Genomic DNA, 60,948 nt, shown 5'->3' on the forward strand with positions numbered 1-60,948 from the left:
CAAGGCCGGCAGCTCCGGATGGAGAGGCCGGATGCCCTGCCCTCAGCCCAGGCCTCTCTGCTAGGCCTGAGCCCCAGCACCTTGGGTGGGTGACCCACATCACTTGTGCCCTCCCTGTGTTCCTTGAATTCATCAAGCACTGTCCTAATTTGGGGGCAGAGGGAGTTCGTGTCTGCTCTTGTCTCTGCCCTGAATCTCTGACCCCACATCCTTCTGTAACTCTGTTCTGTTCTCAAGTGTTGCCTCAGAATGGTCTTCCCTGGCCATCCTATCCAATCAAAAACAGCCCACCAACTCCACCACCTGCCCCCCTCTGTCCATCCTCACACACTGCTTACCGTAACCCAACATTATATCATACACCAATGTACTGATCATCTATGTCCATCACTAGAAAGTGAGTTCCATGGGGACAAAGACTGTGTCATATTCATCATTGTGTGCCTAGAGTCTAGACCAGTGCCTGGCATACACTCAGCACTCTGAGTTTCCTGGCGTCAGGACATGTTATGGAAACTACCCAAGAACTAACCAGATTCTTTGGAAATACTTTCCTCACAAAAGATACCCTCCAACTGCACTGGATTGAATAGTGTCCCACCCCCCCCAAAAAATTCATGTCCACTGAAAGGTCAGAATGTGACCTTGCTTGAAAATAGGATCTTTGCAGATGTAATCAAGTTCAAATAAAGTCATGCTGGATATGGATGAGCCCTAATCCAATTGTCCCTATAAGAAGAGGAAATTTTGAACACAGGGGAAAGAAGATGTGAGACAGAGGGAGAAGGCCATGTGTTCACGGTGTCAAGGATTGGACTGATGCATCTAGAAGCCAAAGATTGCTGGCCACCGCCAGAAGCTAGGGAAAGGGAAAGAAGGATCCTCTCCTAGAGCCTTCAAAGGGAGCAGGCCCTGCTGACACCTGATTTCTGACTTCAGGTCTTCAGAACGGTGAAAGGATACACTTGTTTAGCCAACCAGCTCGTGGAGCTTTGGAAAACGAGTACACCAATGTTACCTGGAGCTCTGATCTCAAAAGTGGCACTCCATTTGCTGGGTGTCCATCTATGGCGGGATCCAGAAGCATTAGATGTGCCCCTGTCCTCAAGGAGCTTTTAGTCTAGTTTTGGGAAGACACGACTTATAGCTTGTTCTTGCCAAGATTCCCCTGCCCGTTCTGGTAACTGCTTCCTGCAGAAAGAGGAAGGGCTGGGCTTGCAGTGAACCTTGTGGAGTTGTAAAGAGCTCCTGCCCTGTGGCTAACTGAGGGGAGAGGGCCGCAGGACGTCATCACGAAGCAGCCCTGTCCAATAGATACATCGCTCCAGCCACATGTGTCATTTCAAATGTTCTGGCTGCATTTTGATTTTATTTATTAATTTTTTAACTAGGCTCCACCCCGACGGTGGAGCCCAACCAGGGCGTGAGCTCACAATCCTGAGATCAAGACCTGAGCTGAGACGGTGGGGCAGCCACTTAACCCGGGCCTGTATGACTCATGTTTACATCCAGTCCGACTGAACTGAGCCACCCAGGCGCCCGTCTAACCACAGTTTTACAAAACAGAAAGAAACAGGTAAAAGCAATTTTCATCAAATATTCTATTTCGCCCCAAATATCCAACATATGTTTTAATATATAATCAACATAAAAATTACTAATGAGAGATTTTCTTTCACTCACACTCAGTCCAGGGTGCATTTCTCACTTAGAACCCATCTGAATTTAGACCAGCCACAGTTCAAGTGCTCAGTGACCACACGCGGCCAGCAGTTGCCTCAGCCTAGCCGAAGAATGGCCAGCACAGTCACAGAAGCTTCCAGACTGACCATCGGTGTTTCACGTGGGGCCCACGGACCCCTAGGGCTTCATGAATGCACTTTGGGAAGTCCATTCATTTCCCTGAAATCGTCAGCCAAAATCTGGGTGTCTGCGCTTCTCTCCAACGCCCCTCCCCGCCCTCGCCACCGCCCCTCGCCACCTCCCCTCGCCAGCTCAGCATGGCAAAGGGGCCCCAAGCCGGTTAGGAAGCCCGTAGTTTGTGCGGACCTCAAGGCCCGAGCCCAGGCCGGCCCCTTCCTGCAGCCCCGGAGTGTGCGGGCGGGAAGGGGGTGTCTCAGCCCAGGCAGCCACGCCGCTCCCGCCGGCGGGGACTCGGCTGACCGCCCCCCGCCCCCGGCCCTCGCCCCCGGCCCTCGCCCCCGGCCCTCGCTCGCGGCCCCGCCCCCGCGCCGGTGAGCAGCGGGGGTGGGGCGCGGGCCGGAGCTGAAGTCAGCAGGCGGCAGTTTCCCGGTCTCTTGCGACACCTGTGACACACTCCTCCGCGCTCGCCCTAGTTCTCACACAACTTTCCACGGAAAAGAACGGCTTCCTCTTTCTTTGCTCTGGCCTCCCCTTCCTCCTTAAGAGCCTGTCCTCCGTCTCCGCCCGGAAGGGACCCCACCCCACCCCCCCAGGCCGACCTACAAGGACGGTTCTTTACAGTGAGGGGTCGGTCGCCAAATCAGAATCACCTGGGGGCGGGGTGGGGGGTGGGGAGGGGAATGTCGGTGCCTGGCCCGCGGCCCCATCAAAGCCGGTGTGTGGGGAGAGGGGCCAGGGAGGGGTCCTCTACCGATGCGGACTTGTGCCAGGGCCGCTGCTCCTGTTTGCCTTTGGCCTTGCTTCTTTCTGCTGAGGAAGGCGGCCTGGCAGGGTGAGAGCCGGCCTTTGCAGACACCTGAGTTTTGAAGCGGGACGCCTGCCGCCGTCCAGCTCCGCGAATTTCCGCAAGCGGTTTCTAACCTCTCTGCCTCTCCATGTCCTTACACGAAGGAAGATACCATGAGATTAAATCATCCACATCTGTAGGAGCCCTGCCCAGTTCTGCGATGCCAGCTTCCAGGGTCCCGCTCTCCACCCCTGCCCCACCCCCCGCCCATCTCACACACGCCTCCCCCACCCCCACCTCACCCCTGTCTTCACCCCAGACGTCCTGCTCTTTCTCACCTAACTGGGAAGTTACTTTCAAGCCCAGTGGCTTGAAGAAGAACCAAATGTTTCAGACACCAGCATATTTACAGTCAAGCTACTTCCTCGAGTTCCTCCAAAGATGCCAAAAGAAAGATAACCATACTTAATTTCCCCCAAAGGATGGGAAAATAACATTCTTGCAACCAGTGTCATAGTCTTGACACGACCCCAAACAACACTACACTACAGATTTCCCACAAAGCCAAGGTCTGGGATCCTACCATTTTCCATCAACAGAAATGTTACCTTTGACCATCAGCCACAATTAGGGATGATTTATTTTTAAAGTTCAATAAATTCCCAAGTTTCAGAAAGATCCTCTGAGGGGGTTTATATGAGGGATAAGCATGGATTCCGCCCTTGCTGGGTGGAGGATGAGGGGACAGGGAACAGCTCTAGCAGGCTTGGCCTCCTGGAACATCCTGACACCCCCACTCTCTTCCCCTTTCGCCTTCATGGACCTCCACTCCAAGCAGGCTGGGCTCTTCCCGGTGCCCAAGCACTGCTGGACCATCCTAGCCTGAGCCCTCATCACCACCCATCCCCCTTTTCCGCTTTGTCCTGTCTCAGCCTCCAGTCCCACCTCCTCGAGGAAGTTTTCAGGCTTCTCCAGCTCCCAAGTTTGTAGGCTCCCTCCTTAGACTTTCCAAAGCCTGGAATACCTACCTGTACCTCCTCCTTGGCCTCTGTGCTGGAAGCTAGAAGCCTGGGTTCCCAAGCAGGGCCAGTGGAGGTGGGGGTGTTGCACAAAAGAAATACTCAACATGGTTTTATTTATCACTGCTCGATATGCTGCCTCAAGGGGTAGAAGTGAACATTCAAATAACTTGGGGCCTAGACATAAATTATATCAGCCTAAGAACTGGGCCTGTATGACTCATGTTTACATCTAGTCCTACTGAACTTGAAGTTGCAAAAGAGAGGAAACGAGGGTTACTACAAAACAGCCTAACCACAGCGTGCACTCATCTTGTTTGTAATCTGCATGTGACGCCTTTGGTTTCAGAAACACGGGCCTATTGCAAGATTGGTTCTCTGGGCCAGGAACTAGGTCTTCTCTATTGGATCAGCTGGGGGCAGTGAGGGGTGGGCCTCTCTAAGGGTCAGGACATTTGTCACACTCAAACACTTTTCCATAAAAGGGCTTCCCTTCAGTAAAATGTATCACAAAGTCAAGGAGGAAACATAACGAGAAGGGAAAAATCCTGCCCAGGGTGTGTTTTTCCTGAGTCATCAGTTTGTTTTACTTCTTGGACCCGGTATGGAACTGTGTAATTGATCTAGTTTCCCTTTTCTCATTGGCTCCTAGGAAGCTCAGGATCCATCACGTGACCCACCAAAGCGAGGATGTCCATTTCTGTATTAGTGCTTCTCTGGCTCCTTTTCATGTTTCCACATTCATTTTTCCTCCATTTTTCTCATTAACCTGCTGAAATTTGCCTTCAGTCCTATTTAGAATAAGGAGAAGGGGAAGAGGGGGGGGAATGGTCCTTACCCTTGAGGAATCAAGAATAAGAACATAACTAACAATAATGAAATTATTACAGAAGTTAACATTTATGTAGCATATATGCAAGGCATTATGGTACATATCATCTCACTAAATTCCCAGATAGAACCAGCAGGTAAGTGTAGAAGTATTATTTTTCCTAAATTAGTATGGATGAGGAATGGGCAACTGAGAGAGGTCAGGATCAGAACACTGGGGAAGGGTGTGACGTCAAAGCTTGGGCTCATAGGCACCAAGTCTATAAATCACATCTAAGTGAAGGAGCCATAGAGTGTTCACAGAGAGTCTGTGGAATTAAGGGTTAGGAAGATCACTTCCAGTCAGCCCACTCTAAAAACTGCCAGGATCTTTGATTCTCGTGGAGAATACCACTAGGTTCTTGGTACCAGCATTCTAATGAAGAATAGCTAAGATCGAAAGATCCTGTGGGTCCCACCTCTAACACCATGCATTCCTCCCAAACCCAGACCTGGGGGTGACTGGGACTGCACAGCCCCTGAGGTCAAGACCTGCGTCTTGTTCCTGTGGGTCCCCAGAGCCCAGCATGGTGCCTGGCCCAAAGAAGGCCCTCCTAATAGGTGTTAAACTAATAAACGAACAAGCAAGTTCACAGATGCTCCGCAAGCATGCGAAGACAGCTACACCCGAACCCACACAAATGTATTCTGATCACGTACTTGACACAGACACATACACTTTCAGACCCCACGGGTTCCAACAGAGGCCCTACCTTTTCCAATAGAGCCATGCTTACATAAGTGCCACACAGTTTTTCAAATTTCAGCGAAAAGGGAAAAAATAGTAAGCTGACCACTTTATATCCAGGATGAAGTAGAAGATTCACACTTGGATGACTGGAACATTGGAATCTGCCAGCAGGGAAAGCTGGAGCCACCATGGACTCAAGACATGGGGGTCAGCCCCCAGGGTGCCTCTCACCAGGCAAGGCCATGCGAGTCTCTAGACTTTTTACTCCCAGCATTTTTGCTCAGGCCTAGATTACTCTTTCAGTCAATAAGCACTATCAGCAATTAGAAGGCAGAATGGGATAGTGAGTAAACTCCAGGGCACTGGCGTCCACACTGCACTCGGGTCCCTTCTCAGGCACCGTACTAGTCAAGGTTCTCCCGAGAAACAAATTCCTTCCTCCTGGTGGACTTTAGTTTTTTCTCTTAAGACCTGAACTGGTTGGTTGAGACCCATGCATATTATAGAAGGGAATCTGCTTTCTGCAAAGTCTACTGATTTAAGTATTAATCTCATCTGCAATCAACCGATTATGTACCCCTCAAAAGTCAGATGTTGAAACTCTAATGCCAGTGTGATGGTACAAGAGTATTAGGAGGGGGGTAATTTGGGAGGTAAAGAAATCATGATGGCGGAGCCCTCGTGAATGGAGGCCAGAGAGCAGCTCGCTCTGGGGATAAAGCCAGAAAATGGCTGCCTGCAACCTGGAAGAAGGTTCTCACCGGAATCCAACCATGTGCTGACAGCCTCCTCTCAGACTTCCAGCCTCCAGACCTTTGAGAAATTAATTTCTACCTTCTCAAAGCCCCCCAGTCTGTGCTACTTTGTTACAGCAGCCCCAGGTGACTGAGGCATCATCTAAAAAGTACTATCCCAGGCGCCTGGGTGGCTCAGCCATTAATCATCTGCCTTCAGCTCAGGTAGTGATCCCACAGTCCTGAGATTGAACCCCACCTTGGGCTCCCTGCTTGGCAGGGAGTCTGCTTCTCCCTTTGCCTCTCCTCCAGCTTGTGCTCTTTCTCTTCCTCACAAAAGTAAGTAAATAAAATCTTTTAAAAAAAAATTTTATATCCCTGAAAATCCAGAGTTAAATCTATTTGTCCAAAGAGAATCATGTGTAAGGGACCCCGGAGACCTACACAACAAAGAACCCTCTAAAAGACAGCGGTGCTCAGATCTGAGCTGACATTAGAGTCCCCTGGGGGATTGGTGAAAATTGACATTTGTGGCCGCCTTCCGCCCCTAGAGTTTCTGATTGAGCAGACTTGGGTGGGGCCTAGGAGTCTGCATTTCCAAGTTCCCGGAGCTACTGCCGCTGTTGATCCAGGGGACACACTTTGAGAAACCAACGTTTTTAGGACCTAACACCCAATTTTTAAAAACGATTTTATTTATTTATTTATTTGAGAGGGAGAGAGAGTGTGTGTGCACAAGTAGGCAGAGGAGCAAAGGGAAAGAGAGAAGCAGACTCCCCACTGAGCCGGGAGCCCAGTGCAGGACTCGATCCCAGGACCCCGGGACTGTGACCTGAGCTGAAGGCAGACACTTAACAACTGAGCCACGCAAGTGCCCTGACACCCAACTTATATTTTCTATTAAATTGAATCTCCCCATACAGAGTTTGCTTCACATGAGCTTCATGTGCACAGCAATTCACATCTTTTCATTCAAGGTGGTCATGGGGACCTGGGAAGCTTAGCGAGAACACTTGGGTAGCTCAGATAGGTCAGTGACTGAGAGTTGATGTCCTCCTCTGTGGGCGTGATATAAGAGAGTCCTTTTGTGGGGAAGCAGGAGAGGGGCAGAGGGAGACAAAGTCTCAAGGAGACTCCATATTAAGCGTGCAGCCCGATGTGGGGCTCGATCTTACAACCCTGAGATCAAGACCTGAGCCAAAACCAAGAGTCAGATGCTTAACCAACTGAGCCACCCAGGTGACCCTAAAGTCTGCGGTCTTAATTGTCAATGACAGATACTCAACGGATCTAAGCAGAAGAGGTAATGTGTTGGGCGAGTCAGGGTTTCAGGAACACCTGGGTCCAGGTGTCACCACCACCATCAGGAATCTGACTGCATCTTTGGGCTCCTCTTTCCTCCTGCCACCTCTGCCCTCCGGAAGTTTCTCTAACCACAAGGGGACACGGCAGCCCCAGCAGCTCCACGTGAGGCTCAGACCAGCCTAGCAATCTCTGTGGAGACCAAGCTCATCTGTGCCCCCAAACTGGCCGAGTCCACGAAATCACAGGTTTGCCCAGAACAGGGTGTGTCTTCCAGGTCCAAGAGTAAAATGAGGTGTGCACATGTCCTCTTCTCCTGCACCCTTTATTGCTTGAATGACACGTGCTTAAGGAACTTTGCAAACTGGGGGTGATCTTTCCTTCCTCTTGAGTCCCACACCACCACTGACCAGAACAAAGCCAGAGTAAGAGTGACTTGGGAGGACCGGAGCTATTCCCTGGGCCTGGGTTTTCCCATCTGTAGAGTAAGGAGCTTGTACTGCTGTGCTCAACCTCACAGCTTTGTCAGAAAAATGCAAATTAAATGAACAATGAGATCCCCTTTTGATCCATCAGGTAAGCAAAAAGTTGCAGAAGTGACCTCTAAAGCTAGAGATAACGTGGGGATACTAATAGCGCATTTGTGCATTTCCTGTGGGAATGTGAATTGCTACAACTCTTGTAGTGAGAGCTGGCAATATCTTAAAATGAAAATATGTGCCTTGTTAGAAATTGGGATAGAGGTAGCTTTGGGAGGGTACCCCAGGGGCACGAGGCAGGCTCCTCCGGGGCTGGCCATGTTCTGGGGGTTTGTTTTGTTTTATTTTTGAAGCACGGTTGACACAATATTACATTAGTTTCAGGCATACAACCTAGTGATTCCACAAGTTCAGAACTTCTGCTGTGCTCGCCACAAGTGTAGCTACCATCTGTCATCAAACAACATTGTTATAATACGACTGGCTGTATTCCCTATCTGTACCTTCCATTCCTGTGACTTACTCATTCCCCAACTGGAAGCCGGTGCCTCCCACTCCCCTTCACCCATTTCACCCATCCTCCAACCGGTCAGTGTGTTCTCTGTATTTACAGGTCTGATTCTGCTTTCTGTTATTGTTCATCTGTATCGTTCATTTGTTTTTGTTTTTCATCCCGCCTATAAGTGAAATCATATTGTATTTGTCTTTTTCTATCTGATTTATTTCACTTAGCAAAATAACCTCTAGGTTCATCCATGTTACAAACGGCAAGATCTCCTTCTTTTTATGGTATGTGTATGTGTATATATATACACATCTCACACCTTCCTTGTCCATCCCTCTTTCAATGAACACCGGTTGCTCCCATGTCCTGGCTCCTGTAAATAGCGCCACAATGAACACAGGGGTGCATTTATCCTGTTTTTCTTTTCTTCGGGTAAATTCAGTAGTGGAATTACTGGATCGTATGGCATTTCTATTTTTAATTTCTTGAGGGACCTACATACTGTTTTCCACAGTGGCTGCACCAATTTACATTCCCACCCACAGTGCACAAGCATTCCTTTTTATGCATCCTTGCCAACACTTGTTATTTCTTGGCTTTTTGATACTAACCATTCTGACAGGTGTGAGGCGATATCTTGTTGTGGTTTTGATTTGCATTTCCCTGATGGTTAGTGATGTTGAACATTTTTTTCACGTGTCTCTTGGCCACCTGTATGTCTTCTTTGGATAATGTCTGTTCAGGTTCTCTGCCTGTTTTTAATTGGATTATTTGCTTTTTTTGGTGGTGACTTCTTTAGATATTTTGGATATTAACCCCTGATTGGATATATCACTTCCCAAATATCTTCTCCCATTCAGTAGGTTGCCTTTTTATTTTGTTGATGGTTTCTTTCACTATGTAAAAGCTTTTTATTTTGGTAAAGTCCCGATAGCTTATTTCTGCTGTTTCTCCCCCCTGCCTAGGGCGACCTATCTAGAAAAATGTTGCTAAGGCTGATGTCAAAGAGATTACTTTCTATGTTTTCTTCCAGAAGCTTTATGGTTTCAGGTCTTACATTCAAGTCTCACGTATGTACATTTAATATTTGTGTATGATGAAAGATTAGTGATGTATGTGATATATGATGTAATATTTGTGTATGATGTAAGTTTCATTCTTTTGCACGTGACTGTCCAGTTTTCCCAACCCCATTTGTTGAAGAGACTCCATTTTCCCCATTGAATGTTCTTGCCTCCCTTGTCATAGATTAGTTGGCCACACAAGCAGAAGTTTATTTCTGGGCCCTATTCCATTACATTAATGTATGTGTCCATTTTTGTGTTGGTACCATACTGTGTTGATTATTATAGCTTTATAGTATATCTTGAAATCTGAGGTAGTGATACCTGCAGTTTTATTCTTCTTTCCTAAGATTTGCTTTGGCTAATCGGGATCTTTTGTGGTTCCATACAACTTTTAAGATTATTTATTCCAGTTGTGTAAAAAATACTACTGGTATTTTGAAAGGGATTGCATTGAATCAATGTTCTGTTTCTTGATCTGAGTTCTGATCACATTTTGTGTTCTATTTGTGAGAATTTATTAAACAGTACATTTTTTAAATTAATGTATAATGTATTATTTGTTTCAGGGGTACAGATCTCTGAGTCATCAGTCTTACACAATTCACAGCATTCACCAGAGCAGATACCCTCCCCAGTGTCCAACCCCCAGCCACCCCATCCCTCCCACCCCCCTCCTAAACAGTACATTTTTTATGATGCACCTTTTATACATATGTTGTATTTCAATAGAAAGTTAAAATTATATATGCAATTCCTTTGATCTGGTCATTTTAGTTTTAGCAGTCTATCCTATAAAAGTAAAAGCAACATTATGGATCGATATGTTAGGATTTATTCACAAGCATGTTTATTGGTTTATAGTCACATAAAAACTGAAAATAACATGACTGTTCATCAGTGGAAATAAGTGAATAGGCTATAGCGTCAGAAGCTGCTTATAAAAAAAAGTTGTATCAAGGATGCCTGGGTGGCTCAGTTAGTCAGGTATCCGCCTCTTAGTTTCGGCTGGGGTCATGATCTCAGGGTTGTGCAATCCATCCCCGCATCCGGCTGCCCGCTCAGTGGAGAACTGGCTTGGGATTCTCTCTCTCTCCCTCTGCCCCTTCCCCTGCTCACTCTCTAAAATAAATAAATCTCTAAAAAAAAAAAAAAAAAAGTCGTACCAATCTGTATTGAGCTGGAGAAAGGTTTATGATAAATTATTAAACTGGGGAGAGAAGCAAGTTGCAGAGTAAGATTTTTGAGTCCATTTTTGTAGAACCAAAAAAAAGGAACTCATATCTGTGTTCACATGTTTAAATATATGTATTTAAGCATAAATAAAGATGAAGAAGGGCACCTCCCATACAGTTAACTTAGATTCTGCAGTGCAAAGGTGGAGAAAAATGAGGGGAGATTTTCATATGTCTCCATACTTGACTGGTTATAACAAGCATCTACTACTTCAATTTAAAAATTTAATAAACCAAGAAAAAGGCGGATATGGGACCTAAGAAAGAGGGACTCCACCCTGAAAATGCACCAAAAGGAAGTCCTGGGAAGAGACCTGAGCGTGACATCTGGAGAAGCATCTGTGCGGACCGAAGCAGGAAGAAGGGCTCCTGGACGGAGGGCTTTGAGGGAGAAGAGGAGGAATATGGGATCATGAAAGTGAGCTTGACAAGCAGAATAATAAGGGCAGATACAGAAGGAGGGACAAGGCAGTTAGAAACTCCAAAAAGGACAGAAATCTGCACACCCCCCCCAAATGAATATTATCATGGTCTATTTTACTTAATTCTGCAGTGGGTGATATTTACATAATCACTGCAATGTAGTTTATTTACCAGCTTTTAGAGTCTTACAAAGATAGGGGCCTGTGGGTGGCTCAGTTGGTTAAGCATCCGACTCTTGGTTTCAGCTCAAGTAATCATCTGAGGGTCCTGGGATCTAGCCCCGTGTTGGGCTCCTCACTCAGGGGGAGTCTGTTTAAGATTCTCTCTCTCTCCCTCTGCCCCTCCTCCCACTTGTTCTCTCAGTCTCTCTCTCTCTCTTTCTCAAATAACAAATAAACAAAGTCTTTTAAAAAAATACATTTCTTAAGGCTGTAGCTGCCATAATAGTGATTTCTCTGATGGATCTGGGCAAAGTCGATTGAAAAGTACTGGAAAGGATCCACCATTCTAGATGCTATTAAGAACATTCATGATGGGGCACCTGGGTGGCTCAGTGGGTTAAAGCCTCTGCCTTCGGCTCAGGTCATGATCTCAGGTCCTGGGATCAAGCCCCGCATCAGGCTCTCTGTTCAGCGGGGAGCCTGCTTCCCCCCCGTCCTCTCTCCGTCTGCCTCTCTGCCTACTTGTGATCTCTGTCTGTCAAATAAATAAAAAAAATCTTTAAAAAAAAAAAAAAAAGAAGAACATTAATGATGAAGAACTGGCTGGCTCAGTCAGTAGAGCATGTGACTCTCGACCTCGGAGTTTGTAAGTTTGAGCCCCACATTGGGTGTAAAGTCCACTTAAAATTAAAAAGAAAAATCTCAAAAATAGAAAAGAATATTCATGGGGCACCTGGGCGGCTCAGTGGGTTAAGCCTCTGCCTTCGGCTCAGGTCATGATCTCAGGGTCCTGGGATAGAGCCCCACATCGGGCTCTCTGCTCAGTAGGGAGCTTGCTTCCCCCTCTCTCTCTCCGTCTGCCTCTCTGCCTACTTGTGATCTCTGTCTGTCAAATAAATAATAAAATCTTTGAGAAAAAGAAAAGAATATTCATGACTCATGGGAAGTGGTCAAAATATCAACATGAACAGGAGTGTGGAAGAAGTTGATGCCAGCCCTCATGGAGGACTTCGTGGGGTTGGAGACCTCGGTGGAGGAAGTAACTGCAGATGTGGTGGAAACAGCAAAAGAATTAGAACAAGAACTAGAACCAGAACTAGAACTGGAACTAGAAGGGGAGCCCGGAGCTGGGGCTTTGTGGCTACAAACTCATGACCAAACCTGAACAGCTGGGGAGTTGCTTCTTCTGGATCAGCAGAGAAAGTGGCTTCTGGGGACGGGAACTAGTCCTGGTGAAGACGCCGTGAAGGCGGCTGAAATGACAACTAAGGACTTAGAATATCACATCCACTCAGAGCAGGGGCAGGGCTTGAGAGGACGGACCCCAGTTTTGAAAGATGTTCTACTGTGGGAAAAATGCTATCCAACAGCATCCCATCTGACAGAGACATCATCCATGAAGGGACAGTCGATCAGTGAGGCAACACGCATTGTGTCTTCAGAAATCCCCGCAGCCGCCCCAGCCTTCAGCAGCCACCATCCCTGTCGGTCAGCTGCCATTGATACTGAAGCAAGACCCTCCACTGGCAGAAAGACGATGACTCGAAGAAAGCTCAGCTGATGGCTAGATTTTTTTTTTTTAAAGATTTTTTTTTTTTAAGATTTTATTTATTTATTTGTCAGAGAGAGTGAGCACAGGCAGACAGAGAGGCAGGCAGAGGCAGAGGGAGAAGCAGGCTCCCTGCTGAGCAAGGAGCCCGATGCGGGACTCGATCCCAGGACGCTGGGATCATGACCTGAGCCGAAGGCAGCCGCTTAACCAACTGAGCCACCCAGGCGTCCCTAGATTTTTTTTTTTTTTTAAGCAATCAAATATTTTTCAATTAAGGTGTGGACATTTTTTTTGACATAATGCTACTGCACACTTAACAGACTATGGGACAGTATAAACATCACTCTTACGTGCACTGGGAAACAAAAAAATTCATTTGACTCACCTGATGGCTACATTCACTTTATTGTGGGGGTCTGGAACCGAACCCATGAAATGTCTGAGCTTTATCTGTACTACATATATAGTCTAACCAAAAACAGTATCAGTATTGAGACATATTAAAGAGTCAGGGAGGGGAAGCAGGGGACTGTAAGTGGAAGAAGCCGAGACGATCCTAAAAATTGATAAATCAAGAAACAGTGATATGAAGGTATTAGTATCACATATCTGAGTAGCCACCAAAAGACAGTTACACAGGTTCCCTCTTGGGAGTGGTTGAAGGGGTGTGTGGGGAAGACCAGTACGAGGGACTGCTACTTTCCATTTTAAACTCCTTGAAACTATTTTTATTTTTGTTAGATTTTATTTATTTACTTGAGAGAGAGAGAGAGCACACATGGGGGTGGGGGGGCGGCAGTGGGAGAGGGAGAAGCAGGCTCCCTACCGAGCAGGGAGCCCAATGCGGGACTCAAACCCAGGACCCTGAGATCATGACCTGAACCAAAGGCAGAGACTTAACGACTGAGCCACCTAGACACCCCCCCTTGAAACCATGTTTAAATTAAGCATGTTTCTTACATAGATTTTTTTAAAATAGCATTTAAAGTAACTTTTTTAAAATACTAATTCAAAGGGATACATGCACCTGGTGTTTATTGCAGTATTATTTATAGTAGCCAAATTATGGAAACAGCCCAACTGTCCATCAACTGACCAATGGATAAATGGCATATATACAAATGGAATATTACTCAGTCATAAAAAGAAGGACATCTTGCCATTTGCAACAACGTGGATGGAGCTGGAGAGTATTATGCTAAGCGAAATAAGTCAGAGAAAGACAAATACCATATGATTTCACTCATCTCTGGAATTTAAGAAACATAACAAATAAGAAAAGGAAAAAAGAGAAAGAGAAAGAGAAAAAGAGACAAACCAAGAAACGGGCTCTTAACTATAAAGAACAAACTGATGGTCACCACAGGGGAGGTGGGCAGGGGGGGTGAGTGAAACAGGTGATGGGGACTAAGGAGGGCACTTGTGATGAGTACTGATTGTTGTATGGAAGTGATGAATCATTAAATTCTACTCCTGAAACTAATATTGCACTGTATGTTAACTAACTGGAATTTAAATAAACACTTGAGGGGCGCCTGGGTGGCTCAGTGGGTTAAAGCTGCTGCCTTCGGCTCAGGTCATGATCCCAGCATCCTGGGATCAAGCCCGCATCGGGCTCTCTGCTCGGCGGGGAGCCTGCTTCCTCCCTTCTCTCTCTGCCTGCCTCTCTGCCTACTTGTGATATGTCTGTCAAATAAATAAATAAAATCTTTAAAAAAAATTAAAAAATAAACACTTGAAAATAAATTAACTTTTTAAAAAAAGATTTTATGTATTTATTTATCAGAGAGAGAGAGAGAGAGAGCACAAGGAGGGGGAACTGCAGGCAGGAGAAGCAGGGTCCCCGCTGAGCAAGGAGCCTGATGTGGGACTCAGATCCCAGGACCCTGGGATCATGACTCAGCCAAAGGCAGATGCTTAACCGACTGAGCCACCCAGGTGTCCCTAAATTATTTTTTTTAAAAGGAAATGAATGCAATTGTGTGTATGTCTAAGTACATTTGGCAATTAGTGAACTTACACACTGATGATAGTCAATACCTTAGAAATGGATGACATTGCCCCAGGGAGCCTGGAGACACTGAGAACCTAGGTCAAATCCCAAGTATCATTATATTTAAGTGATAGATTGAAAAGGCTGTTAAAGAAAACATAAGAGGCTGGCAAGGTAGAAGTAGTGCAGTGTGGTGGAAGGGCGGGCAGGAGTGACGAAGACTGACAAATTTCCACTGTGCATGGAATCTCCTTAGCTGCTTGGAGGTCCCAGGACTTCCAGGCAGTGGCTCAGTCGACATGCGCATGTACTGGTACATTGGATTATATGCCCTATATGTATGTATACTGGTATCTTGGACCGCCTGACTACGGAAGTATAAGGGGATGACTGTATTTTTCTCATTCACAGAGTTCAAGTTCTCTTCCACCCAGCATGCAACTCTCCTCCCCTCCAAAAAGAAGACAGTATTAATGGCAGGTCCAAGTACAAACCTGTCTCCATTCTGCAAGTTGGGGATTTCCCAAGGGAAGGGCCACAATCTCTACTATTGGAGGAAGGACTGCATCTTCATAAGCATGCACTCAATTTTTCTTCTAACCAGAAGTTGCCAGAACACAGTTTTTCTTAGGGTGTGAGAGTGAAGAAACCTGTGTATTTGTTTCACCCTAAACTTGTCAGTTTCCTGAGCCACAGGCCTGGCTCTATATGCAGAGTAGCTAGTACCACACCACCGGGAAAATGATTTGGGTATTTCCATTCAAATCTTCCAAGAACTGCTGCTTGGCAAACAACCTTTCCTTTTTCTTGCCGCCCTTGAGGCATTCTAGAATATTCTTGAGGGGTCATTAGAAAGTCCCTAACTCTCAAAAAAAAAAAAAAAATAAAATAAAATAAAATAAAAAAAAAAAAAAAAAAAAAAAGAAAGTCCCTAACTCTCATCCTGGAGGCTTCCCCTTGGGCCCCGAGAGACCTGCAGCTGTGGTTACCAGGCTGGGCACCTCACTGGCATGCACCCGGCAAAATTCTGCTGGTGCATGGGGATGCTTAGGGAAACTGGAAGAGACAGTCGCAGTTTCTTGGCCACCTAAAACTGCTGAGAATGTTCATTTTGTCCCTCTATCCCCAGGCTGGGTTTTCCTTGGGAACCAAAGGCACAGAGTAATTTTCTGGTTCTGGAAGCTTCTCTCTAAAAAGCTGTTCCAGTACATTCTAGCTCACCTTCCTTCTCTTAATTCTAAGAGCAGGGGTTCTTGTATTTATTACACATAAGAATCACATTGAGGTTGTACTAAAATGTAGATTCCTGGATCCCATCCCCAGAGTTTCTAATTGGTTCTGGGCCAGAGCCTGGGGATCTGCATTTTACTAGGTGCCTGTAGATGATTCTGATGCAGGTAGTGCTGGGACTTTAGGAAACACTGTCCTATAGCTTGTGCTAATGCAACCAGTTATTAAAAATATGATCTTAAGTATAATTACCCTAATTATCCAATAGTCATGAACCATCATTAAAAATTAAATTCCCGCTGCTGATCCAGGAACAACACAGTAGCCCATGTGAGAAGCAGTTTAATTACCAATCAGTACCTGAATTTGGAGCTCTTGTTTGAAACCTAGTGATTTTGTCTCTGGCAGCTTAGACCCATCTCTGCTGAACAGCGTCACCCAAGCCTCTCCTACCTTATCAGCTGCCCTGGAGGGCGTCTGCTTAGTTCTTGAAGCATCCCCAAGGACTCCCAAAGTGACATTTATAACACATAATCATAGATCATTCCAATCATACCTTCCATGTTTGGTATACATGCTCCCTTGACTTCACATGGTAAGATAATGCATATTATTTTCAAATTAAGGAGGTAAAAGCAGGCCCATTAATTACAAGTTAGAACACTCTGGCACATACTCAGGGAGTGAAACTTAAGCTGGCTTCCAGAGGAGCCTGGGAATCATCTCTCCGTACTTGTTAATGAAAGGTAATGAAATTCTATGGTCTCTGTGCACAGAAAATCTTACAAAGGATTAAATACTCAGAAGCAGAGTTTAAAACTCTTGGGTCTAAAAGGACAGTAAGTTCCTAATGTAAAGCCAGCCCACGGTTTTGCATAATGAGTAGAGCAGATTGAAATTATTCTGTTCTCATTGTTAGGATTTCTTACATGACTGTACCATTTTCTCAGTGTCCAAGCAATAGGTTTTGGCTGAAAATTAAAAGCATAAAAAGCATCCAAATGAGATAATAGATTACTTTCAAGGGTGATGAGTCTCTTGATAACCAAATCTGCCTGAGGGTGCTAACAGGAAAGGCAAAGTGATTAAGATAACCAGTGGAGAAAAAGTGCGTGAGATAATTCAGAAGGAAGTGGGGGGGAAAGAGCTCTGTGCTGATAGCTGGTATGTGGCTGTGTGGGTCATGCCAGACTGAGAAACTCATTATCGTCCAGCAGGTTCTTTGGCTTTCTTTTTTCTAAAGACATTTATTTGAGAGAGGGCAAGCACGCACACACAAGTGGGGGCAGGGGCAGCAGGGAAGGGAGAGGGAGGGAGAATCCCAAGCAGACTCCTCACAGGGTGCATAGCCCAACATGCAGCTTGATCTCACAACTCTGAGATCATGACCTGAGCTAAAACAGAGAGTTGAATGGATGCTTAACAGACTGAACCACCCAGGCACCCCTTAAAGACTTTAAGTCACCTCTACGCCCAACGTGGGGCTTGAACCTAAATCCCAAGATCGAGAGTCACACGCTCTACCAGCTGAGTCAGCCAGGCACCCTGGTTTTTTTTTATTTTCTTAACTGTAATTTTGAACCCTATTTTCATATAGGCATAATCAAGGCCTTCTTATCACTTCCTGTAGATAAAAAACTAATATTAGGTCATGGCCTTTCTGAAAAAGAAGTTACTGCCTTAGAGTCTAGTTGGATTACATGTGTTATATGGGTTATCTGGGTGAGTTTACACGAACTATACTTTTTCTGAGATTCCTCCTTGACACATAGTTCCTGACTGCCTTCTTGAATTTTTTCCCATTCTAGGTTTTCCCCAAGTCTAATAATAATAAAAAGTCATGATAAAAACAATTTGAATGGATATTATGGCTCCCAATTGTTTTTTTCTTCCTCCCTAGGATTCCATGTCTCTGGAGTACAAAATGACCAAAGGCCAATTTATGTATGGCCTCCTACAACATGGGTACATCTATACCTACTGGGCCATTTACAAAATATTGCTGCCCTGACATTTCTGAGTTTTCTCTCTTCATATCTCCTAACTAGTAGCTAACTGTGATAATCGAAAGCAGACATGCAGTGTGGGTAGCTATGAAAACTTTGGAAATACTGCAACAGATACTTGGGTACAAAATAATCCTTTAAAAATCTATATAGATATAATTATGGTTTGGACAATATGTGATTTTCGGTTAATCTGGCTAACCTGATGGCTTGTCAGCAATTTTACTCGAAGTATAGTTTTCCACTGAAACTAAAAGTCTAGAACTAGCGGCTTGTGAACTTTGTAAAAGATGTGAATATTGACCTTAGTTCAAGTAATAGCTCTGCCACTGGCAAGTCATGTGACCTTGGGTACGTCACGGAAGCTTACTCTCCAAGCCTGTTTCACATTCTGGAAAAGGCGGGTAATTGTACACATGTCATAAAGTATTTGAGGCAAATATATGAAATTACGTATGTAAAGTACTTAGTAGAGTGCCTGTAGTAGATTAGTGCTAAGTAACACTAGCTTCTGTAGGTATGTTATATATAACATATGAAGAAACTCCAAAAGTAAACAGTAAAAGCAAGAGTTGGCAAACCACACCCACCTGGCTGCCCCATTTCTGAGTGAGGGTTTATTAGAGCAGAGCTCCATTTATTCTTGTCTTGTTTACAGCAGGATCGAAGAGTTGCAAACGACCATATGGTCCAGAAAGTCTAAAATAATGATCATCCTTTACAGAAAGCCCTTTACAGAAAGCTTGCCAACCCCTGAGTAGAAGAAGAAATTTAATTGTCCAAAACAAATAGCCTTTGGAGTGTGGACAGGTTGGGGCACCTGGCCGGCTGCTTATGGAACATGCGACTCTTGATCTCGGGGTCGTGGAGTTCAAGCTCCACGCTGGGTGTAGACAGTACTTAAATAATTAAATCATTCTTTGAAATGTGGGCAGGTCTATTTTCTAGTCAAAAACCAAAAAGAAAAATACACATCAAGCCCCTCCTCTCACATCATCATGGGAGAAACTGAAAGCATCACCTCAAGCTGTGACCTGAGAAGCAAAGATGAACATGTGCATGACCCAGAAAACTCCACTAGGTTACAGACAACTGCGAAAACTTTCTCTGAGGACTTGCAAGGGAAGAGGAAGAGTCTCCCCGACAGTAACAGCAAAGGAGTAAGAACAGCATTTAAACAAACCTGTTTCCATGCTCAGCATCGCTCGCCTTCTCGGAGATGCAAATTGAAACCACAGTGAGACATCACCTCACAGCTGTCAGAATGGCTACAACTCAGAAACTGAAGAAACAATTGTTGGCAAGGATGTGGAGAAGGAACCCTGTCGCATTGTTGGGAATGCAAACTGGTGCAGCCACTGAGGAAAAGTGTATGGATGTTCCTCAAAAAACTAGAATTATTGTATGAGCCACTTATTCCACTGCTGGGTATTTACCCAAAGAATTTGAAAATTTACACCCCTGTATGTTTACTGCAGCACTGTCGACAATAGCCATGGGAGGAAGTGGCCCAAGTGTCCATCGGTTGATGAATGAGCAAGATGTGACAGAGAAAGAGAAAGAGAGAGAGAGAGAGAGAGAAAGAGAGAATGAATGGAATACTACTCAACCATTAAAAAGGGTGACGTCGGGGGAGCCTGACTGGTCAGTGAAGCGTGCAACTCTTGATCTCGTAGTTGTGAGTTTGAGCCCCACACTAGGTGTGGAGATTACCTAAAAATAATTTTTAAAATCTTAAAAAAAAAAAAAAAACGGGTGAAGTTTTGCAACTTGCAAGAGTATGGATGGATCTGGAGAGTATAATGCTGAGTAGAGTAAGTTGGTCAGAGGACAGGTGCCCTATGATTTCATTCATATGTGGAATGTAAGAAACAAAGCACTCAAACAAATTAAAGAGAAACCAAGAAACAGACCCTTAAGACTAGTGAACAAACACGGCTGCCAGAGGGCAGGTGTATGGAGGCGTGAAAAAGGTGAAGGGGATTTAGAGCACGCTCATCCCGATGAGCACTGGCCAATACACAGAACTGCTGAATCACTGTACTGTACACCTGAAATGAATGTAACACTATGTTAAGGACACTGGAATTAAAAAGGTATTTGCGAAAATATAAAATATGCCACTTTTTGGGGGGAAAAAACTTTAATTTTCATAAAAGTTTGTTTAAATCCAATGGGTTTAATTGCCATTTTAACATAAACTGCTAACATCTTCTTAACTTGAATTTTCAGTGGGACAAATACAGAAAGTTATACTACACATAAACAAAAGCCTTTGGCATCCTCAATAATTTTAAGTGCAAAGGGGTCTTGAGACCACAAAGTTTGAGAACTACTAATTTAGAGAAGCAACGCAGTGCTGGAGGACAGCTGTCTCTGGAAAGCCAGGCTCAGGAAAAGCCATCTGTAGAGTCAGGTATGCAAACAGGACTCGCAGCACTGCGAGACAGCCGGTCAGCTGCTCTGCTGATAACCAAAGACACAGTCTTAAAATATGAACAGTCACCACAGACAGCAAACGATAAACAGCAGAGTATGTGGACAATTCTAAGGATAAAGACTGGTTTCAAGACCAGTGCCCGTGATACCTGAATATTATCGTTTGAACTCAAGTTGAATAACACAGTTGGGAGGAAAAAAGTGCTCAAGGCTCACCAGGCTGTGTCTCACAGACCATCTTCTCAGAGATTAAAACAATGATTAGCACACAGAAGGAGCTCAGCAGTTGTTAAAGGAATAGTGAATGACTAGATAAATGCAGTTATGAAACTGAGTCAGTTGGTAGCAGAACACTCTATCAAGAAAGGCTTATAACAAGGGGATTTGTTCTAGAATCAGTTTTCAAAAGACAGCTGAAGAAATGAGAGTAGCTGAGATGCAGTCATTATCACTGTCCCAAGAACAATCCCTCCCATCTCGAGCGCCTTCACTTTCCTTTTAAAGTCAGATTAGTGGATTTATTAGCCATCATTTCATCTCAAGCATCTTAACATCCTAAACAGAACTCTTAACTCTAACCCCTCATTCCTTCATAGCAACACATTTCTCCTGCACAGCCCAACTTAACACGGTTCCTGATTCTTCTCTTCTGCTCATGTCTTCCATTTATTATTTTTTTTAAAGATTTTATTTATTTATTTGACAGAGAGAGAACACAAGTAGGCAGAGAGGCAGGCAGAGAAAGAGAGGAGGAAGCAGGCTCCCTGCCCAGCAGAGAGCCCGATGCGGGACTCGATCCCAGGACCCTGAGATCATGACCTGAGCTGAAGGCAGAGGCTTAACCCACTGAGTCACCCAGGTGCCCTCATGCCTTCCATTTAATCCTTTAACATGTCCTGTCATTCTGTTTGCAAAGCACATACGGAATTTATCCACTCCTCTCCATCCCTCCTCTATCACTCTAGTCCAAACCACTCAGGTTAATCTTAATGGAACCAGCTTGTCTCCCTATTACCTTCCCCCCAGCCCTGTGCCTGCCCCTTCCCTTCCAATCTACTCTCTCCCTTGGAGCCAGAGTGGTTTCTTAAAAATGCCAATCAGATCATGCCACTCTCCTTTTAAAATTCTACAAAGGTTTCCCACTGTACCTAGAATAAAATGCAAACTCCTTCTCCTCCTCTACAAAACCTTCTCCGTCTGGACTCTGTCCATGCCTGACCGACCCCATTCCACAATCCTCATCTGCTGCAGCCATACCGGCCTTTCCTATCCCCTAAAGCCAAATGGCTTCCTCAACTTCTTCCAGCCTGAGCGCCCAGCACGCTCCAGAATAGACCACCACAGAATCTTGACCACATTTTCCCCCCGTTTAGTTCTGAATGTCACCTTCTACATTTTCAGAGGCCACTCCAGAAGACCGTAGCTAAATCAGGCACCCCTTCCTATTAAATGTTTACCATATCACTCTGGTTCCTTCCTTAACAGCACTCCTGACCTGACATCACTCTGCTCGTTGGTTCAGTTGCTCCGTGACGGCAGGACCTTGGTTGATCTTGTTCATCACGGTATCCTCTATGCTTACAGCAGTGAGAACAGTACCTGACCCACAGCCAACACCTAACAATCAATATTAAATATGGAGTGAGTTATACATGGCTATTATGCTGATTTTATTTTCCTGAAAAATTGATGTCAGAGGAAAAGCAGGGTGTTTATCACACATATAGTCGACTGAGTCCTAGGCTTTCCGAAGCAAATTAATAGGCAAGCCAACAGATAGAGCGATTCTCTGCATCAAACCTTAGAACTGATCTTGATTTTTGTGCTTCATAGGGACTCCATTTCAATTCTTCATTTCTTGAAATGACTAATGTATATTAACAATGTCATTTTGAAGTACAAATTCTTTTTCAAAAGTGCTTCAAGGTTTATAAATACACCAAAATGCTCTTGTAAGAAACTCAGCCAGTAGATTTTTCCAGCACAGAGACTATCTGTGCTGGTTTGGAATGAGGTTTTAATGTTTTCTAACTGTAAGATGAGGCCCAAGAAATATTCTTCTCTGGCTTCAAGTAGAGCAATACACTCGAAGTGCCAAAAAAAAAAAAAAAAAAAAAAAAAAAAGAATTCTTACAAGAAAACAAAAGAGTAAATGGAAGCTTTTATTAGTGAAACAAGTCAATTTATTTTATTTCCAACAAGGCCTTTTCCTCTATAAATGAGATAAACTACTTTACAGTACTTTACAACAACATAACTTAGTTTTTTGATGTTTTCAGAAAAGGAACGATTTCTCTGGGAATTAGGAAAGTAAGTATTTTGGGAAGAATAAGTACAAGAAGTTACTTTTTAATTAACAGGCTTATCTACCAGGTATGTAACTCTGGAGTTGTTCCTCTTAACAAATCTATCAAGTACTAGCCAACAAAGAACCTACCTTTAGAAACTGAGGCAGGAAAGGTTTCTACTTAAATAGGAAACAAGCAATCTAACATACCAATCACATGGCACCTTAACAATGCAATTTACATAATTAGGTATAAATTATCTTTATGTTGATTAAGGTCCTAGCAAAGACAATTGGTCTGTTATGTCAAGTTCAAACAGCACTCATCTGGCTAGAAAGGTAAACACCACAATGGAATGGGGTTTGTTTGACTAAGGGGAAATCTCTCTTTAATATTGCACTTTCATTAAAAACAAGGATTATTAAGTCAAGGCCATCTTGGTTCTAAATCTCTCCATTTTTGTTGGAAGAAGACTCACCATCTCTTTACTAAGTTCTAACTCAACTTCTATTTCCTGGGCAGCCTCAGGGTGCTTTTCACAGTAATCAACAATAAATTTGTAATGTTCCAACGATGTTGCCAAATTTTCTAGCTCTTTCTTGGGATCTGCAGTGATGATTTTGCCATAGAGACGGGCAACTCGAAACTTAGCTAACATAGCAGGGCGAAGAACATCTTCCCCTATGTGCTCAGGAAAGACTTTATTTGGGTCTCTCAGGGAGTCTAGGAAGAGCTGGTAGTACTTCAACGCTGACTTATTGAGATTATTTATTTTTTTTACAATGTGTGAATCGGGGTCCCTCAGCTTGTCGGCAATGGCAACCTTCAAATCCATCATGTCATAGTACGCATGTGCAATCTCAAACTGAATCTGCCTGTTGACCAAAAGGTAATACTGTGGATTCAGGTCCACAATGAGGGGCTCTAGCATGGCTATTCTCCGTTTATGCATCTTGCACCGTCTCTCCATATCGGTTTCAAAGAAGGCAAGCACCTTAAACAGAGCACTGTGGTCTTGGACCACTTCGATATGGTCAGTGACATAACCATCAATCTGAAAGAACTCTTTTGCCTCAAAGACATAGTGCTGACCCAGTAAGAAAAGTTCTCTGGCTTCTTCAAAATCTAAAGGTCTCAGATAGCTCACTTTCTCTTCCACCGCGGAGATGGCGTCACACAGCTCACCGGTTCCAAACTGTACAGCTTTCTTCCTCACCCTTTCTTCCTCATCTAATTCTTTTTTCCTTAAAGCTCTAAGTTCAGATTGTTTATCAAGATCAAGCTCTCCTATGTTGTCCTGAAAGAAAAAAATACATTATGGTGAGACAGCACACTGATCTCTTGCTGTCAAATAATATTATGGCAAACTAAAGAGGAAAGAAAAGTAAGCCCTCTTTCTCAGCTGGGTTTATGGAGGTACCATAATCTTACACATCTTTTAAAACTCCTTTCTTCTAATTATATTTCAATTGTATTAAAAGTATAAGAACAAGAGAAAGATATTTAAATCAAATAAGCTGCTTATAGATGACTTTCCTCTTCAGGGAGCTAAAACTCATTTACAGTTTCTCTTTTCAGGTAAGATAAATACGTATGAAAGAAACTTAGAGACTGTGAAACATTATACACATGCAATATTAGTATTTTAATATTAGAATGCGACTGTAATCTATATCCTAAAAATACTGCACCGAGATGCCATTAAGATTAATGATATGATGTCTATGCTAGAAGTTATTTAGAGAAATACAGAGAAATGTCCTAGGTCTCAAAGACACTCAAGTGAAGACACACAGTTAAATCTACTGTCAAAGATATCTCCTCCTACCTCTCAGGACAGGGAAAAAAAAAAAGGTAAAACGGTTTAAAAAATAGACTAAGCAGAGCACCTTGCTGGCTCAACTGGTTAAGTGTCTGCCTTCAGCTGGGGTCATTATCCCAGGGTCTGGGATCAAACCCCGCATCTGACTCCTTGCTCAGTAGGGAGCCTGCTTTTTCCTCTCACTCTGCCTGCTGCTCCCCCTGCTTGTGCGTACATGCTTTCTCTCATTCTCTCTCAAATAAATAAAATCTTAAAAGAGAGAGAGATTAAGCTCAGGGTGTCTGCGTGGTTCAGTCAGTCAAGTGTCCTGCTCTTGGTTTCAGCTGAGGTCATGATCTCATGGGTCCTAGGATCAAGCCCTGTGGTAGGCTCCTCGCTCAGCACAGAATCTGTTTGAGATTCTCTCTCTCCCTCCCTTTTTGCCCTCCTCCCACTCATACTTCCACCACTCTCTTTCTCTCTCAAATAAATCTTAAAAAAAAAAAAAATACTAAACTCATCTTCCTCTTCCTGGCCAATAAAACTGAACATCAGATCCCTCTATGCTCCACCCCCAACCCTTTTCTTCCTGTCACTCAACATTGTCTCTTGATCTGCACTGTTCAAAACAATAGCCAGTGGCCACATGTGGATGACTCCTGGGCACTGGAAATGTGGCAAGTTCAAACTGAAATGTGGGCTGTATCCACATGATATACCCAATTCTAAGACTTACTTCAAAAATAATTTTAAATCTCTTTAATTTAATGTTAATGACAATTTTTAAAATATAATCTGGGTATAAAAGGTATAAAGTTAATTCACCCTTCCTCCTTTTCTAATGTGGCCATTAGAAAACTGAAAATTACATACATGGCTAGTATTCGATTTCTACTGGACAGCACTGCCCTCCAGGTGACTCTGTGCGCACCCACAGCCGCAACCATTACCCACGTGAGGATGCCTCACAGTCCTACAGCTACAGCCCACACCTCTTTGCGAGTTGCAGCTCCGTAGCCAAAGCCCCCCACAGACCTCTCCTGTCAGAACACCCAAAGGCCCCTCATCCGCAGGATGTCCGCAGCAGAACTCCTGTTCTTCTTCCACTGCTGCCTACCCTAGTACTGTCTGAGTGAAGAAGCCTCCATCTATCTGGACAGCCAACAGCCTGGAAATCATCCTTGAGCTGTCCCTCCCTGCTCCCCTTTACCCCACACTTTCAGTCTGCCGCCAAGTCCTTTATATTTGCTTCCCGAATAGCTCTGGAATCCATTCTTTCCTCTTCCATGTCTTGACAGCACCCAGACAAGCTCCCTTCACCTCCCACCTGGACTGTCACAGTGCTCTTCTCCCTAATCTCCCTCCTCTCCTGGTACTTCCCCTCAATTCGCCCCCCAAGCGACTGTTCCAAAACCCTTCAAGCCTCCACTCCTCAAAGGCCCTGCTTATGCCAGCCCCCTTCTGACTCTGTCTTAGCTCACGTGCCCTCCCACTCTGCCCAGCCTCACAGGCCTTTGTCCACCCCAACTAATACTACGCTCCCTGTGCTGCTTCCGCTCGCGGGAATGCTGGACTTCCGTTTCTCCAGTCCAGCTAATTCTGACTCATTCCCAGAGCATCCTTCACATGCTACTTCCCCTTACATGTCCTCTGGTATGGTGTCTCTCCTTTGTGGAACTGACCCAAGGTGCACTTCTAACCTCAAGTCTACTCTTCTTCCTCCTTGGACAACGACCAGCACAAAGCTGGCCTAAGTACATTTGTGTAGGTCTTAAACTTGAGTTGAAGAAAGTTTTTCAGGTGAACAGATAATCAAAGGAGGAAGTTAAAGTAGCAAAGTCAGATTAAGAAGAATCTGTGTCATTTCAGAGCAGGCGACTATGTAAAGTAGTTTCAAGCAATCAGGTGGTAAGTTCTGGTGCCCAGTCTGGAAAACATCAAGTAAGTGATGGGTAGGAGTTAAATGACAGTCTATTTTGCTTGGCACAATTACTTCAAATGCAGGCCCTAAGTCTCCCAAATCTTATTTACTTACTTGCTCCCCGGCTGTTTGCTTATTTACATGCTTTCCTGGCTGCTTTCTGAGCAGAAGCAAGTTGATGGCTTTTCCTAGCTCCAGCTTCTCTAGACATAAAACTATCTAGCTCTCCTATTTCCTTTCTTTCCCAAATATGCTTCACCTTTACCCTCTACCTCTAAAATGCTCTCATCCTTGCACGATGTATGCTTCCGGGGTTTTGTGGTTTGTTTGGTTTTCTTTTGTTTAGTAGTTTCATAAGTTCTATATTATCACTAGTAAAAATTATGGTATTTTAATGCATGCCCCCCCAAAAAAAAAAAAAAAAAAAAAAAAGCCTAACTCCTCCAGGAAAGTTTTCTATGTATCTATGTTTAGTATACTGCATCCAAATGATTTACTTTCCTCCTTAGTGGTTAGAAAGTAGGATCCAGGGGCGCCTGGGTGGTTCAGTGGGTTAAAGCCTCTGCCTTCAGCTCAGGTCATGATCGCAGAGTCCTGGGATCAAGCCCCTCATCGGGCTCTCTGCTTAGCAGGGAGCCTGCTTCCTCCTCTCTCTCTCTCTGCCTGCCTCTCTGCCTACTTGTGATCTGTGTCTGTCAAATAAATGAATAAAATCTTTATTAAAAAAAAAAGAAAGTAGGATTCAGTATTGATTAGCATATATATGTTAATTTAACTCTGATAACAACATTATTAGATTAAGTACTGTTATCAACTCCACCTCCTTTGTGAGAAAATTGAAACAAAGACAGATTAAGTAAAATGCCATAAACATACAACTACTATAAACTGGCAGGGCTATTTCCAGATACAGATTTTTATAAAATAAATATAAGTATATGTACTGTACAAAGTATATAAAGATTAGGTTGCTTATCATCTAAAAAGACGTAAAGGAAAAAGATAAGAATAAGAATATGAAGAGATGGGGCGCCTGGGTGGCTCAGTGGGTTAAAGCCTCTGCCTTCAGCTCAGGTCATGATCCCAGTGTTCTGGGATCGAGCCCCGCCTTGGGCTCTCTGCTCTGCTTCCTCCTCTCTCTCTCTGCCTGCCTCTCTGCCTACTTGTGATCTCTGTCAAATAAATAAATAAAATCTTAAAAAAAAAAAAAGAATATGAAGAGATAATACAAAGCAAAATCTAAGCAATTTAGGGTGGGCAAGGAAAAGTTTTATGGTGTTTAAAGAAGGGAAATGGCACATCTAGGCTATGAAGAATTACACACTGAACAATTAATATATTGAGAATCTACTGTGCCTGGTGATAATGATATAATATGAATATGATGCAGCCCCTACCTCTCCAGGAATTTAGAGTCTATCCAAAGCAAAGTCTTTAAGGAAGAAGTGGTATTTGGGATAGACCTTAAACAAGTAAGATTCTAAAAGGCAGATGGGAGAGCAAGAACTACTTGAGAGCATTCTGCACGCCGTGCATAATAAACATGCAGTGAGCCCAACGAACATAACTACCATTATAAGCTTTTACTTCCTTCCTGCTTATTTAAGGAAAAAAAGGCAACTTCTGACTACATTACCTGCATGGAAAGCTGGGCATTCTGCAGGAGAGTCAAACAATATTTGATCCAGCATCGTGCTATCTCTCCTTTTCTTTGATGGTAAAGCTCTGGCACATCTCCTTCAGCTTCAGTAGCTAAAATCACAGAACGTTATTTATTAAATGGTCACCATCACAATTTTCATTGTATACTACATTCTTCTTAAAGCACTTTTTCCTGAATTTAAGAGTAACAGATTCTCACCGAAGCAGTGGGGGGAAAAACCCACCCAAAATTCCAACCACCCAGAGACACTCATGTTATTACTTTTGTAGATTTCTTTCTAGTTTTTTTCTTGTGTGTTGTCAGTAAAAACTAAGGTCACAATGTATATTCAATTTTGAATATAGGTTTTTCTTTTACATATTCTACCACTAACACTTCACCCGTATCATTATCAACTCTTTAACGTTTTTTAAGTATAGCATTACATACAATTAAATAGATGTTCCCTGGGTTATATAACCATTCTTGTAATATAACCATTCTTCTAATTCTGTTGTTTCCACTTCTTCTATAAGAAACAAATCTACACAAAGTCAGGTCATGATCTTGAGGTTGTGGGATCAAGCCTGACATCAGGCTCTGCGTGGAGTCTGATTCAGATTCTCTCTACCTCTCCCTCTCGCTCATTCTCTCTCTCTCCAAATAAATAAATAAAATCTAAAAGAGAAACATTCTTTCTCTCTGCCTCTGCCCCTCCCCTAAGTTTGTGCACGCACACATGGTCTCTCTCTCAAGAAAAGAAGAGAAATATGTCAAACAAGGTGAAAGTTAGCATAACTATTAACCAATTTGTCAAAAATTCCAATTCAGTGAAATTCAAATTGAAATGGAGTTCTCGTGAATTAAAAGTTAGTCCTGGGTGCAAAACTTCCCCCAAACTAACATTCAGAATGATGGAGACAGTTTAGTGAAGGCCCAATTATTTCATTTTGTAATACAAGTCCCATATCCAGTTTTACCAAAATACTTAAGTTACACCTGTGGAGGGCATTCCTTTTTGCAAAAAAATTTATTTTAAGAATCTGCATGATTTGGGGCACCTGGGTAGCTCAGTCTGTTAAGCATCCAACTCTCGATCTCAGCTCAGGTCTTGATCTCCAGGTCGTGAGTTCAAGCCCCACATTGGTCTCCACACTGGGCATGGAGAGTACTTAAAAAATAAATAAAATGACAATGTAAATAAGTAAATAACTTTCATCATTTAAATTATTTTGGTTTTCACTATTCGAGAAAAAATCCTTAGTAACATGAAATAACACCTTCCATCACCATATCAGATTTAATGAAGTATTGCTATTAATCCATGTAAACCTTCCTCTGTAGGCTACCTTTTCCATCATCATGGGTGTACCACCAACACCAAGTATAACAGTCACAGTGCCCAGCTCTACAGGGAGAGAATCGAGTCACTAGCCTCCCAAACAACACAGAAGCATGGCACTGAAGCAAGTCTCTGGTGGGTTTGATGGTCTCCTTTAGATGAACATTTGTTTCAGCAGAAAAAGTGGGTTTGTTATTCTTTCTTAAGATTTATCTGTTTATTTGAGACAGAAAGTGTAGGGGGGAGGAACGGCGGGGGTGGGGGGCGGAGAGAATCTCAAGCAGACTCTCCACTGAGCAGGGAGCTCAACATGGGGCTCAATCCCATAACCTTGAGATCATGACCTCAGGTGAAATCAAGAGTCAGACACTTGACCAACTAAGCCACCTCGGTACCCCCAAAAGGTGGTTTTTATATCCAACAGTAAAACTAAAGAAACAACATACAGTTGATTCTCATTATCTGTGATAGTTATGTTCTTTCTATAGTCACTGTGAACACAGAATTATCAGCAAATGCTGAAACATCGCCTCTCAGAAAAATACAGGGTTTTATTCCCATGAACTTCTGGTCACATTTTCATAAACTGATCAATATGCATAACTTTATTTCGTGTGTGTTTCTATTTAATGATCCCTTATTTAGTATCTACTGTTGGCTTATTAACACTGAACTCGGGACCAACAGCACTATAACCTGTGCCTGAACGAAGCACATCCAGCACTGTCATTTCTCTGTAAGGCCCGTCACAGCCATCACCTGTTTACACTGGACAGAACTTCGGCGCTACACTCGGGGGCCATTTTAAACAATGAAATTGCCAACAAAAAACACAAAAATGTGAAGAATAGGGTACTAAATAAACCACAAAAAGGACACTTATTCACTCTATGGGAGCTGAAACAAGAAGGCGAGTGTTGCCTTGTTTGACATCAGCTGGAAACGTGCACCTCAGGTGACCCAACTTCTTTGCTGTTCTGAACAAATGACCACAGAAGTGCCTAGAGTACTAAGTTTGGGGTCACAAGTAAACGGTAGCAATAAGTAAACTCACAAATATAGAATCTACAAATAATGGACTCTACTTTGGAACCTGTACTTAGATATGAAGTTCTTTTTTTTCTCTTTCAGAAATAGCTGGTGGAACTGGGTACTTGACCTCCTTAAGGTTTGGAAGCAAAAGTTATTGGGTTGATACCTTTGTAAAAGGTAGATATGTACGTATGTAGATATATTACTGATTTGATAATAATAAAAAGCTCCAATTGTTTTTTAAAATTGAGGTACAACTGACATTATAGTTGACCCTGAACAACACGGGTTTGAACTGCACAGGTTCACTTATACATGAATTTTTTACAGTACAGCACTGTAATGTATTTTCTCTTCCTCGTGGTTTTCCCAACATTTTCTTTTATCTGGCTTATTTCATTGTAAGGATAGAGTATTAATACATATAACATACAAAATATGCATTGTTTGTTATGGTAAGGCATCTGGTCCACAGTAAGCTCTTGGTAATTAAGTTTTAGGGAGTCAAAATTTATACATGGATTTTTAACTACACAGGGGATAGTGACCCCTAACCCGACCACGTAACAACATAATGAGTTGATATTTGTATACATTACAAAATAATCATCACAGGAAGTCTAGTTAATATTTATGACCACACGCAGTTCAATTTTTCTTGCAACGAACTTTAAAGATATACCCTCTTAGCAAGTTATCTTAGCAATACAGTATTTACTACAATCACCATGCTGTACATCCCACAACTTAATTATAACTGCAAGTTTATACCTCCCTTAAAAAAGATTTCTCTTTTTCTCCTTTTTTCCTGCATAATAATCCATTGTACATATACACCATATTTTCTTTATCTACTCATCCAGCAATGGGCACTTAAGTTGTTTTCATATCTTGGTGACTGTAAATAATGCTGCAATGAACATGGGGATGCATATATCTTTCGGTTTAGTGTTTTCTTTTTCTCTGGGCAAATACCCAAAAGTGGAATTACTGAACTATATGTTATTTCTATTTTTAATTTTTGGGGAACCTCCATACTGTTTTCCACAGTGAGAGAATTTACATTCTCACCAACAGTGCACGAGGGTTCCCTTTTCTTCACATCCTCACCAACACTTGTTATTTCTTGTCTTTTTCATAAAAGCCATGAGAATGAGATTATACCTCACTGTGGTCATGATTTTCTCAAATATACATGTTAACTGTGATTTTTAAAACCAAATAAAACACAGTAATTAAAAACTAGACATTTGGACACATCAATTATGCAGTATTCCAACCAAAAATGTGTCATCTGATTCTTAGCTTAAGGAAACATCTAACACCAATTGATGGAAATCTAACTTAATAACTGGCTTGTATTTTTCAAAAATGTCTATGTGGTGAAAGAGAAAGAATGGCTGGGGAACTGTCCCAGATTAAAATTAAAGGACAGTAAAGAGATGTGACAAGTAAATGCAGTAGGAAATCATGAACTGGATACTCGAGTATAGAAAAGACATTATGGGAATAATTAATGAAACAGAAATATGCATTATAGATAAAGAATTGTATCAATGTTACATTTCCTGTTCTGTTTATGTAAGAAAATATTCTTGGTAAATATGCACTGAAGTACTAAAGGGGTAAAGGAGTCTAGCGTTCACAATCTTCTCTCAAATGCTCCTGAAGAACAATAAAACGTGATTGCAAATGAGGCAATTATTAAAAGTTGGTGAATTGAAAAGGGCTATGGTAGTTCCTTGTTCTGTTCATGAATTTTCTAAAATTTAAAAGGATTTGAAAATGTTTTCTAAAAGCTGTGTAATAAAACATGCACATACGAACTTACTGTCTTCTGTTGTTGAGATCTTTCCAGTTTGACCAAAAATGACATTAGCAGCAGATAAACAGTGCCTGGCCTCCATAAAACATAGCTGTTGAGGAAATAAACAAGAGTAAGTGCAATCATCACCCAGCCTTATGTGCAGTCAACACTTTTACATAAAGACTTCTAGTATGAGAAAAGCTATAAAATTGGGTAAAAACCACTAAGGAGACCCTGTATGGTTGCTGAACATTAAGAAGGTATATGACACGTATTCTCTAGTTAAAAAGCTACCTCACAGATTAAAATGACAATCCCCCCAAACTCTTCATAATAATCCAAACTGGTTGAGAGACAATTGCTGACTGAACTGAAAGTTAGCTCTCTTCAGGTTATCACTCAGGATGCTTCAAGAACGGCTATCATCCTAGACTGAGAGCGCTTCCCATAGTCCTTTAGGTTCAGTCCACATAGCCAAAATGCCATCTGGGATAAATGTGTCCCCTGTCCAAGGACTTGAAGATTTAATTTTCAGAGATCTCTCTCTATATCCTACTTCAAAGGCAAAAAGGGTAAATATAGATAGGAAGAGATTCCTGTCTTCTGGAATTTGGGGAATTTACATATCATGAATGAGGATTCCCATCAACTTTTGAAGCTAACAGATTTTCACAGATGAACTTTATGGAACTGCTTTACCAACACACTCGAAGACTTCCTAATTCAAGTTTGGGGATGGCAAAGTTCTCGCAAACACTTTGCATTTATCACATAAGTCATAGGACCAACCCAGCAGAGATACAAAGTTAAAGTCCAACTTTTAGTTGGAAGCCACCCTCGTTAGTTAAATGTCTAGTTCATATTAATAATACCTCATGTCGTTGAGAAGATTTTTCATGGTTGGCTATGACTTCAAAATCTCAGCACTAAATGTATCTCTCCATGACAGCAAATTCAGAAGCCACCTCGAGACTAGCTGGGTACTGTGTACAGTATTAGCCCAGCAACATCTACAGATCAGAATGTTGGTGTTAAACCTCAGAAGCCCAAAGAAAGTTACAGTTTACATAAAGAAGCTTTAACTGTCCCCCTACAATCCCTTACCCATCATTATCTTTCAGTTTTATTCGGCTTTGTTGCCTGCAAGCAGCCACCGCCACAGCAGTGAGTGCCCTGTGCCCTCTAGGTGGCTGGTAAATGTGGGACTTTAGCACCTGCCAGGTAGGGACACATTGAGTAGCAAAACCTCATCACTGGAACCAGATGGAAGATGAGAATGATATAAAAATGACAACTGCATTGCTTTAAAAAAAAAAAAAGTTCAAATCTCTGTTTGCAATGTAACTCAGCTAGTTGTAACAAAAACTTAGAAAAAAAAAAGGCACAAGGTGGGGGAGATACTCATGAAAATTACTGCATGCTCCACATAAGCAATGCTTAACAACTTTAAATTCTTTATTACACTTTAAGTTAATATCTAAATATCTTAGTACAATTAATATCAATGGAGTTTTAAGCGTTAGTTAAAATCACAGTGAATATGTGGCTTTAAAGTTGCTAAACAAAACAAATAAGGGGCCTCTGGAAGCTATAAAAAAAGGTGCCACAAGCAGAGGCACCGGGTAACACTTCTGATGACGACCACAATGGAATGGATTCATGAGTCAGGTTTAACTGAATGCTCCAAGAGACGCGACAGCGTTACTTACACGCTTGATCTTAGACCAAAGTCCTAGAAGCGATGCTGCAGTCACCACAGCCCTTTCTCGCCTGCTAATAGCTTTTCTGAATGAAATTCTGTGGGACAATACTTTAAACATAGGGCGCGTTTACAGAACCAGCACTAACAAAAAGCTTAGAAAGGATAAAGGCCCAGGAAGGATACAGCAGCAGGTAACCAAAGAGATTTAAAGAAGGAACTCTGATAAGCAAAGAATTACCAAAATTTCAGAGCGAATCAGAAATACAAATAGAAGTAATTTCTATTGCTGAGTATCTTACTGAGGATTAATAGAAAATCTGGCCGGGAAAGGTGGCTGAAAAGGGTTTAAGCATTAAAACTCTTAGGAACTAAAGGAATAAATGGGTTAATTAAAAATATACCAACGTGATTCTGAATAACTGTGATCAACAACTGAGAAGCTCAAGGTTGTTCTGTGTAATCCTCCAGAAGAAGTGTATCATAGAGAGCCACAACTCAGGAACTAAGCAGAGACATTTCCAACAGAGAAAAATTACTATGGAGGAGTTAATTCTAAAGAATAACTGAAATGCATCACATGCTTTTATCGAAGCCCACATTTAACAGTCAACTTCCTCAGACAAATCCTCATAGTTACAGATTACCACTGCATAAAGATAAAGCTGTGTCTATAAGATAAACTCCGCAATTTAAGGTAACATCTCCCTAGAATGAATGATCGTGTTCTGTATTAAAAACGAATCGGTCTTAGGTAACTAACATGTAATTTTAGGGACAAGCAGCATGTAAGACAAGGACAAAATTCAGCATCTTACCATTCAAAAGGATTAATGCAACAAAAAGCTACATAAGTCTAGTATACTGGCAAACTGGGCTGCATTTTTCTGTCCAGTTTACATCATAAAATACAAGCTACCTGTTTTTAAAAGATGACATTTTCAAGGTACTCCGTCTATTTTTATACACACATACAGTAACTTTTTGTTAGACAACTATTTGAGATGCTTACCTTATTGATGTAAAACTGTGACAAGGTAGCAGCATTAATAGCCCACTCTATGGGATGGTAGGCATTGTGTTCAAGCTGGCGTTTTAGGGTACTGTGACAATAATGAGCAGCTTTCTCAAACATTTCCATATGCTGGTAGACTTGAGCCAGGTAATAGAGGTTATGAGTATAAACCTTCTCAAATCTGTGAAGAAGTGAATATTTGTATAAGGTTTACAATTGAAACGAAACTTTCATATAGCTCGGTCCTCTCACCAGCCCTTGGGAGTTGGGTATGGCTATGGTAGCTATCTGAGAGATGAGGAAAACAGAGCCTCAGATTTGAACAGGGTCACGTTTCTAGTAAGTGGCAAATGGACATTTTTTTTTTTTTTAAAGATTTTATTTATTTGCCAGAGAGAGAGAGAGAGAGAGTACACACAAGCCGGCAGAGAGGCAGGCAGAGGCAGCGAGAGAAGCAGGCTCCCCGCCGAGCAAGGAACCCGACCCGGGACTCGATCCCAGGACCCTGGGATCATGACCCAAGCCGAAGGCAGCGGCTTAACCAACTGAGCCACCCAGGCGTCCCAAACGGACATTTTTAAATCTATGTCAGAATCTACATTCTACAACTTTAGGAGCATCTCAAAAGAGAAAATACTGTGCCTTTTAGAACAATCACCTTATCTATACTACGCGGAATTTACCTGTGAGAGCAGATTTCTATACCTACTCACCTTTTTGATCTCTCCTGTTCAGCAAGTTTCTCTTCTTCAGGAAGAAAATGCTCAGTAGGATCAAGAGGAGGACTCCCAATCTACAATTAAAGAAAAACAGAACTCTAAAATTTTAAACTGTAAACACCAAGCGCCCTCCTCTGGAGAAACTGGACAAAGCAAAATTTTAAAGCCCAGTATACCTCATTTTTTACTAGCTCATTTTCATGTTACCCAAGAAGTAATTTTCTTTTCTTTTTTTTAAATTTTATTTATTTATTTGTCAGAGAGAGCGAGAACAAGTAGGGGAAGCTGCAGGCAGAGGAAGAAGCAGATTCCCCACTGAGAAAGGAGCCTGACGGGGGGCTCAGTCCCAGGGTCCTTGGATCATGACCTGAGCCAAAGGCAGACACTTAACCAAATGAGCCACCCACACATCCCAAGAAGTAATTTTCTTAACCATAAGTTTTTAAAGAGTCAAACAATGAAAGGAGATTGCCTAGAAACTGACAGAATTTTAACTGCTGTGGAAAGTGAACCTCAAATACACTAAAAAAAAAAAAATCTACCAATTTGCCATCAAGTCTTAATTTTGCCAATAAAAAAAAAAAATCTTTTCAAAACCTACATAAGTGGGGCACCTGGCTGGTTTAGTTGGTAGAGCATTCAACTCTTGATCTGGGGGTTATGAGTTCAAGCCCCATGTTGAGTGTAGATATTACTTAAAAATAAAATCTTACAGGGAGCCTGCCTCCCCCCGCTCTCTGCCTGCCTCTCTGCCTACTTGTGACTTCTGTCTGTCAAATAAATAAATGAAATCTTAAAAAGTAAATAAATAAATAAATAAATAAAGATAAAAAATAAAATCTTAGGGGCGCCTGGGTGGCTCAGTGGGTTAAGCCTCTGCCTTCGGCTCAGGTCATGGTCTCAGGGTCCTGGGATCAAGCCCCGCATTGGGCTCTCTGCTACATGGGGAGCCTGCTTCCCCCTCCCCCTCTGTCTGCCTCTCTGCCTACTCGTGAATTCTCTATCAATAAATAAAACCTTTTTTTAAAAAAAATACATAAAATAAAAAATAAAATCTTTTTTTTTTTCAAAGATTGTATTTATTTATTTGTCAGAGAGAGAGAGAAAGAGAGTGCACAAGTAGGGGGGAGCATAAGAGGAGAGAGCGAGCAGCAGCAGCAGGGGAGAGAGAGGGAGAAACAGGCTCCCTGCTGAGCAGGGAGCTCGATGTGGGACTTGATCCCAGGATGCTGGGATCATGACCTGAGCCCAAGGCAGCCACTTAACCAACTGAGCCACCCAGGCGTCCCTGCTCCAATACTTTTTTTTCTCAAGGTAACGAGAAAAGCATATAGATTACCCCCTTTTAATACAGAGGCAATAAAATCAGTGATTCTATTGTGCATTACTTTGGCTAAGTCACCCAATCTCTTGCACTTCTGTTTTCTCACTGATAAAGTTACTTCATAAGATTGTTAATGAGGATTCAGTGAGTTAATACATGTAAATCACTTATAATACCATCTTCAGCCGTCCAAAACAGCACCACTGCCCATCTACTTCTACGAGGACAGACACACCTGCAAGACCAGCCTTGCTTTAAAGTGAATTCGCTAAACTTCAAATAGCAAAAATCCCTCTTCCGTTTTTAAAAATGTGATCTTACATCCTGGATGTAAATGCTAAAAGCATCACAACTTGGGTTCCTAGAAATTACAGAAAGTAAAAATGACTAAGACAGGAAGCAAGGCCCAAGGCAAACACAACACCTAAGTAATTCTTCCAAGATCTCAATAATTTTGAGGGCTGTTTATATGCTTACTCTTTTTTTTTTTTTAAGATTTTATTTATTTATTTGACAGAGAAAGAGATCACAAGTAGGCAGAGAGGCAAGCAGACAGAGAGAGGGGGAAGCAGGGTCCCTGCTGAGCAGAGAGCCCCATGCGGGGCTCGAACCCAGGACCCGGAGATCATGACCTGAGCCAAAGGCAGAGGTTTTAACCCACTGAGCCACCGAGGTGCCCCTATGCTTATTCTTTAAAAAATATATATATGCTTACTCTTTTTTGATGAAGGGAATTAATCAATGTATTATTTTCTATACATACTTCATCGTTACAGCTACCACATGTCATAAATGACCCTAAATCAAACCACTCTCTTCTCTGAACTAAAACACAGGTATAACTCAGTACAAAAAGTTTGATATGTTTTATGTTTCCATATTAATACTAATTTTTAATGAAATATCATAGGTGTTTGGTATCTACCCATTTCTGAGGGAGGAGGGGCAGAGAGAGAGAGAGAGAGAGAGAGAGAATCTTAAGCAGACTCCATGTCAAGTGCAGAGCCCAACATGGGCTCAATTTCACAACCCTGAGATCATGACCTGTGCTGAAATCAAGAGTCAGATGCTTAACTGACCTAGCCACCCAGGCAGTCTGTATTTTAACATTTTAAATGAAGAATTCCATGTATAAGAGTGTGAGCCTAAAATCATGAAAGGAGGGTGGTCCATATGGATAGATGTTTCTGTGATTTGTCCCACATAACTGACTACCTACACCTGCATATATACAGGCAGGCTAATGTTTTTGAGACTCATGCTGTGCGGATAACCTTGAGAGCCTGGTTGACTGAAATATATTATCTGACCTCCAAATCAGAATTGGCCCTTCCGTTCTGTTTTGTTCTATAAATCTTGTGTCACATCCCCTCCTGCTCCAGGCTGGGCTGGCTCCCTGGAATAGAACCTGGGAGGGGAGGCAGACACACAGAGCCCCAGCTCCTTGAAAATATAAAAACATGATAACACAGAAATGCAGCTCACTCCAAGCTGCATGTAAGCAAACAATGTTTAACTTTAAACCCCATCATTTGCTCTATAAAGATGGCCCTTATCTGGACAGTCAGCTCAAATTCTCACCAAAGGGGAAGACACTCCACCCAGGCCTCTCCATCAGGACCCCAGCCTGGCTGGTTCCCTGGGGCTTCCCCAGCTAAGGAGGTTGCATGTTCTAAGCACCCAGTGTGATGTAATTTTCCGTTATTCTCACTTATTGCCTATTACCTTCATCTATGTAAAGATTTCTTTTCTCTTCTGTTTCTATTAGGTTTCTATAATAATTAATAAAGCTCTCTTTACTTTTCAAAACCTAAACATGGCTGCTGAGAATCTTTTGTTCAGAACAGAGAGTAACACATCTCCTTTGGCTTTGTGGTGCTCTGCTCCTCTTAGTTCATTAGGAGGAAAGTTAAAACACCAAGAAGCACCACCATGACTTTTAAAATGTACAATCCAGGGACGCCTGGGTGGCTCAGATGGCCGAGGGTATGCCTTAGGCTCAGGTCGTGATCCCAGGCTCCTGGGATGGAGTCCCACATAAGGCTCCTTGCTCAGTGGGGAGCCTGCTTCTTCCTCTGCCTGCTGCTCCCCCTGCCTGTGCACTTTCTAACAAATAAATAAAATCTTTTTTTTTTTTTTTTTAATGTACATTCTAAAATTCCTTGACAGGGAGCAGGGGTGGCAGAAAGGGAGGGTGCCTGGGTGGCTCAGTCAGTTAAGTGTCTGCCTTCTGCCTTTGGCTCAGGTCATGATCTCAGGGTCCTGGGATGGAGCCCTGTGTTGGGCTCCCTGCTCAGGGGGAGTGTGCTTCATCCTCTCACTCTGCCCCTCCCACCCCACCCCACCTCCTCTCGTGTTCTCTATCTCAAATAATCTTTATTAAAAAATTCCTTAAGGGGCGCCTGGGTGGCTCAGTGGGTTAAGCCTCTGCCTTCGGCTCAGGTCATGATCCCAGGGTCCTGGGATCGAGTCCCGCATCGGGCTCTCTGCTCGGCAGGGAGCCTGCTTCCTCCTCTCCCTCTCTCTCTACCTGCCTTTCTTCCTACTTGTGATCTCTCTGTGTCAAAAAAATAAATAAAATATTTTTTTAAAATTCCTTGGGGGTATAATTAACATGCTGATTTGCTCCAATCTTTATCCTCTAGGGGTAGCTTGTTATGGTTAGGGAACATATTTTATTCCTCCCTATTTGATTCCCTAGCATTCTGCACAGTATCTGTCACATAATAAAAACAATAATTGTCTAGTGAATTAAACTGACAAAGCAAATAGAAATGTTCCATCTGTGCATTCTGCTCACAGCACATTCCTTTCACTTGTTATCATTTTGGTATAGATACGGAAGTCCTCTCTATACTACACAGTTTTGGGTTTGTTTTTTTTTTTTTTTAAGATTTTATTTAGTTATTTGTCAGAGAGAGAAAGAGCACAAGCATGGGAGAGTGGCAGGCAGAGGGAGAAGCAGACTCCCAATGAGCAAGGAGCCTGATGTGGGACTTGATACCAGGACTCTGGATCATGACCTGAGCTGAAGGCAGATGCTTAACCGACTGAGCCATCCAGGCACCCCCCCCCTTTTTTTTAAACATTTTTTAAATTTATGTATTTGAAGAAGAGAGATTCAAAGAGAAAGAGGAAGCACGAGCAGGGGGAGAGACAAATGGAGAGGGAGAAGACGACTCCCCACTGAGCAAGGAGCCAGATGCGGGGCTCGGATCCCAGGACCCAGAGATCTGACCTGAGCCAAGGGCAGACACTTAACCACCAGAGCCAATCAGGTGCCCCTACACTACACAGTTCTTTTTGTTGTTGTTGTTAATTTTTTATTTGACAGACAGAGATCACAAGAAGGCAGAGACGCAGGCAGAGAGAGAGGGGGAAGCAGGCTCCCCGCTGAGCAGAGAACCCGATGTGGGGCTCGATCCCAGGACCCTGGGATGATGACCTGAGCTGAAGGCAGAGGCTTTAACCCACTGAACCACCCAGGCACCCGTACACTACACAGTTCTTAAAGGAGCACCTCAAACTTGTATTTTAGACTAAGTCCAACTACTGAGACAATGGAGTATAGTGGTTAAAAGTATGAATTTTGGAATCAGATCATGTGGGTCAGAACCCCAGCTTCACCACTTACTAGTTAGTGTGTGGCCTTGGGTGAGTCACAATCTAGTGCGCTTCTTTTTCCTCATCTATATAATAGGAATAAAAAAAGTATCTACCTTATGAGTTGTCATGAGGATTAAGTGAGTTAAAATTGGTAAATCATTTATAACAGTGCCTGAAGGTACTGTGTTATAAATGTTTGTTAAATAAGTAAAATATGAACAGTGGGAAAATAACAAATAAAAAGCTTCTAAACAGCAAAGGAACCCAACAACAAAATGAAAAGGCAACCTACCAAACAGGACAAACTTTCTGCAAATCATGTATTGAAAAGGGGTTTTCAAAATATATAAAGAATTCATGAAACTCAGGGGTGCCTGGGTGCCTCAGTGGGTTAAAGCCTCTGCCTTGGGCTCAGGTCACGATCCCAGGGTCCCGGGATAGAGCCCTGCATCGGGCTCTCTGCTCAGCAGGGAGACTGCTTCCCCCTCTCTCTCTCTGCCTGCCTCTCTGCCTACTTGTAATCTCTGTCTGTCAAAGAAAGAAAGAAAGAATTCATGAAACTCAGTACCAGAAAAACCCAAACAACCCAATTAAAAAATGGGCAAAGGACCTAAACAGACATTATTCAAAGGAAGACATACAGATGGCCAACAAATACAAGAGAAGATGCTTAGCATCACTAATCATCAGGGAGATGCAAATCGAAACTATAATGAGATATGACCTCACACCTGTCAGAATGGCTATTACCGAAAAAGACAAGAAATAACAAGTGTTGGCAAAGTTAGAGAAAAGGGAACCCTTGTGCACTGTTGGTAGAAATGTAAATTAGGCAGCCTCTATGGAAAACAGTATGGAGATTTCTCAAAAAATTAAAAATAAAACTACCATAAGACTAGCAATTCCACTTCTGGGTATTTAGCCAAAGGAAATAAAAACACTAACTTGAAAAGATAAAAGCACCCCCATGTTCACTGGAGAACTATTTACAACAGCCAAGACATGGAAACAACCTAGGTGTCCATCAGTGTATAAATGGATAAAAAAATACATACACACAGAGGAAATTATTTAGCCATTAAAAAAAGAAGAAGAAGAAGGAAATCCTGCCACTTGTAATATGGATGGACTTTGAGGACATTATGGTAAATGAAGTAAGTCAGAGAAAGACAAATACCATGTGGGATCACTTATATGTGGAATCTTAAAAAGAAAAAAAAAAAAAAAGGCAAAAACACACAAGAAAAAAGAATGCCTAGAAGCAGAGAACAGACTGGTTGTTTCCAGAGGTGGAGATAGTGGAGAAAAGGCTGAAGGTGGTCAAGAGACAAAAACTTCACGTTACAAAACAAATAAATCCTGGGGATGTACTGTACAGCATGGTGCCTTCAGTTACTACTATTGTATTGTACATCTGAATTTTGCTAAAAGAATAGATTTTAAAAGATCTCACCACAAGAAAACAAAACGTAAATGCATGTGGTAACAGACGTTAACTAGACTCGTGATGACCATTTCACAATATATACATATATTGAAACATTATGTGGTACATCCTATACTAACATAATGTTCTATTTCAATTATATCTCAGTTTAAAATAAAAATTTAATATAAATGAGCAAACAAATCAGCCAGAAAACACAAACTTAAATAAATACACGTTAAAAGGCATGAAGTAAATGCTTTCAAAAGAAAAGATAAAAATAGAACATAAACACTTAAAAATAATCAAAGAAATTCAAGTTAAAACGAGACCATTTTGCCTACAATAACAGCACAGATTTTTTTAAAAGCTATGAAAGGGGACGTCTGGGTGGCTCAGTTGGTTGGACGACTGCCTTCGGCTCAGGTCATGATCCTGGAGTCCTGGGATCGAGTCCCGCATCGGGCTCCCAAGCTCCACAGGGAGTCTGCTTCTCCCTCTGACCTTCTCCTTGCTCATGCTCTCTCTCATTGCCTCTCTCTCAAATAAATAAATAAAATCTTTTAAAAAATAAATAAATAAATAAAAGCTATGAAAGATAAGTTCTGAAGGAGATGAGAACTCTCATATACTAGTGAAATAAGAGTACATTGCTAGTGTTTTTTGGAAAAGCAATTTTATAACATGTCAAATGCTTTAAAATGGCCATTCTCCAAATACTGAATGGTACGACTTATACGTAGCATCTTAAATTTAAAAAACAAGAAACAAAAAAACTTAACTCCTAAAAACAGAGAACAGTGGGTGCCAGGGACTGAGAGTGGGGGAAATGAGGAGAAGCTGGGCAACAGGCGCAACTTCCAGTTAAAAGACGAGTAAGTTCTGAAGATCTAATAAGCAGCACCGTGACTATAGTTAACAATACTGTACTATATACTTGAAAGTTGCTTAGAAAGTAAATTGTACATGTTCTCATCACCCTCCCCCAAAAAGGTAATTATGTAAGGTGATGAAGATATTAACTAATCCTACTGTGGTAATCATTTGCAACATATCCACCTATCAAATTATCACACTGCACACCCTAAACTTATACAATGTTATATGTCAATTATATCAATAAAGCTGGGGGGCACCTGGCTGGTTCAGTAGGTAGAGCACGCAACTCTTGATCTTGGAGTTGTGAGTCCGAGCCCCATCCTAAGTGTAGAGACTACTTAAAAAATAAAATCTTAAAAAATAAGGGGCGCCTGGGTGGCTCAGTGGGTTAAAGCCTCTGCTTTCGGCTCAGTTCATGATCCACGGGTCCCGGGATCGAGCCCCACATCGGGCTCTCTGCTCGGCAGGGAGCCTGCTTCCCTTCCTTTCTGTCTGCCTGCCTTTCGGCCTACTTGTGATCTCTTTGGTCAAATAAATAAAATAAAAATCTTAAAAAAAAAAAAAAAGCTGAGAAAATTTAAATAAGTAAGTTAAATATACCTCTGTCTGATTTTTTTTTTTAAAGTAATCTCTACACTCAAAGTGGAGTTCAGCTCATGACCCCAAGATCAAAAGTCACATGCCCCACCAAATGAGTTAGGTTCCCCAATATCTGGTCTCTTAACCTCACACAAAACCTACTAATGAATATACTCTTTGTAACAATAAAATATATTTTCTTTATCACTTATTCAATATCTGAACAATTTTGTGGAAAAAAAGAATCCTTTTATCTTAATACAATAATTATTCAACAATATTATCTTGGAAGGCAGCATGGTACATGAGAAAGAACAAGAGTTTACAGTCTGACAAACCATTTAAATCCTGACTCTGCCATACAGTCTATGTTAACCTCACTGAATCACACACTCACTATCTATAAATGGGAGTAACAGTACTTCCTCCATAAAACAAGAACAACCACAAAACAGTACCTCCTTCAGAGTTGCTGTGAGAATAAAATACAGCGTGCTTAAGCACACAATAAACATTAGTGTTTATTAGTTACAACTTTTTTTTTTTTAAGATTTTATTTATTTGTCAGACAACGAGAGAGAGCACAAGCAGAGAAAATGGCAGGCAGGCAGACAGGAGGAGAAGCAGGCTCCCCACTGAGCAAGGAACCTGATTCGGGACTTGATCCCAGAACCCTGAGATCATGACCTGGGCTGAAGGCAGCTCAACTAACTGAGCCACCTAGGCGTCCCTACAACTTCCAAAACTAAAATGATCTTTTTTTTTAAAGATTTTATTTATTTATTTGACAGACAGAGATCACAAGTAGGCAGAGAGGCAGGCAGAGGGAGAGGGAGAAGCAGGCTCCCCGCTGAGCGGAGAGCCCGATGTGGGGCTCCATCCCAGGACCCTGGGATCATGACCTGAGCCAAAGGCAGAGGCTTTAACCCTCTGAGCCACCCAGGTGCCCCTAAAATGATCATTTTTATTACTTATAACATCTAGCCCATCCTTACAGGGAAGATGAAAAAACGTGAACAGAGTATGATCAAGGTACATGCATGTATTGTATACATTTCCCATGTATTCATGATGCAGAGTTTATCATTTTAACAGTTGTATCATATTCTCTTTTATTAGTGTACCATCATTTACTTAACCATTATGTGACTATTTGATAGAGCATGTTTCTGGCGACTCTGCATTAACTACTCTATTATCTGATCCCCACAACATTTCTGTATTGTTGAGATAGGAAACTTATCTCCATCCTAGATATGAGGAACGGGTGGCACAGAAAGTCTGAGTTCCCCCAGGTCAGTCAGTTACAACCACAAACCAAACTAGAATCCCCACTCTCCTACCTTCAAACCCAGTGATTTCCCCCTGCTGTGTTTAGATCTCTCCTTTACCTAGAACTCTTACTTATCTACAGATTTTTTAAATGACATTCTAACCCCTGCCACTGTTAGCTCAATAATTTATGAAATATTAAAAAATATTTTTATTCCGAATGACTATTGATATTAAGTAAGTACAAAATCATATAAGCAATTAAATTCTCCAACAAACTACTACTGTATATATATTTAAACTGAAACGCTCTATTAAATTCATTCAAGCATTCACACAGTAGTAACATTCTGTTTTTGGTTGATCTGGATGGACAAAGTGGAATATCACTCATTATTTCAAGAAATAGGTACTGTTCTAGATGCTGTGGAGACAGCAGTGAATATAATTTAAAAAAAAATCCTTGTCATCAGGCAGCTTACATTTTAGTACTGAAGATGGGTGATAAGTAAGAAAAATCACTAAAATGGCCAATGTGTTAGACAATGTACGTGTGAAGCAGGAAATAAAGCAGGAAAGGAGGACAAGAAGCATCAGAGGGTGGTCTGTAGTATTAGATGGAGTGGCCAGCGAGTGCTCACTGGATGGGAGACATCTGAGTCACGAGTGGGAGGGAATGAAGGAGTGAGCCAGGTCAGTGGCTAGGGGAAGAGCAGTCTCAGCAGAGGGAACAGTTAAGGGCAAAGACCCTGAGTCAGGAGCTTGTCTGGTGTGTTTCAGGAGCAGCAAGAAGGCCAATGCAGCTACAGCACAATGAGACAGGAGAGAATAGCAGAAGATAAAATTAGAAAAGTAAGGGGCACCTCAGTGGTGCAGTCGGTTGAACATCCAACTCCTGGTTTCGCCTCACGTCACGATCTCAGGGTTGTGAGATCGAGCCCTGGGTCGGACTTTGTGCTCAACGCTGAGTCTGCTTAAGATTCTTACTGCATCTCCCTCTGCCCCTCCCCACCTCAAATAAATAAAGAAGTCTTAAAAAAAATTACAGAAGTAAGGATAGCCAAGTCAGATACTGAACTTGTAGTCTTTATAAGGTCTTTGGGGTCTACTCTGAGTGCAGAGCCCCAGGGAAGCAGTGGTTTGAATAGGCTGCGAACAGGCCGAAGGGGACATGAGAGCAGGAAGGCCAGCTCGGAGACTACAGCACTAATGTCAGCAAGAGGGGGTGGCGGCCCGCACCAGGGGACAGCAGTGGTCCGATTCTAGATATAATTTAAAGGTGAAGCCAACTGTAGGTAAGATACAGTGTGAGAAGAGGAGTCTCCAAGGCTTTAGGCCTCAGCAACTGGAAGAAAGAAGTTGGTGTTTACCGTGAGGGAGGTGGGGAGAGGAGGGTTATCAGAAGCTCAGTGTTAGACAGTAGTTTCAGAGACACCTACTCCTTAAAAAGTACAAATATCACATCAGCAGTGGGACAGACAGGTCTGGAATTTGAGAGGTACAGACCGGAGATAAAACTGGGAGCCATTGCGAAGAGATGTCATTTAGAACAAGGGAATGAATGCAGATGGAAAGAGGAGACACCCAGAGACCACTCTGGGTACTCCCGTGTTCAGAGGCTAGGGAAGCACAGAAGGCGCACCACAGAGAAGTGGGAGGTGGAAGCTAAGTTAAAGAAGTGTTTTAGGAAGAAAGACTAACAACTTGCCAAATGCTAATGAGAAGTCAAATAAGATGAGGACTAAAAACTTACCAGTGATTTTAGCAACATATAAAACACTGGTGAACTTAGTAAGACATTGATTTTTTTCTTTTTCTAAGATTTTTTTTCAGACAACACACATTTATTTCTAGTTCCTAGGAGGTTAAAAAAAAAATCAGATTTTGATGCTTTATGCTCACTCAGGGCCAGCTTATAAATACTCCAAATTTGCACTGGTGAAAAGAAACTAGCAAAATCCACTTCTTGCCACTCAACTTGTCAGATGGTGAAGACCAAAACAGAATGTTCCATCAGTTTCAACTTTTTTTCAAAGATTTTAATTATTTATTTGAGAGAACAAGAATGAGCCTGCGCACATGGTGGGGGAGGGAGGGGCAGAGAGAGAAGCAGACTTCCCACCGAGCACGGAGCCTAATATGGCTGGATCCCAGGACCTGGGATCGTGACCTGAGCCAAAGGTAGATGCTTAACCGACTGAGCCACCCAGGCACCCTCAGTTTTAATTTGTAAATACAACTGTCACATTGGAAAAATGAAATAAATACTGTACAAAGGCAAAGTAGAATAACAAAAAATACTTTACTAAAACATAAGATTACAGAAGTTTCCAGACAAGTTTCCAGACATGCCATACAAAATAGTCATTAGCTTTTTCTTGAAGGAAGGATTCTACACTTGACAGCAAAGTCATAAGGTTTATCAGTGAGGGCTGTGATGTTTGTTTAATGTTCCCACTTTGGTTCAATCAAGCTTACCCATCTGTAGCATCTAAATAAAGTTAGACTTGGCTAGAGAGCATATTCTAAAGAACCGGTTAAAAAAAAAAAAAAGAACTGGTTAGCTGCTGTTATCCAAGGCAATTAGACCACCATAAAAGGGGGAAAGGAACCCATAAAATTAGAACTACTTCTCTGCCTCCCCCCCAAAAATAAAAACACTCACTCCCCTAGAGCTAATCCTGACAACTACCTTCATGCACAGTGCTTTACACTTAGACCATGATGGGGGAAATGAATAAAAGCAGAGAGGGGTCACTGCTTTTAAACAATTCACAACAATTCAGATGGTATTTCTAGCCTCTGCTCCTGCTTTACAACAGTGAATGAGGACAAGACATAGATCTGCTAATGTGCATTTATTTATTTATTTATTTTAAAGATTTTATTTATTTATTTGACAGACAGAGATCACAATTAGGCAGAGAGGCAGACAGAGAGAGAGGAGGAAGCAGGCTCTCCACGGAGCAGAGAGACCGACGCAGGGCTCGATCCCAGGACCCCGGGATCACGACCCGAGCCGAAGGCAGAGGCTTTAACCCACTGAGCCACCCAGGCGCCCCTCTGCTAATGTGCATTTAATCACCAAAGGACTGAAGATGTCCGGGCTTTTATTCTGTAAGGTCTCTAAGACTGTGTCCATTAAGTGCAAACAAAAAAGGAAGAAGTCTTGGCAGAAAAGGAGAAGTGATGCACGCTTACCGATCAGATCGATTTTAAGAATTACTCATGGTATACAGCCTAGTGCATGCTCTAGCTGTTTCTACGGCATGGGCTGCACTGGTCTTCTGCTGCTCCACTTCGTCACCATGGGTCAAACCACACTCAGTAAAACCTGGATCCGTAGCAGAACTGTGCAGATCCACAGTGCTGGGGACCAACCGTCTTTCTAAACATCTAAACATATTCTTCCCAACATGTTTACATTATAATGATAAGTTTTGGTCTTGAAACATAGTTTAAGGGCTACCATCAAGTATTTTTCTGGAAGGAATAGTTCAAGTTTAAAAGTCCCTCCCTCAAAAAAAATACTAAAATCAAAATCAAAATCAAATAAAATAAAATAAACCTCCCTCCCTCAAAGGGAAATCTTACAGGCCAGCAACGACCACATGAAAATAACGTGCACTGTTCTCATCTGGTCCTGCTTGGATGCCAGGAACAACTTCTGCCAGCAAATGCTGGGTTCCCTTGATAATCCTGTGGGCAGCCAGGCCATCATTGTCTTGACTCTGGCTCTGCTTGCTTCACACACGAGCGCTAAGACTTTGTTTTTAAGTAATCTCTTCACACAACGTGGGGCTTAAATGCACAACCCTGAGATCAAGAGTCACGTATTCTACTGGCTGAGCTGGCCAGGTAACCCAGTAAGGCATTGCTTCTGAACTCTGCATGTGAGAAACCTCAAAATACCTGGTTATTTAAAGGAGTGCTACACATAGCCTCGATACAGAATTAACTAAAATCCACTGTAATTTTAGAAGACTGCCAACATTTTAAAAAACTAGGCTTTATTTTTTAGAGCAGTTTTAGGTTCACAGAAAAATTAAGCTGACATGGGCACCTGGTTGGCTCTGTCGGTTAAGTGTCTGCCTTTGGTCCTGGGATCGAGTCCTGCATCAGACTCCCTGCTCAGCGGGCAGACATCACCCTCTCCCTCTGCTGCTCCCCCTGCTTGTGCTTGTTTTCTATCTCTCTCTCTCTGTCAAATAAATAAAATCTTTAAAAAAAAGAAAGAAAAGAAAAGTTAAGCTGACGATACAGAAATAGCTCTTATTCCCCCTTGGCTGCACATATGGGTAATCTCCTATAAGCTGCCAACTTTTAGTAAGTAAAATTTGTTAAGAAATAGATGGTGGGGCACCTGGGTGGCTCAGTGGGTTAAAGCCTCTGCCTTCGGCTTGGGTCATGATCCCAGGATTCTGGGATCGAGCCCCACATCAGGCTCTCTGCTCAGCGGGGAGCCTGCTTCCCTTCCTCTCTCCCTGCCTGCCCCTCTGCCTACTTGTGATTTCTCTGTCAAATAAATAAATAAAATCTTTTTTAAAAAAGTTAAAAATTAAAATTAAAAAATTTAAAAAAAAAAAGGATGGTGACACAGTGATTTGCCGCCTTTGCAAGGTTGTGACCCTCTAAAGTAGAAATTTTCGATTTAAGCTCCCTACAGCCCTAGAAAGTTCTATGGCACCTCTTTTGTACTACCAAAGTGGGGTGGGAAGAAGGTGTCTAGAGGATTGGACTGAGTGGATTCTGACCTGCTTAACCACAGTGGCTCAAACAGTTTTTTACAAACTACATTTCAAAGGGATTTCACAAGTGGAAAAAAAAAAATCACTGAAAATCCTTTCTCTGAGGCAGTGGTTCTCAAAGTGTAGTAACTGGACCAGCAGCATCGACATCACCTGGCATCTTGTTAAAAAGGCAAATTCTCGGGCCCCAACCAAGACTTACTGAAAGGTCTGGGGTGAGCATTCTGCTGGGGTTTTTTTTTTTGTTTTGAAGATTTTATTTACTTATTTGACGGAGAGAAAGAAACATCAAGAGAGGGAATATAAGCAGAGGGAGTGGGAGAGGGAGAAGCAGGCTTCCCGCTGAGCCCAATGTGCGGATCAATACCAGCACCCTGGGATCACGACCTGAGCCGAAGGCAGAGGCTTAATGACTGAGCCACCCAGGTGCCCTGTGCGCATTCTGGTTTGTTTTTTGTTTGTTTGTTTTTTTTAAGATTTTATTTATTTATTTATTTGACAAAGAGAGACAAAGCAAGAGAGGGAACACAAGCAGGGGGAGTGGGAGAGGGAGAAGCAGGCTTCCTGCTGAATAGGGAGCCCAATGCAGGACTCAATCCCAGAACCCTGGGACCAAGACCTGTCGCTTAACGACTGAGCCACCCATGCGCCCCAGGCATTCTGTTTTAACAAGCTCCCCAGAGCCCTCCAGACTGATAGTGCTGAAATTTGAGAACCATGCCTCAAAGACATCAGATATTTTGCTTAAGCAGCTGTTTGCTTTCCTGTAAGCACTGCTATTCTCATGGAAATCAAAATAAAATTTTTATTTTTATTTTTCATAATAGAATTTTTATCTTAATTTTTTTATTTTTTTAAAGATTTTATTTATTTACAAGAGAAAAAGAGAGAGAGCTCACGCATGAGTAGGGAGGAGAGAGGGAGAGGGAGAAGCAGACGCCCCGCGGAGCAGGGAGCCCGATTCAGAGCTCGATCCCAGCACCCGGGAATCATAATCTGAGCCAAAGACAGATGCTTAATCAACTGAGGCACCCAGGCGTGCTCAAAATACAATTTTTAAATTATAAATGAAAATATGTCAATATCAGTATTTTAGGTATCAGAATATTTCCTATAAAATTATATTTGGACTAAGATTGCCCTTAGACCCCATTTGAGGATTATTTTTAAGAACTCTATTAGGTAAACACCTAGATGGCCCTATCAAGAGATTCCTCAGTATAACTAAAGAGTCATGTACTAACATTGTAAATGAGGAATAAGAGCCTTCATATCTTGACTAGTTTTTTTTTAACATTTTATTTATTTTACAGAGAGAGGGAGAGTGCGCACGCACAAGTCGGGGAGGGGCAGAGGAGGGGAAGCAGGCTCCCCACTAAGCAGGGAGTCTGATAAGGGGCTCAATCCCAGGATCCTGGGATTATGACCTGAGCCCAAGGCAGATGCTTAACCAAGTGAGCTACCCAGGTACCCTCAAATCTTGACTCATTTCAATAAAAATTTAAAATCTGGGGTGCCTGGGTGGCAGAGTTGATAAAGCATCTGCCTTGGGCTCGGATAATGATCCCAGGGTCCTAGGATCAAGCCCTGCATCAGGCTCCTTGCTTAGTGGTGAGCCTGCTTTTCCCTCTCCCTCTGCCCTTCCCCCTGCTTGTGCGCGCACACGCTCTCTTTCTCTGTAAAATAAATAAATAAAATCTTCAAAAAAAATTTTTAAATGTATCTGACATCCAACATACCTCTTTCATATACTGGTTATACAGTGCTTCTGATGATTCTAGGTAAGCCTGTGCAGTTTCAATTTCTTCTCTTTCAGACCACAAGATGCCCAGGTTATTCTGGAAAATAAAGAAAAGAGAAATAAATAATGACAATATAAATCTTCCAGTAAAAGTAACTTTCAGGGGTGCCTCACTGGCTCAGTTGATTGAGTATCCGACTTGATTTCAGCTCTGGTCATGATCTGGTCATGGGATCAAGCCCTGTTTCGGGCTCCAGGCCCAGCAGAGAGTCTGCTTGAGATTCCCTTTCCCTGTGCCACCCCTTAAATAAATAAATAAATCTTTTAAGCAAACATTTCAATAAATTTCTATATTATTGGTTTCTTTTGTAATCCTTTACATTTTATATTATACATTTAAAATAATCTTGTTTTATAAAATACAGTCTGCAAAAAGGGGCACAGGCACAAAAATGTTAAGAAATCCTACAGTTTAAAGCTGACCTGATCATTCCTCTGGAACACAGACCTCTGGTCTTCTGGCTTCACATAATGTTTCTATCATTTTTTTAAATTAAGTGATCAGTCCTCAGTAGGGACTGTAGGTCATAAGGATAATGTACGGAGATGGGACAGTTGTCTCCTTTTTAATTATGAGGGTTCTTTGCAGGACCCTGGGGAAACCTGAAGGGCTCTGGCCCACTACCAACTTACTGATTACTCTGCCCACCAGGCTCGAGGAATATAATCTCCCTTAATATTCATTTCCTGATCTTAGAAATGGATCCACAAGTCACCTTGTCTCACTCTCTAGTTCAATTTATTTTTCCTGACAACAGTCCCTGAGAAGCTCCACTTAGCCATGACACCAATCAGCCCAACCCGAGAATACTGTATCTAGCCTACAGAGTCTAGAGATTTCCCTAGTATCAGGAACTCATTGGCACATTTGCTCTATTTTGATGGTATGGTGATATATTTAACCTGCTAGATCCAGGGTAGCCTGTGATACAGAAATCAACGACTACAGTGTACGATAAATGTTAAACCAAGGAGAGAACCCTAAAGCAGGTCTAGAAATGACTAATATTTTTCTTTTGAACCATAACCTATTGAGGTCTTAAAGGTAAAGACTATGCAACAGATCTAGAATTCATTTGATTTTTAAAAATTAATAATGTTTTGTTTTTTAGTTTTGCAATTCTTTTTACTGAGATATAACTGACACATAATGTTACTGGTTTTTTAAAATGTTTACTCCACAAAGATAACTACTATTGACAATATATATAAATTATGCTTAAATATAATATAAATCCTAAAATACACCAGAAACTATTATATCATTCACAGAGCATCATCATGTTCTTGCCCTCAGAAACCAGACTAGGTAGGAAAAAAATTAAATATAAAATAAAAACATCTAGGGGCACCTGGGTGGCTCAGTCAGTTAAGCATCTGACTCTTGGTTTCAGCTCAGGTCATGATTTCAGGGCCATGAGATCAAGCCCTGCATCAGGCTCCATGCTCAGCACAGAGTCTGCTTGAGATTCTCTATAATAAATAAATCTTTTAAAAAAGATTTTATTTATATTTAAGAGAGAAAGAACACAAGTGGAGGGGAAAGGCAGATGGAGAGGGAGAAGCAGGCTCCCCACTGAGCAGGGAGCCCAACACCGGGCTCGATCCCAAGACCCCAGAATCATGACCTGAGCCAAAGGCAGACGCTTAACCGACTGAGCCACCCAGGTGCCACAATAACTAAGTCTTTAAAAAAAATAAAAAATAAAAATAAAAATAGCAGGGCGCCTGGGTGGCTCAGTGCGTTAAGCCTCTGCCTTCAGCTCAGGTCATGATCTCAGGGTCCTGGGATTGAGGCCCCGCATCCGGTTCTCTGCTCAGCAGGGAGCCTGCTTCCCCCCCACCTCTCTGCCTGCCTCTCTGCCTACTTGTGATCCCTTTCTCTCTGTCAAACAAATAAATAAAACTTTTTAAAAAATAAAAATAAAAACAGCTAAAAAGGTACTACTAGCGAATTCTACCAAACACATAAGAAATAATACCAACTCTGTACAACTTATTCCAGTAAAGAAGGCTTTCCATCTCATTCTAAACCAAAGACAATAACAAGGAAATATAGCCTAATATCCTTCATGAACATAGATATGAAAAAAATGTTAAAATTTTAGCAAACTGAATTCAACAATATATAGAAAGGGTAATACTTCACCCAAGTTTTTTTTTTTTTTTTTAAATATTTTATTTATTTATTTGACAGACAGAGATCACAAGCAGGCAGAGAGGCAGGCAGAGAGAGAGGAGGAAGCAGGCACCCTGCTGAGCAGAGAGCCCGATGCGGGGCTCGATCCCAGGACCCTGAGATCATGACCTGAGCTGAAAGCAGAGGCTTTAACCCACTGAGCCACCCAGGCGCCCCTTCACCCAAGTTTTTATGTGGTAAAAACACCAAGTGTATTTTACCACAGGAAGGAAAGGTTGGTTTAACACTGGAAAATCAATCAAGGTCATTCACTATATTAACAGACTAAAAAAGAAAAAAACATGAATGTCTCAGATGCAGCAATGAAATGATGATGTTGAGTGAAACAAATCAGACCAAAATAAGAAATACACTGAATGATTCCATTATGAAATTCTAGAAAATGTGGAGGAGGGACTAAGAAGAAGGGAAAGAGAAAGGGAGGGAGAGAGGGACTACAGAGGAGCACAGGAAGCTTGCAGTGGTAAGTAATGGATATGGTCAATACCTTGATTGGAGTGATTGTTTCATGGGTATATAAATTCATCAAATTATGTACTTTAGACATACAGTTTATTGTATGCCAGTTATACCTCAATAAAGCTATAAAGACACACAAAAGCTACTCTTCATACATATATATCCAGGGAGTGGGGAGAATAATCTACTAATCTTTTTTATATGTAATTTTTTATTTTTTATTAACATATAATGTATTATTAGCCCCAGGGGTACAGGTCTGTGAATCACCAGGTTTACACACTTCACAGCACTCACCATAGCACATACCTTCCCCAACGTCCATAACCCCACCACGCTCTCCCTACCCTCCCCTCCCCGCCAGCAACCCTCAATAATCTACTAATTTGTTTGGAAATTTGTTAAAGTGAAGCGGTTAAATTTCACTCAAGATGAAGGGCACCTGGCTTGCTCAGTGGGTAGAGCATGCAACTCTTGATCTCAGGGTTATGAGTACAAGCCCCAAACTGGGTTTGGAGCCTACTTAACATATTCTTTAATTAAAAAAAAAAAGATGATAATGCAAGTGTATCTTGCTGATAGCAAAAACTGGAAAGAAAACTGGAGAAAAATAGTTCTTTTTTTTTTTTTTAAAGGGAGAGCTCATGCTCAAGATGGGGGAATGGGGGGAAAGGGAGAGAATCTTAAGCAGGCTCCACATCCAGCACACAGCCCAATCTCATGATCCTGAGATTAAGACCTGAGCTAAAATCAACAGTGGATACTTAACTGACTCAGTCACTCAACAGTGAATACTTAACTGACTCAGTCACCCAGGTGCCCCAAGGAGAAAAATCATTCTTAAGGCCAGGAGCCTCTAATGTGGATCCAGTTTTGTATTTTTTTTTTAAGATTTTATTTTATTTATTTATTTGACAGAGAGAGAGATCACAAGTAGGCAGAGAGGCAGGCAGAGAGAGATGGGGAAGCAGGCTCTCTGCTAAGTGGAGAGCCTAATGCGGGGCTCGATCCCACGACCCTGAGAGCTTGACCTGAGCCGAAGGCAGTGGCTTAACCCACTGAGCCACCCAGGCACCCCTAGTTTTGTATTTTTATAGTTCCCCAAGAAGGAAACACCAAATTGAGACAAAGCAGTAAGAATATCATAAATTCCCATGAGCTGTTACTTTCAAATTTTTTCCTACACATACACAGTCTTTTACAAAACAGAATTCTGCCTAATTCCAAACCTGCGTTATGGTCTTCCCTCTCCCCCTTAATATTGATATTTTTGGTTAACAAATATAAATCATTATTTTTTAGTGGCTGCACACTGTTATTCTGAATGGATGTTATCAGTATTTATTTAACCATGTATCTACTGGCTGATATTTATTTCAATGGTTTTTGAAGATATCCAAGTTGACATACCTTTGCATACCTGTCCCAATATTATTTTAGGATATTGATATGGAATTTTAAAGTCAAAGGCTTGACTTCAGAATTCTGATACCTACGGATCTTCAGAAAAGTTCTGTGAATCTGTATTTCCACTAACAATAATGCTACTTGGTAGTATCTGTCTCTCCAATAACAAGTATAAGCAATATCTTTAATAATCTCTGCCAATCTGATACAATTTTTCTAATTCTTTTAGTTTGCTTTATTATTAGTGAGATCAACTCTCATCACTGGAGCACCAGGGTGGCTCAGATGGTTAACCTTCAGACTCTTGGTTTTGGCTGGGGTCACAGTCTCAGGGTTGTGAGATGAAGCCCCATGTCCTCTACACTTGGCACTGAGTCTGCTTAAAATTCTTTTTCCCTTCTTCTCCCTCCCATTCTGCCCCTCCCCTGCTTGCATGTTCTCTCTCTAAAATAAATAAATCAATACAGTCTTTAAAAAAAAAAAAACCTCTCATCCTATATGGCAAATATTAAATAAAATTCTAGTATGGTAATGCCACTGGAAACAACAGATCAATAGAACAGTAGAGTTAGAAACACGTTAGCACAGGGGCGCCTGGGTGGCTCAGTGGGTTAAAACCTCTGCCTTCAGCCCCAGTCATGATCCCAGCATCCTGGGATCGAGCCCCGCCTCGGGATCTCTGCTCAGTGGGGAGCCTGCTTCCTCCTCTCTCTCTGCCTGCCTCTCTGCCTACTTGTGATCTCTGTCAAATAAATAAATAAAATCTTTAAAAAAAAAAACACACATTAGCACAAATAGACTTAAATTACTATCGCTGTATAGCTTGGGTATCTGGTAAGCTAGGTACTAGCTAATTAAATTAAATTACTATTTAATCTAATCTAATTAAATTACTATTGCTGTATAGTTTTAGTACCTGGTAAGCTAGTCTCAGTGCATTTTTCTTTTTCCTATGTTCACTTTTCTTTATTCTTTCAGATACACATATTCATTCTGTCAAGCTCCAGAAAAACTATTATGATTTCAGCAGAAACTGCATCAAACCTACAAACGAATATCAGAATATAACTGTTATGTTTAATTCTTGCCACCCAGGAAACTGTTATATCTTTCCTTTTAGAATTATCAGTTCTATTATCCCTAATATTGCTGTTGTGAATGCAATTTCTAAAAACAGTATTTTTAACCAGTATTGCTTAGATACATGAATACTACTGATTAAGTAAATACATTTATTCATATCTTCCCACTTTATTGAACTGATCACAGTTCTGTTAGTTTTTCAGAGGATGCCTTTAGTTTTTAGTTATATAAGGATCACATATGCAAATAGTTACTTTAAGAAATTATTTTATTTTTAAAAAAAAAAAAAAATAAAAAAATAAAAAAAAAAAAAAAAAAAAAAAAAAAAGAAATTATTTTATTTTTTTCCCCAAATTAGTAACTCTTATTGGCTTTCTATACTATTTAACAGCCAAAACTTTTTTTTTTTAAGATTCATTCATTCATTTTATTTTATTTTAAAGATTTTATGTATTCATTTGAGAGGAGAATGAGCAGTGGGGAAGGACAGAGTGGGGGAAAGAGAGAAAGAAGCAGACTCCCTGCTGAGCAGGAAGCCTGACACCTCGGTTGGATCACCTCGGTTGGATCCCATGACCCACCCTGAGATCATGACCTGAGCCAAAATCAAGAGTCAGCCACTTAACCAACTGAGCCACCCAGATACCCCTGCAATGGCCAGAACTTCTAATCAAGATTTTGTTTCTGATATTAGTAAGAATACCTAAAATAATCCACCGTTCAGAAAACGCTGGCTGCTTGAAATACTGTGTTTCATTGAATGTAAGATGTCCTATCTGTAAGACACAATTATTTTACCTATCAACAAGAAAACACCGCCAAGTAAATTATGACACAGCTATAAGATGCATCCTGATTTTAGAAATATTAAGATATGAAACAATGTGCACATTAAAATCAAAATACAGTAAATACTGGACATTCTATATTACATTTAGAGAGGTTTCTCTTTTTTAACTTTTTTTTAAAGATTATTTATGTATTTATTTATTTGACAGACAGAGATTACAAGTAGGCAGAGAGGAGGAAGGAAGGCTCCCTGCTGAGCAGAGAGCCCCATGCGGGGCTCGATGCAGGGCTCGAGCCTAGGACCCTGGGATCATGTCCTGAGCCGAAGGCAGAGGCTTTAACCCACTGAGCCACCCAGGTGCCCCACATTTAGAGAGGTTTCTAATTCTATTCTTGAGATGTTGAAATTATTAAGATTTTAAGCAATCATATGGTTAAAGAAAATTTCAAGTAACTGAGGTTTTGTCTGAGTTCAGTATCCTATGAATTTCATTAGACTATTCATCCACTGGACAAATATTTAGAATGGTCTAATATGCAGGAGGTACTGAGGTTATAAATAGTGTGCAAAAAGAGACATAGTTCCTGTTATTGTGTAGCTTTTAATTTTATTGGATCACGATTAAAAAAATGACCTATACAATTTTCTTTTTAGTTCTGAGGTTTTTCTTTGAGGCCTACTTATCATAGGATCAATTTTGGTAAATGTTCACTGGATCACATGTATTAAAAACTGGAACCACTGGATGTAAAGGTTTGTGAGCTTATGCCAAGTTCCTGGCCCATACAAGGAGTTCATGCAAATCTGTATTTTGAAGTGTTATGTTCCGGAAGGGAATGTCAGATTTATTTCTTAACAAACCAAGAGCCATATAAATGGGAAACAATAAGCACTATGAAAATTCAAAGATACAAGTTCGAAACAAAATCATCCAAAGAAAGTCACTAAAAGTATGAAGTTTGTTTTGAGATGGGTTTGAAGAATGAGCAGGAATTCCCTGGGGAGCAAACGTAGACATACACATGGGGCAAAAACAGCAACTGAAGATTTTCAAACAACCTTCTTTTAAATTAAGCATGCACTCGGATCATCCTGCGTAATTTCCTCGAGACCTTAAATTCAGATTTAAATTACTGCGGGTTTCTTCTTAATGAAATGAAAGGATTTGGACTGATGGAGAAGAGCTGGAAAAGGTATTTACGATGTAACAGGGTGTCACGAAACCAACGCGTTGACCACGACCAAGAGAAACAGCAAGTGATGTTGTTGGAGTTAGCAAGCTGTTTATTACAAAGCTTCAAAAACACGGGGCCAAACTGTGCCTGATAACATCTGCCTTCGCCCTTGGCGAGAGTGGGGACCCTCTCCACCCCTCGCCTCTGGCCGACAACCGTGGGCCGGGCTCGCTCTCACCTGCGCCTGGATGTAGAGGGAGACGCAGTCCTGCGACAGCCGGTACTTGCGCAGCAGCCTCAGGCATTTCACCAGATGCTCCTCCCCCGCCGACAGTTCCTCGGTGTCGATGTGGTTCACCCCGAGGTGGAACTCGATCACCGCCAGCCTCACTGCCCCCTGGGCGATGGGCCCCTCGGCCTCCATCACTTCGGCCGGGAGCCCCAGGGTGTGGTCACCAGCGCCCAAGCCGTCCTCCGCCTGAGGCCGCTCATCCTCGTCCTCAGGCGCGGGGCCCAGCAGCGCCTTGACCTCTTCCAGCAGTGCTCGGGCGCCGTATTTGGACTTATAGGGTTCTTTCTCCGGGTTTTTATGCAACTCCACCCGTGACAGAGCCAGCGCGGCCTGGAATTTCTCACGAATCTCTGCCCACGGAGGATTCGCCATAACGGCCTCTAGAGCCTGGGCGTCCTCAACGCTTGCAATCGGGACTCCCGCCTTCGTTCTGCTTTGCGACACTTCACTTACGGCCCCGGATGGATTTCCGACACTGCAGAACCATAACCAATGAGGTCCGCCAGAGGAACGGCAATGGGCTCGGCTGTAACCAATGGAAAGGCGTGGAAGGCGCCCCAGCAACCGTTGTCGCGGAAACGAAGCTCTCCAAGAGGGTGGTCCCACCGCCAGCCCCACCCTCTGCGGTGATTAATTGTTCTCTTGCGGGACCCGTAGTAGTTCTTTCTGCTTAGTATCAACTACCTTTAACTGAACACATTAGAAACACACCTAACGGGGCGCCTGGGTGGCTCAGTGGGTTAAAGCCTTTGCTTTCGGCTCCGGTCATGATCCCGGGGTCCTAGGATCGAGCCCCGCATCGGGCTCTCCGCTCAGCGGGGAGCCTGCTTCCCCTTCTCTCTCTGCTGGCCTCTCTGCCTGCTTGTGATGTCTGTCTGTCAAATAAAAAAATAAAACCTTAAAAAAAAAAAAAAAGAAACACACCTAACTACTCCCATTAGTTGGTATAACCTGAATGACAGAAGCCTGCTGATATTTGTACGTAACCCAGCACATGACGGGATGAAAATGTAACAAGGACTCATGTATTATTAATATGTAGCTTCTTGAGCGAAAGAGCATTCACTACGTAAAAAGCACTGTGATCGACCGGTGTTTTCACTGAAACAGGTTGTAGGTATGTGTACAACTTCCCAAAGTAACACAAAAGTCCCAGGCCTGTGATAAGCCACTTGAGGCGTGGCTTTTTCCATTCCCTAAGTTATGAAGTCAAATGCAAGTCAAATGTGGGTAGAAGGCGCGGGGGGGAGGTGTTAACCTTTAGGCACTAGCCAGCTCGGGTTGCGCTTGGAGATACACAAAGGAACGCGGATTTCAGCAGTTCATACACACAATTTGATTCTCAGCTCTACTTCTGACAAGATAACTTTTCTAACCTTCAGGTTTCTAACGGTAAAACTTAAGGGATACTATTACTTATCTCTACAGAATTATCCTAAGGAAGAAGTGAAATTAAATGTCTATCCTTTGGGGGCCTGGGTGGCTCAGTGGGTTAAAGCCTCTGCCTTCCGCTCTGGTCATGATCCCAGGGTTCTGGGATTGAGCCCTGCAACGGCTCTGCTCTGCAGGGTGCCTGCTCCCCCCCTCCCCCACACTCTCTGCCTGCCTCTCTGCCTACTTGTGATCTCTGTCTGTCAAGTAAATAAATAAGATCTTTAAAAAAAAAAAAAAATCTGGGACGCCTGGGTGGCTGTTGGTTAAGCAGCTGCCTTCGGCTCAGGTCATGATCCCAGTGTCCTGGGATCGAGTCTCACATCTGGCTCCTTGCTTGGCAGGGAGCCTGCTTCTCCCTCTGCCTCTGCTCGCTCACTCTCTCTCCCTCTCTCTCTCTCTCTCTGACAAATAAATAAATAAAATCTTTAAAAAAATAAAAAAATAAATCTATCCTTTATGTTAATGTTCCTCGGGACTCCTTCCTAAACTTTGTCCCAGGGAGATCTTATGCATTTCCATGGCCTCTGTTACAAAAACTTGTGTATCCAGGCCCGATAATTCTCTGGAGCTCCAGACTGTAATTTTCATCTCCCTGCTGGAACCACCACACCTGAATGTTCCACTGTTATCAGTATGTTGAAACCGGAACTCATTCTCTTCCTCTTCACATGTCCCCTCTCCCTCCCACACCACTTTAACTCTTATGTTCAGCATCTCTGAGAATGGCACTATGGGAATCCAGCAGTTAAAAACACAAAAATCTTGCCCTCCTATAGGGAAAGACATTCAGTATATTAAATAAACGATATAGCAAAGGTACAAGGGTGGCTCAGTTGTTAGGCGTCTGCCTTGGA

At 42.2% G+C, this 60,948-nt stretch overlaps 1 protein-coding gene across 1 annotated transcript; it reads right to left on the reverse strand.

Annotated features, from left to right (window-relative positions):
* Positions 1–22,496: 22,496 nt before the first annotated feature.
* Positions 22,497–59,086, reverse strand: KIFBP (kinesin family binding protein). Its single transcript, XM_080823058.1, has 7 exons — positions 58,607–59,086; positions 51,193–51,291; positions 35,614–35,693; positions 34,898–35,081; positions 32,211–32,295; positions 28,000–28,115; positions 22,497–23,938 (listed from the first exon to the last, which is right to left on the reverse strand). The coding sequence occupies exons 1-7, from the start codon at positions 59,030–59,032 to the stop codon at positions 23,063–23,065; spliced, it is 1,866 nt and encodes a 621-aa protein (XP_080679184.1). The 5' UTR covers positions 59,033–59,086; the 3' UTR covers positions 22,497–23,062.
* Positions 59,087–60,948: the final 1,862 nt, after the last annotated feature.

This window comes from Martes martes (genome assembly GCF_963455335.1).
Source record: "Martes martes genome assembly, chromosome: 14".
Classification (NCBI taxonomy): Eukaryota; Metazoa; Chordata; class Mammalia; order Carnivora; family Mustelidae; genus Martes; species Martes martes.

Excerpts from the sequence above, each read along its gene's own strand:
- KIFBP (XM_080823058.1), bottom strand. The coding sequence starts at position 59,032 with ATGGCGAATCCTCCGTGGGCAGAGATTCGTGAGAAATTCCAGGCCGCG. Across the intron at positions 51,292-58,606 it reads CCCTCTACATCCAGGCGCAG|AATAACCTGGGCATCTTGTG; the intron begins GTGAGAGCGAGC and ends TTTATTTTCCAG. Across the intron at positions 23,939-27,999 it reads ATGCCCAGCTTTCCATGCAG|GACAACATAGGAGAGCTTGA; the intron begins GTAATGTAGTCA and ends TTTTTCTTTCAG.